Here is a 71,569-nt window from a genome sequence, read left to right on the forward strand (position 1 = left end):
TCTGAGACTTAGATAATGCCGTATATAGGCCAGTTGGAGAATTGTACATGTACTAACGTTGGTTAGGTGGTTTAGGTGGCTTGAAGGTTTTTCGACCTACCGATGAACTCGAACTGCTAGAGTTATGCAAGTAATAATCCACATTATAGAATGACGCGTCAAAGTCAAGCGTCAAAGTCAAGACGTCGTCTGACTGGGGTTGAGTCTTTTGCTTGTACCTGTGGGCCGAGTCTCTTCAACATTTGCCGTCGTTGGTCAGCACCGAGTTCCTTCAGAGGTTTTGCTGCGGCCGTGGATGGCGGACATGAAGTTAGAGCCAGGGGTGTTCTCTCTTTAGGTTCAATTCGTGTTTTATAGCGGCCACACAAAACCATTGATTCATCAGTTTCTTCGGAACTAGAACCTGACATGGGTTTAACGATGGCCAACCCTGAAGACTCCGTGGGTGGTGCATTTGAAAATAAATCAATCTTAAGTCTCGGCTGACCACCCTGCTTACGGACATGCTGTACCGGGACAAATTTGGCCTTTCCTTTTCCTTTGTTTTTAGGGAGATGAGCATCCACCATACCAATTATCGTCAAGGGGAAGGGATTAACGTTAACCGCCATCTGTTTCTTAAGGAATTTTAACTTACCCTTCTTAATCCAACTTTGAATTGCATCACGGAAGACGACGCAATTATTGGTAGCATGCTTGTTTGAATTATGGTACTTGCAATATGTTTTGCCTTTCAATTCTTCAGCCTTAGGAATGTTGTGTCCTAGCCGAAGTTTTATGATCTTTGCTACCAACAACTGGTCGAAAATTGCATCGCCCTTGGTGATATCGAAAGTGTAAACTTTTCATGTTTTAATCATCTCTTCAGAGGCCGAGCTAGTTTTCGCATCTTTGGGACTGATTTAAGCTAATGCCTTGTAAACGTATGGTTTATCTATCACTATTTCAGCTGCATCCACACTGGCGTATTGGGGATCCTCTCTTTCAGCCAATGCGTAGCTGACCGTGGGATTCTTGTATATTGTTCCCCGGGATGGGGATTTTGATATTTTTTCCTCTCGGAGCAAATAATCATACTGCTCAAAGTGCTGAGCAAGTTCGTACATATCTCGGATATTTGCCCCCAGGAATTTCTTTTTGTATTCCACGTCCAGGTCGTTTAGAGTAATTCTAACGAATTCAACTTCAAGGATAGGTACTCGACACCAATTCCTGGCCGACTTGAACCTTGTTAAGTATTCCATTGGTGATTCATCTGAAGCTTGAGCCATCCTAGCCAACGATGAAACGGACATTTCCATCCCTGGTCGATAGAATTGTTTATGGAATTTCTCGACCAATTCCTCCCAACTCTGGACGGAGTTCAGTGGGAGGTTGATGTACCAAGCAAAGGCTGAACCTGTTAGTCAAAAGTTGAATAACCGTAGTTTATGGAAGTCACTATTAACGTCTCCACATTGCGCAGTGAACCGAGCTACATGTTTCAACGAAGATAGGGACAATTCTCCGGCGAAAAGACTGAAGTCGAGGATCTTGAAGCCTTTAGAGTATTCGAACTTTTCCACATAAGCTGGGTACGGATGGATGAACTTTGGGAACTTCAGCCCTTTTTTTATGGCTGAGTCGATCATTCTTTAGACCTAGGTCATATTAACGGATGCTGCTTCTACTCCCTGGTTAGGCCCATCAGATCTACTGCTTGATCCGCCTCTTTTCTCCAAGTCAATTGGTTAGAGCCAAGCAAATCCTTTCTCGGCTTGTAATGGAATATTCTTAAAAGGAGACTGTCGAGGTTGGCCGACGTGGCCATCTTCGAAGGCTTTATTGACCAATAGTTCAAGCATCCTGGTCTGTGTATCACTATTATTTCGTATTACGTCAAGCAAATCATTCATTTTCTAGCCAATCGATTGCTCGACCTGCCGAGATTGTTCATCAAGTCGTCTTCGAAGAAACGACCTAGTTGGCGGATCAGAACCTTCCTCACCATCTTCATCACAATCTTCTATTATCCCTTCGACGAAAATGCCTGCCATTTGGTTGGGAATTTCTGGGTTGCGAGGTTGTCCGTCGAGACAAATTTCCTTCTCTCGGTGTGTCGCACTTGTAGCCTCGGGTGGCACAACAATGAGAGGATTTTGTACCTGAGACAAATCTTATCTAGGGTTTTGTACTGGTAAGTCGGTTGTTGACTTTCCCATGATTGTTTTCTTCTTTACAGACCGTGTCTCAATGGTCATGAACTCCGAATGTCTAGCACAAGGTTCCATTGGGCGTGCCAAAATGTTGACCCTAAAAATCACAAAGCCTACGTGGTGCGCAGGCTGAGTAACTAATAATCTAATTACGTCATTCGGTTGAATAAGGGGCGTGCCAACTCGTTGATCGAGCTCGACCGAGGAGTAAAATTTGTTAATGTTGCATTGAGCGTGTTGCTAACTTCTTTATCTTGCGACTACGGCCGAGGAAGGAACAAATCTCGGCCTTTGGATTCTCGAACCTAAAGACAAGGCTGCTAGTTCTATGAAGTTCACAAATCGTCGGCGCCAGATTCGGTCACAGTGACTATATTTGTGAGAGTATAAGCACGTCGAATCGACACCAGACTATATGGACACAAGTACTCGAAGGAGATGTATGTCTTGATGGTAAATGTGGTTCGACCCAGAATGCCGAACTCTGAAACTCATTTGTGAGTATCCAATCATAAAATCACTTAGCGTTCGATGTGTCGAATGTCGTAACTTATAACACCTTCCTTAGCCGAGAAGGCTAATAAGATGACCTTCGCCAATAAGGACTCGGAAACCCTTCTCGACTAAGACTTGGATAAGTAACCAGTCGGCCTCGACGTGGTGCTGTTTATCCGAACTGAAGGTGCTCCTTGGTCGGCTGATTCTACGGCAACAGTGTTGTTTATCCAAACTGAAGGTGTTCGCCAGTTACCTTCACAGTGCTGTTTATCCAAACTGAAGATGTGTTGGCAGAAAAAGAAAATAAAAAAATCTCAAGATGTTTGAGAGGTTTGCGCAGGACAATTATGTGTTGAATTGGAGCCCTTGAATTGCACACTCCGTTCTCTATTTATAGTAGCAAGAACAAATCCTAACCATACTCGAACTAAAACTCCTCACCCCAATCCATCTTATCTCGGCTAATCCTACTTAACCACTTCATTCATCCGCTTCACAATAGGGCCCACCTACTTCCTATTCATGTGGAATAGTCTTTTCCAAACAGGGCTTGGCCGACTTTAGTTAGGCGGCCCATGAACTAGCTGGTTTGTAGAAATCCTCAAGCAGAGCTTCTGGGCCGAGAACAATTCCATACTCGGCCCAACCCAATAATTTTAGGTCCAAACAAACACATACACAATATAGCATTTTATCTCTTTTGTTTTATTTTTATATTTCAGTAAATGCCTTTGTATAATGATATGTGTGGAAATGTAAGAAAAAAGTATAGAGCCTCGTATCACACCGAGTTTTTTTCGATAACTATATACACACCAAGTTAGTTGTTATCAAATATCAACAAATGTGTTTGTGCTCAATATATCTACCAAGAATGTGAATATAAAATAGGGAACTGCTATTTGCACTATAAAAAAATCACACCCCTCTCTTTCGTGTGAAAATATATAGAAATAAAAAGGTGTAGAATGACTTTTAGAGTGTTTTTACAGTATTAACTAATAACAATTCTGTAAATTTAATTAAAAATAGTAATCCGCAAATTATTATTTTAATTTACCCATAGCATTAGTATTCCTTCAATTTGCATCTTTACTTAATGTAAACTAATATCAACAATCAGAATTTGGAAAAGCAATATAAAAGAAAAAAAGAAAAAAAAAGACAAGCTAAAATTTATATTGAAATCCCTAGCCTTTAATCAGCTAGTTCCTAATTTATGTACAAATAGAAACTCATATAGATGACGATGTAGTTTCATGAAATGCGTAAGATGAAATGAGTTTCCTTTTAGGAAATAAACATATAAGAAAATGTCAGAATACATCTCTAAGTTTATATGATTATATCCTTTCACTTGATTTTGATAGTTGTGAATTGTATTAAAATCAAGTCTAATACAATGAGACAGAGGTACCGCCGGATAAAGTAAGTTTTGTACAAAATGGTTACTTAGCTTGAGCATAAACATATGCAAAAATTATGTGGCAATCTTCGGACTTTTTAACTATTAGGTCTTATTTAATGAAAAAAAAAATCATTATTCTTATTTTTTGTATTTTTGATAAAAAAAATTAAATATATTTGATAATCCGAAACACTATAAAAAAATATTTAAAATATAAAACCATTTTATTTGACCAGACTGAGTCAACAGACAAGCAAGTAGACTGCTTGCTGAAAACATTAAGGATATTCACGTCTCCTGACGTCTGTAACTCCCTCTTCAAGAAAACTGTTTTAATCAACAGCTGTTGCCATCTTCCAAGTTCCATTCCATGTGCTCAACTTCTCAATTAATTTTCCCATTTTCATTTTTAATCAATTCGTACAAAATATACATTTTATTATTTTTTACAGAACTGCATTGTAGGTGGATTTGCTTTTTTATTATTAAAAGTAATATAATATATTTTACGTATGCCAGCTTCATATCGATGGTCCACTTTGCACCATATTTGTTAATTTATACCAAGAGTCTGATCGATTGATCCAAAGAGCCATGCAATATATGCGTGATTAGTAATAAAGGGAGGTCAATAATCAGGATACTTAGAACTAATAAGAATTAAAGATAAGATGTTTAGGTAGGAAATATTTAATCCTTAGTACAAGGCAACACTGTTTAATGGTCAAACCTAAGTCAGCATACTTGTAGAACAAGCTAGACAGGGTTGCTTGAAGTTCGATGAACTCATTTTAGATCGATAAATAATTTGGGAGGTCAATAAATAATTTGGTCATGTTTTTTGGGAGACGCCGCCTTCTCTCAAGGCCAGCTGTCTTCTACTTCTAGTCACATATATGTTGGTATACATGATCCCATTTTTGTTGAGAAACACTACGAAGATTCGTCCCAAAAAGAAAGTATTCATAAATATACATGGCTAGCGGGAGTCTTCATAGCATTTCTATTTTATGTTTTTGGTTAACAAAATATGTGCACTAATCACATAAATTTGGTCGTTATCTAACTCACTCAAACCATGAAATATTATACGCTTCCTTGTCACTACTGATTAAATAAAGAGAGGCTTGTAGCTTTTGGCTTTCAGATTTCTGTTTAAAACATTAGGTGATCGAGACGTGACCTTGATATGATCAAAAAGTTTGGTATTGTTCGGAAAATTTGGAGAAAATGTATGGGAGATTTCCTCGGCAGAGGCTCAACCTTTGACTACGAAGAAGCACTTAAGAAAAAAGAAGCTACTATTTCTCTTTCTTACCTAAGGGCTAAAATCTTTGTCAACACGACTGCACGATTGATGGGCGGTGTCGGTTCTTTTTTTAACTTTTCTTTTTCGTGTGTTCTTGGTATGGACAGTGTGTGGATTTGACTTCTCCATGATAAATAGCTTTTTAATTGGGACCTACTGGATTTATCCCCGAACGTGTAGGCTACTATATTACTTTTGGTACAGAGAGCTTTTCAAATTGGTATAGCGGGTATGTGGATGCAAACTCAAACATGCATGGATTAACCAAACGGCCAAGGCCTCTCTGGTCAAGAAATTCAACGGTGGGTTGCATGTGGGCGTGAGACTTTCTTCTTTATGATTGATTATGATTATGAATGGACGGTTACGTTGAAAGTCAAGGTTTTACCCTTCTTTTTTCACTTGTTTAAAAAAATAAAAAAACCATTACTAATCCGCATGAGAAATTTTGTATCAAGAATGTTTGATTTCTTACTTGTAAAGAGTTATCCGTCTTTATTTTGCAAATTACAGTTTTTATAAAGTTTAGTTTGATATGCATGCAAAAATAACTCATGGAATAATAATAAAAAAAAATTTATGCATACAGATAGAACTGTGATTTACCTTCAATAAGAAATGAAATATAATGTATGAAACCAAGTGTTTTTAATATATGATAGTGAAATTGTGCTAGTATTATAATATGAGTGAACGATTATACATATTATATTAATATACGCATTACAAATTAAATAAATAAATAACACATATAACAGTATGACTGTTGCACTGAAAAATGTCTCACCTTCAACGTTTCAAAGCCAATTAACTATAGCTAGGAAGTGCATGATCCTCTTATTATTGACTTATTTGATACTAATGTACTTTAAGATTAATGGGTTTGTCTTAATACATTTTTGGGTTGATCCAAAACCAAGTAAATAATAATTCATGTATATATAAAAATGCAAAGCCATGATGAAGAGCTGTCCATTTCTACACAACCACAATTTAATATATAGTACTAGTATCTCCATACTACCAATCTACCATACGATTCTGTAACATCAATTTTAAAATAATAATCTACCAATATCGAGACACTTGGGCAATTATTCTACTCAAACTTCTCGTGGGAAGCCAAGAAAACTTCACCAACTACACGTAAGGTCTCCGAGACTAGTCCTCTCAACTCCAAGACCCCCTCGCCAACATTAAAAAGAAAAAAAAAATGAGCAGAGAGCACATTTTCATTGAATTTCAGGCTTCTTCCATGTTCCTCTCATCATTTATTTCCACCTGGGTCTTCCCTCGTTTTCTCTCTTCTCATTGTTTCTAGCTCATTCTTCCATTTTACTTTAAACTCACCTTTCCAAATCCATACTTCATCAACTCAAAAACTCAAATAAATCTGGGTTTTTAGATCTTTGGGAATCTCACTTCTTGTGAGTTTCATGTTTTTTTTTGTATTTTTCTTGTATTGGAGGAGAGGGGTTTTATACTCAGGACTTCAGGTGCAAGGGTGAATTTTTCGTTCGCTTATAAGTTTCAAGATCTAGGAAGAAAACCCCATTTAGTTTTATTGTTCATATCTCATTTTTTTTTTTCATGGATCTTGGAAGCAAAAGCTACTTGATCCACGTGTCACAAGCTCTTCCTCCAACAACTCCGGGAAGCTCCATTTTTGGAACTCCGATTCACCATTCCGACACAAGCTTCCCAATTATAGCGGTTGTCGTTATAGGAATTATAGCCACAGCTTTCTTGCTCGTCAGCTACTACATCTTTGTTATCAAATGCTGCCTCAACTGGCACCGAGTCGATATCCTCGGACGATTCTCATTGTCGCGTAATACGCGGGACGAAGACCAGCTAATGGTGTACTCCCCTGGGATAGAGACCCGGGGGCTTGACGAGGCGGTGATCAGATCAATCCCATTGTTGCAATTCAAGAAAGATGGAAATTACAGAGGACTTGGAGAGGGAAGCTTTTACGAATGTGCGGTTTGCTTGAATGAGTTTCATGAAGACGAGAAGCTTCGCATCATACCAAACTGCAGCCACGTTTTCCACATTGATTGCATTGATGTTTGGCTTCAAAGCAATGCCAATTGCCCACTTTGTAGAACAAGCATTTCAACTGCACCCCGATATCCTTTCGGTCCAACTGTCGCTCCAAGCTCTTCTCCCCGAGATCCAAGTCCAAACGCAGGTAGCCTCAGTGGCGGTGATGAAGACTACGTGGTGATCGAATTGAGCAACGATAACTCGATGGATCAACCAATGCTTGGAAGACAAGAAATATTGAATTCCGGGGAGTTATCACTATCACTAAGGGCTATTAGTCCTTCACCAAGGAAATTGGAACATAAAGTTTTGCCCAAGAAATTTGGAAGAAAGTTTCACAGCAAGGTTACAAGCATGGGGGATGAATGCATTGATATTAGAGGGAAGGATGAGCAGTTTTCGATCCAACCAATAAGGAGGTCTTTCTCAATGGACTCATCAGCTGATAGGCAGCTTTATTTGGCAGTTCAAGAGGCAATGCAGCAGCAAAGGCAAGTCAATGAGGTCAGTCCCATTGAAGGTTGCAGTAGCACTGGTAGTGGTAGAGTTAGAAGATCTTTCTTTTCTTTTGGCAATGGTAGGGGAACCCGAAATGCAATTCTGCCTGTTTATTTGGAGCCATAAGCCAAGTTTTTTTCTTTGTATTTTTGCAAGTTTTTAGTGTTTTTTATGAGATAGAAATTTTGGATGTAATATTGTGGAGCTTACATGATTTGTTAATGTTACATAACCATATTCAATTAAAATTTGAAAGCATTGCTTTACTTTACCTTCCATTTCCTTTATGGTTTGTCCCATTGAGGCTTGTCGAAGAGGGAGTGACTCTACTATTTTATATTGTATATGACACTACAACGAAAATTCGTATTAGTAATACTATGTTAAGTTGAAAAAATTTAGTACATATTATTATATTATTAGTTCAAGATATTATGGCAACATCTTGAAAAGTGTGTGCAAATTTTTTTCCTTGATCAAAGTGTTTCAAATGATTTGAAGACGTTATTATTAGCATCATTGCTGAATCACCACTTTGTATTTTCTAATTTTCTCAAAAGACCTTTTCCCACCTAAATTGAATTGAATAATTGGGAGGTTCATCGTTGCTTAATAGAGAAAGACATACCAACCTCAAGGATCAAATTATTTTAGTGGAAAGAAAGAGGAATTTAGGATATGCGGGAGGCCCCCCTTATGTAGACCAACTAGCAGAATCCAAAGATTACAAAGCGTGTAAATTCCTCTTTCATTTCAGCGATCAAGTTGGCAGAGATATGTGGTCCTCTTTATTTAAATTGCAAACAATCGTTTGATTAAGTGCCTTCCTGTGTGAAGTGTGATGGTCAATAATGCTATTGCTGGTATAAGGGAGGTATGCTTTGTTCTTATCTTATGTGTATGGTTGGTGTGAGGTTCTTTCCCTAATCATGTCCACAATTTTCCAGTCTGGAAGATTAACCTACTTACCTATAATGAAATGATTATATCTCAATCATGCACATATGGTTTTATTATAATTGGGTGAGAGAATTGACACTCTCTTTGCACCTCTTGCACTCTTTTCTTTCTTTTCTAGTCGTTGCATTAAATAAATGGAAGAGATGAAAATCAATGAACAACATTAGAGTGTAGAGTTCATGAGGTAAAAAAAGGAATATGAAAATCATTCGCATTCAAGTAAATTGCCTTCAAAATATTAACTAGAACTAGTCAGTAGTTCACTTTGTGACGAGAAAGCTTTCATTGGGACATGACATATGCAATCATCCATCGCATTAGTTTACATACTAGAAAGATTACGCACTTTAAAAAAGTTCTGATACCATATTAAATTATTACTCTCTCTAAAATTTAAACATTCAGGACCAATAATGTATATCACGATTATCATTACAGTGCGGATGGTGCAAGGAAAATGAAATATACAGTATATACAAATGTCCTGCGCTCAAAACACTTGTTCTTCGACACTGTTGTATCCAACATTTCATGGCAGAAGGCTCAAACTCAGGGTCCATTCAATTAAGAACTGTTGTGATTGGCCCAATTTAATTTGCAGGAACAGCTAGCAAGTTACTATTCTGACACCATCTCTTTATATTTTTTTTGGTTTTGTGTTTTCTGCCTTACAATTTGAGTCACTCACAATTATATAGATACCACTTTGTTTTTTTTAATGAAACATTATAGACATTCATATTTTTTCTTTTTACACATTCATGTTTAATAATGTCCGTTTTCATTTTCTTGTTCAATCTCATAATCAGCAATAAAAAATATGTGAGAAATTAAAAAAGATGTGTGAAAGTCAATCCATTTTTTATTTGTAAGATAATATACACAAAATTTTATTTACTTTGAAAAACAGTTCATATATCCTGAATCACTTGTTTTATTCTCCCCTCAGGTGTTGCATTTTCTTTTCTTTACATTACAATCAATAGTTGCTAGAGCAGGTAAATCTTCTGTCAAAATCTTGCATAGTTCGAAATATTGTGCGAGACTGTTGAACAGGAAGAGGTTTGTTTAGATGTCAAAACAGCTTTTATGTGTCAGTTTTCACTGGCTCCGAAATATGCTCAAAATTTCCATAAAGCGGTACTTTTGGTTCCCACTTCTGATCATATATATTCACTGTTGGCTATCATAGGAGGAGTCACGTAACATAGAAAAGTAGCTCTGTGTGATAAGATGGAAGGGGGGTAGCACTTTGATGAGAGCCATGTTCTCTGTGTCTGGTGGTTTGAGCGTGAGATTGCTCTTGAAATCCTTGATAAATGCATGTGGCATGAGGCATGTTTGCTGGTCTTTGTCCGAGATGAGAAAGTACATGTATCAGCTCTTGGGGTAATTAAGTCAACTACTGAGGTAATAGGATAGTGTGGTAATGAGTTAGAATCAGGACAAGTCTTGGGCGCTAATGGTATACGGTTTGGTTTAATGCATTGTGACGTAAGTGTGCAAAGGGATTGTAGCATGAAATACACTTATAATGGTAGTTCGGTTAATGCATTAAAATCAACTCGTACATGGTCCTGTGCGTATATAAGAGACCCTAACAGGATAAGGTAATGTTTTAAAATTTTATTCACAAAATCAATCTAAGGTGTGTAAGTAAACATGGATCTAGGATTCATAAAACTAGGATGACCGGAACTTTGATGTCAGATTTCTTTAGAGGAAAGATTTTCTTAAACGTTGGTAAAGTCTCATCTGTTTATATGATATTTCCCCAAATCATGCACAACTAGTCAAATAGAGGAATGCAAATCTCTAAACATAACTCGAAAATAGAGTGAATTTCATTCATAAGCAAGTAAAGATCCACTTAGTTAGACGACCTCATAAGCCTTAGCGAAGAAGAAGTCCAACTCTTGGAGGTTGGACCAGAAGAAGAAGAAAATAAGGAAGTAGGAAAGAACAACTGAAGGAGGAAGCAAAAAAAGCAGAAATAAGTTAGGATAACGAGAAGAGTAGCGATACCGGACAAGCATAAAAGCTGGGAATGAGGGATGTAAAGGGACATGAAAGAATTATGATTTCTGGGGTAAAGGATTTGAGTTAGGATAGTAGGATAATTTGGGCCGGCTTGATGGGCTATTGTAGGTAGTATTAGATGTGGGTTAAAATCTCGGATGACTTGGAGTCCACCCCACACTTGTATATGTGTAAGAAGCTTGTAATTTAATTGATTAAAATCATTTGTTTTTTTGGCTCAATGTCATGTGTTGGATTCCTCTTCCCTCAATTCCACTTGTATAACGACCGATTACTTTGTGCAGTTAGGCCGAGTACACCTTGACTTGAACTTCCCTCGTTTTGGGCCTCTCCCTGGTATACATGCATCGGAAAAATCTATAGATAAATCATATCGCCCACAATATTGATAAAGTTTGTATATTTGTTACATGCAGATGTAGGTGTAGCTATGTTAGAAAAATCTACAGATAAATCATATCGACCACAATATTAATAAAAGTTTGTACATTTGTTACATGAAGATGTAGGTGTAGCTATGTTAGAAAAATCTACAGATAAATCATATCGACCACAATATTTATAAAAGTTTGTACATTTGTTACATGCAGATGTAGGTGTAGCTAAATTGGTTAGACCTAATATGCTCCCACTTATGCACACAAGTTTAAATCTTCTCCTTATAATATAAGGGAGAACTTAGGCTCCCATCACTCTTTCTTTCATTGCATTGATTAAATTTTTTTTTATCAAGGTCCCTAGCTTTTAATGAATGTCATTATTCAATTAAAAATTATTTACATGCCAACATAATTAAATTTTGAAATAAATTATTTACATACCAACATAATTAAATTTTATTTCTAAAATGTATTCATTTAGTGTTAGAAACGTTACAGTTGATATATTTATATTTATGGTTAAACTTGTATTATATATTTCCATTTTTAGTTTGTACCATTTTTAATTTGCAACCTTTTTTTAATTTCTACCAATTTTCTTTTTAGTTTTAATTTCTACTCATATATTAATTTCATTTTGTGCCCATATTTTAAAATTTGTATTTATACTCATAATTCATTTATAATGTACCCATTTTTAATGTAAAATCTATTTTATTTTTTATTTATAATGTATACATATTTTATAATAAAATGTACCCATTTTCCAATTTTTTGAACACTATGGGTACATTCGTTTGACATTTATTTTATTTATGTTGGAGGTATTTTAACATCATCTGTAGGTGAGGCTTCAATAAAAAACAGTAAAATTTGGACCTGTGTAATTACATTATTGCCCATCATTTTTTTTGTGTGATAGAAGACTAAATTGTCTTTTCACCCTCTTTTGGTTGACAAAGAGGGTTTCATTAATTAGTAGAGATTTGAATATTAAATTATTTACAATTCATTATATGTCAATTTAAAAATGAAAAATTATTAATCATTTTCAAATATAATCTTTTTAGTATTTTTTTTCATATATTTCTACTTATAATTTGTATCTTTTTTTTTTTTAATTTATACCAATATTCTTTTTAGTTTTAATTTGTACCCATAATTTTGAATTTTAATAAGTACCCACATTTTCAATTTAATTTGTACCCATAGTTTTGAATTTTAATATGTATCTCTATTTTGAATTTAATTTGTACCAATATTTTTTTATGAACATACCCATGCTGATTATATGTGTTTATTTTATGTTTTAAAATATATCCATAGTTATTTCTTGACACACCCCAACCGAAATCAAGGCGTGCAACCATCCTGGGAAGTTCTCGTCTGAGTTCCCAGAAACAAAACCGTGAGGGCATGGTCGAGGCCCGAAGCGGACAATATCGTCCTACAGTGAAGTCGAGCCCAGGATATGGTGGAGCCTGGGTCGGGATGTGACATTTCTTGCACTGTATTGATAATTATGTGGGTACATTTTTTTTGCTAGAACTATGTGAAGAACAAATTACTCTATTATTGATTTTTGAGTAATTGTTATATTTGTAACAATATTATTTGGATTTGTTTAAATTTCATAATTTGTGGGATATTGAATGCATAAACGCGTGAGTTAAATCTCTTAAATGATGATGAAGACCTTGATCAAACTATTTAAACAAAAAGGGTTTCATTCTAATAACTATGTTGAGTAGGGATCATAACCAAAATGACCCTAATATAAATTTGTTTTATAATAAAATATCACTAATCAGACTAGCATAAGCATGACATGACTAACATAGACACAATATATGTCACATCCCGCCCTCAGGCCCCCACCATAACTCGAGCTTGACTCCACTATAGCACGATATTGTCCGCTTTGGGCCCCAACCACACCCTCACAGTTTTGTTATCCTAATATAAATCAGTTTTATAATAGAATTGAAGGAAAAATTTTGTCCTAGCTAAGAACATGCATGAACATTTGAATACATAGGCATACTAATAACAATTTAAAGTAGGCATGCATTCAAAAACAATTCATAAAACCCATGACTTTCAAAGCCTAGTATATGGTGAACCATAAGACTCTTTAACAATATTAAAGAGAATAAGAATTTAGAGATTCTTTACCCTTGAAGCTCATCCTTGATTGCACAAGGGATTCACCCAAGTGGAGGGCCTTCAAGTCACCTCCTTGCTCCTTGGATCTTCCTTGTGATTTCCTCCCTTTTAGTGCTCCTTTTTCTTCTTTGAGGATTTGAGGATTTGTTCTCCAAAACACCAAAAGTTTGGTGTCTCTAAGTCTCCACACCAAAGATGTTGTGTGAAGATGAAATGGATGACTTAGGGAAGAAAGATTGCTAGATGTTCTTCCCCTAAGGTGGCCGGCCTCTATGTAGAAAATGAGAGAATAGGTTTCACCCAAATTCAATTAGAAAAAACCCCTGGATGAAATGGTTATAAAGATGTCTTTATACCACCTCACAATGGAGTGGCAAACTTGCAATTAAGCCAAGTTCACTACCCTCCACCCTTATGGCCGGCCATATGTTGTTATTGGGCTTAATTGCCCATTTTGTTTTAGTTGTCATACAACTTAAACATAATGGGCCTTGTGGACCAAAACGTTTTTGCGCCCCGAAGCCCAAAACTAACTTAAACGCCTAATACGAACGTTTCGTATAATTAATTAACTATTTAATTAATCTTGACCATTCTTCAATTAAACCATTTAATTGCTTATCCATTTCATATAATTTCTTCACTTATATCCTTACTCGGTGTACGATCCATTAGGTTCCAATTAGCGAGGTAGTGGGCGATGTTACTCTTAACGATCGATTGTGAATTGAAACCACATTTCAATTCTCCCTTAAAATTAGTGTTTGCTAATCTTTAGGGCTTCCACAAACCATGGGTGACGCCTAGCAGCATGTCATGGTTACCCAAGCTAAGTAGAAGTGGTTGGAGAACCTATCCAGTTACAACTACAATGCAATACGGTCCTTCTCTAATACAATACTCTTAATCACATTGTTTAAGTGATAGTTTGTTTCATGTCTACTATCCAATGTGATACTTCTCTATATGATTCAATTGAATAAGATTTGGAACATCTTCCTTAGTCATATTCATATGCTTTGGCCAAAGACTCTCGAATCATATCTTAGAGTATTCTCCTTCCATCATGGAAGGTTAGAGATCCCTTGTTGTACATTCATATGCCTACATGACTAGATAGCTTGACCCCAACAATGCCGTGGACACTCCAATGGAATGCCGTTGACATAATCAAAGATCAAGGACCTAACCATTAGACATCAATGATGCCTCAGGTCAAAGGACTACTTTGCATATTGCAACTATTGAGTTCTCACATGACATGTATGTTCGAACTCTCGTTTGATCGTTGTTCAGTGTACTCGATTACTCTTTCGAGCACCTATGTGTTTGCCTTAGTGTCCAACACCAAATGACTTGAGACTAGTTCATACTCACGCTTGAGTTGACATAACACATACTAACCTTAGCGGATTGTCAATGCCCAATTGGCAATCCTATGGCTAGGAACGTTTTAGGAATGAACATAAGAGAAAGGTCTCGTTAATTTAACTAACTTAAATCACTTGTCTCTTAGATCAAATACATTCCTTGGATTCCCTTATTGCTTAAACACAAGATACTATAAATAGTGATTAACAATAAGCTTTGCCCTCTATTAAACATATAAAAGTTTAACACAATAAGTATTCCAAAAAGCTATTACATCAAATGAGTGGCTTTGTGGGCATACTTCCAACAAGAATATCATTCATCAGACTAGCATGAGAATGACATGACTAACATAGACACAATATATGTCACATTCCCGCTTGGGCCCCCACCACAACACGGGTTTGACTCTATCGTAGCACAATAATCTCCGTTTTGGGCCCCGACCACGCCCTCACGGTTTTGTTTTTGGGAACTCACACGAGAACTTCCCAATGGGTCACCCATCATGGGATTGCTCTCGCGTGCTACTCGCTTAACTTCGGAGTTTCGATGGAACCCGAAGCCAGTGAGCTCCCAAAAGGCCTCGTGCTAGGTAGAGATGAGAATATACATATGTTGACCCTAAAAATTACAAAGCCTACATGGCGCGCTGGCCAAGTAACTAATAAGCTAACTACGTCATTCGGTTGAATGCGGGGTGTGCCAACTTGTCGGTCGAGCTCGGCCGAGGAGTAAAATTTGTTGATGTTGAGTTGAGCGCGTTGCCGACTTCTTTGTCTTGCTACTGCGGCCAAGGAAGTAACAAATCTCGGCCTTTGGATTCTCGAGCCTGAAGACGAGGCTACTAGTTATGCGAAGTTCACAAATCATCGGCGCCATATTCAGTCACAGTGATTATATTTATGAGAGTATAAACACATCGAATCGACACCAGACTGTATGGACACAAGTATTCAAAGGTGATGTATGTCTTGATGGTGAATGTGGTTCGGCCGTCAAAATGCCGAACTCTGAAACTCACTTGTGAGTATCTAATCATAAAATCACTCGGTGTTTAATGCGCTGAATGTCATAACTCGTAACACCTTACTTCGCTGAGACGGCTAATAAGATGACCTCTGCCAATAAGGATTCGAGAACCCTTCTCGACCAAGACTTGGATAGGTAACCAATAGGCCTCGACGCAGTGCTATTTATCCAAACTGAAGATGCTCCTCGTTTAGCTGATTCTACGGCAACAGTGTTGTTTATCTAAACTGAAAATGTTCGCCGGTTGCCTTTACAGTGCTGTTTATCCAAACTGAAGATGTGTCGGCGGAGAAAAGAAAATAAAAATCTTGAGATGTTTAAGAGGTTTTGCACAGGGTAGTTGTGTGTTGAATTGGAGATCCCTCAATTGTTGCATGATGTCTTGTATTTATAGCATCAAATCCTCCTTGAGATCGAGTCAAAATTATATCTGGATTGAGACTTTTTGTTCTATTCCGACTCTACTTCAACCAATCCTACCCCTATTAAGACTTTGAACTCACCCCCTTTTTGAGGCTATATTCATTGTTGGTCAAGAATCCAAATTGTACTAGGACTTCTTCGACCCTTTTGCTTATCCGAACTACTCCTTCTTGCGATAGGGCTCGACCATCCTTGCTGAATAGCCCGCAATCACCAAGCAGCCCATAGTATATTTAAAACAGCTTTGAGCCGAGCATAAACCTACACTCGGCCCAACAACATTATTTTAGGCCCAAACAACATATAAGGCTTATAGAATCCACTCCCCTGGGCAATGTGGGATGTTACAATCCACCCCCCTTAGGGACCTGACGTCCTCTTCAGCACACTTTCGGCCAGGGATTGACCCTGATACCAAATTGTCACATCTCAAGCCAAGCCCCCACCACAACCTGGGCTCAACTCCACCATAGCACGATATTCTCCGCTTTGGGCCCCGACCACGCCCTCACGGTTTTGTTTTTGGGAACTCACACAAGAACTTCCCAGTGGGTCACCCATCATGGGATTGCTCTCGTGCGCTACTCGCTTAACTTCGGAGTTTCAATGGAACCCGAAGCCAGTGAGCTCTCAAAATACCTTGTGCTAGGTAGAGACGGGAATATACATATAAGGCTTACAGGATCCACTCCCTTGGGCGATGTAGGATGTTACAATCTACCCCTTTAGGGGCCAGACGTCCTCGTTGGCACATTTCCGGCGAAGGATTCGCTCTGATACCAAATTGTCATATCCCGGCCCAGGCCCCCACCACAACCCGGGCTCAACTCCACCGTAGCACGATATTCTTCGATTTAGGCCTCAACCACGCCCTCACGGTTTTGTCTTTGGGAACTCACACGAGAACTTCCCAGTGGGTCACCCATCATGGGATTGCTCTCGCGCGCTACTCGCTTAACTTAGGAGTTCCGATGGAACCCGAAGCCAGTGAACTCTCAAAAGGTCTCGTGCTAGGTAGAGATGAGAATATACATTGGGAGAATCCAAGGGGATGTCTAGGATTAGATATTGTTTCCTCTTAGGAGTATGATTATTGACGGCGCACTAGATTGTAGGAATCTCCAAGAATATAGGAAACTTGTTTTCTAATGCCGCGACCCGAAAAATTTATTTCGGAAGATAATTACTATGATAGGCCCAAATTAAACTCTTGTTTATTTTCTACCATTTATCACAATTCTTTTATTTAATTCTTAGTTACTCACAAAATCTATAACCCAAATTGTTTACCAAAAACATAAGGTTAATTTTTAAATTAATCACCCAATTCCTTTTTTCTGTACAAATTTTCAACAAAAGATTAATCTCGGTTACTATTAAGGCTGCATCTAACTCCCGTTAGACTGCCTACGTACCCTTGAACGGGATCAAACCTTTCGTAGTTCACATTCATTCTTTTATCTATTTCTGAAATATTCAAGTAATGGAAATATTCAACATTAGCTTTCATAATTGAATCACATCAAATGGGTACCAAGTACGGATTTAAAATATCAAAATTTGCATGAAAAAGCAGTGTTGGTCCATTGGCCATGTGCCGTCGTGGGTGGCGGTTTCCGACAAACAGAAACCCAGTTTTTTGACGAACTCCAAATTTTACAGGTAAGTACAGTTCAATGAAAGGAACAACTTTCATACCTGGGCCGAAGTCCAATTCAGCCGGAAAACACCTCAATTCTCCCTTGAACCGCCCTTGAATTGGGTGTTCTTGATTCAACTCCAAAACGAACTCCGACGCCTCATACAATCATTGGGCCTTGCTCCTGGGGTTGAGGGAAGTTATTGGTGCTGGGGATCGACGATAATTGTTGTCGAAATCACAGAAAAAGGAAGAAAACCGCCTGGACAACCATGGGTTTGTGGCTTCGATTTCTAAAATTGGGTAAGAAATTGAGAAATACAACACCTCATGGATGTTGGGCTCACCAAGAGCTTCCTATGGACATCGGAATCACCTTCAACGGACATCGAACGAAGGAGATATGACCGGGTCAAAGAACCAGGTTGGTCGGTTCTTTCCTTCTCCCTTCCTTCATTTGGGTTCTCCCTTCTGTCCTCCTCCCCCCCCCCCCCCCCCTTTTTCCCTTCTTTTGCCTGCATCTCTCTTTTTCCTCCTGTCTCACGCTGTCATCTGGCAACTTCCAAACTCCTCTTTTGTTTTATTTTATTTTATTTTATTATTTATTTTATATTTTTATATTTTTTTCTAAAACCTCTAATTTCTTCGTTTCAATTCTGATTCACAAATGGTTTTTGCCTATGCTTTCGTAGGATTGAAGTCTATCCAAATACGTTAAGAAATACGATAAAATACATGAGGATAAAATATGTCCTCATAAAATTACGTTTAGTCAACTAGGGCATTTTTGTCTTTTCCACTTATCAATAAATTTTTCGGCATAAATTATAATAAATTTTGGAAACAAAATTCTAAATTTTCTCTAATCAAATTTTTTATAACCATGAATCTATTTATTCTCGATTTACTCCACATAATCATATATTTTAAATTTTCAGGGTATTACACGTGTGACCACAATTGGATCAGGATTTATGTGTCTTGTAGAACAAGAATGATCGATTTCATTAAGTCCATGACCAGAGTTATTGAGTCAATGATCGAATTTATGAGGTATGCGTATTCCTATCCGCCTTACTTTGGCATTGGGAAATTCATGGTCCTACAAATGCCCCTAACTATGTATCTGAAAAGGCGTTCCGCTTGACGTGGAATAATTACCCAATGGCCATGCCTTTCAAAGTAAATTGAAATAGCCAGCGTTTGATATTTTTAACACATGATTTAGTCTCATTACCATTGCGAGGTAGTGAAGACGTTCTGAATTCTTGCGTGTGATCTCGAGAGTTGTGCCATAAAGACATCAATAATGAGAGACAATGTTTCGTGTGTGCACAAGAAACGAATAGCTACTTTTTGAGTTATCGAGTGATTCTAATCTTCGGATGCACATATATCGAGACAAAACGTTCCAGATTCATCGGTGAGACTGCATGCTAAACACAGCCTCGTGGAGTTTGCAGATACCACAGTATGCTGAGAAGGTATTTTTGAAGATGTCAGCAAGGGTTTCACAGTATTGATGAAGCAGGCTAGCAACTCCAAAGACCACCTCACGACTATTGTACATGGAAACATTTGCACATCCATGCATCATTGTTGTTATATAGCGCCATAACGTTCCTATAGTGCATGCTGTTGTTTCATCTTTCACAGTTCCTAAGTGATAAAAGAAAGAACAACTCATCTTCTTTTTTTTTATTTTATTACCTCCACATTCGAGTCTCCACAGAAGTGTTTGATGCTAGGCTGAGTAAATTTCTTCGAAGAAGGTGCAAATTTGATGGTTGAAGAAAGAGAGCTTCGACCCTTGCAACAACTTTGCTAGACAGTTGATTCCGAGCATCTTTCAGAACGTCCCTAGGGTTGTCATGTTTTGATAGCCTATGTCACTCTTAGTCTTTAGATAACTCTGGATCGTCGAAGTCAAGGTACCTAGGCTCTATGTGGGAGACCCTTGCAGTGTCCAAAGGATCGAGATTACGTTGGGATCCCACTTGTGATTGTATGATGACAATCTGGTCTTTGTGCTATTCATCGCACATGTTTGTATCAATGGTGCACTATAACGGGTGAAAGAGCTCAAGTCCACTACTTGTAAGAAAGTAAACAACCAATCAGACATTGGGTACCGATGGGGTACCAATCAAAGGCTATGTGATAGTTAAGTTAGTAAGCAGTGGGCAAGAGAATAAGCAAGGAGTATAGATTGCGTTACCAGAGTTATGCCATAGGTGAGTTATTTAACTAGTTGGAAAATCAATATTAATCCGAGAGAATCCAAGAGGATATCTAGAAGTAGATATTGTTTCCTCTTAAAAGTGTGATTACTTGGGGCGCATGCAAATCCCTAAATTGTATGAATGTCCTAGAATATAGGAAACCCGGCTGATTCCCAGTCAGATTAGGTTTCCATGTCTTATGAAACAAGAATGGTCGATCTTAGTGAAGTTGGCGGACTTCGCCTATCTTTCCAGAATATAGTAGGATGTGGTGGCATCGTTGGTATGTTTGGGCAGCCCAATTCGATTAAAGCTATTGAGCCATGACCAGACTTCTAAATTATTCATATTCTGATCTATCTTACTCCGGCCTTGGAAAATTCATCGACACAATTAATGTCCTACTAATAAGAAATTTTCCAAATGCTTGATATTCAAGCGGGTATTTCACATATCATAAAATAAGTGAAGAAACACAAAATTAAATATCATTTCCTCCACTTCTATTATGACATTTGAGTACCACTTGAATGCCTTTACTTGAAAAACGCTACTGACGAATAAAAAAAATTTGACAATCCTACAAAAGGTAATTTCCTCTTTTCTCCCTTGGTAGTGATTTTCCACATGTCGTCGAATTTAAATTGTGAAATAGAAAAGAAAAGAAATATAACATAAGAGCTCACGCTAAGAAAGTTTTGCGGCACCATTTATCTACTAGTAGCGACTGCTAGCTCAGCAATGCCGTTTCCAACTCTCTCTCCTCCTCACTCGTCTTCTCTCATCGGATTATTATCCAATCCCAATCGCCATTACCATCTCAGTCCCACTCCCACCGTAAACCATGAAGATAATGGTATCATTGAAGCGCGTCGTCGACTACGCAGTCAAAATCCGAGTCAAACCGGACAAGGCAAGCCAATCCAATCCCATCCCATTTCTTGTTTCGTTTCAAATTCATGTAATTCTAATCCAACAGTTTCAATTCTTCCGTTTCACAGAGCGGCGTGGAAACCCAGAACGTGAAGATGTCGATGAACCCCTTCTGCGAGATTGCTTTGGAAGAGGCCCTCCGGATTAAAGAGTCCGGGATGGCATCGGAGGTGGTGGCTGTCTCCATGGGACTAAAACAGTGCGTGGATACGCTCAGGACAGGGTTGGCTATGGGCGCCGATAGGGGAATCCATGTGGAGACTGATGGCCCTCTCTACCCTTTATCCGTTGCTAAGCTTCTGAGAGCTCTCGTGAAGGTTGAGAAGCCTGGACTTCTTATCCTGGGCAAACAGGTTATAAGTTAATTTCTTTTAGTTTTTATGGGGTTTTGAGGAAGACGGTCGCGCTCGTCTGCATTCAAGTTCGAATCTCTCTGTGTCGTAGATTGGATTAAATTAATTAGAATATTGCTCCAGTAATTAAAATGGATTTGAATTTTGTGGCTTTGCATGGTTGGTATTGGTTTGTGGAAGTGGAAATTTGATCTTTTGTGCGTATTTGAATGTTTGTGTAGGCTATCGACGATGATTGCAATCAAACAGGGCAAATGGTTGCAGGGCTTCTGAACTGGCCTCAAGGGACCTTTGCTTCAAAGGTCAGTTTTTCTCTCTTCATTCATTCAGCTAGAGAAGAAATACAGTTGCTTGCAATTTTTATACTTCGGTTTCACGCTTCCTTGGTTTTCTTTTGTTTGATGCGATTAAGCAATTAGGGAATATATCATCAAGCTGTTCGTGCAGTATTTTTTGAAGGTTTCAAATGTAGGTGAATATGAGACAATATTTGAACTCCATGTGTTGCTTTTGGGGATTTTAATTGGTAAATAGAAAATTCAAACTGTTTAGACACTGGAGTTAATAGATAATATAGTTTGTTGATGCTGCTGATTATCGGTTTCTAATGCGTCTTTTGTTTTTAGGGTGATCAAAGGGTTTGGTTTACTATTGTTTTAAATTGTAGTGGGATATGAGCACTACCCCATTTTCTTCAGAAATTGATATCCAGGAAGTTGAGGTTAGGGAGGTGTTCCTCTCTCTATGCTTTCCAAATACATCTGTTGATGCAGTGCATAACAATTAATATGGTCCCTATATTAAACATGTTGTTGGCGACTTTTCATCTTTCAAAGCCATGTTTTAATTAGATGCCTAGTAACTATAATCTTTAGTATTAAGTTATTTATCCTATCAATGTAAGGTAGCCTCCTATTTAAAGGGTTCCATATGTAAGATTAAAAAGTCAATTAGTGAATTATAATCAATCTAAGAAAAGAGTGAGTTTTCTCCTTCCTTAAATCAAGTGTTAGGCTTGGTCGTGTTGAGTGAATCCATAATTAGCGACGTGAGTGATTCCATTGCCCCTGGTCGAGTGATTCCCAGGTTCTATCCCCATAGCAACATCGAGCGAGTTCCGTTGCCCTGGTTGAGTGATTCCCAGGTTATATCTCCCTTTCCCTTGGTTCGTCCTGCATCAGTTCTACAGATATCCCTATCCACCTGGATTCTTTATGACTTCTGAGGTCATAGAGAATAACTAGTGGAAAATTGGACGCTGTTTTGTAAAAGTTTGTTTGCATTGGTCAAAGTATATTTTGAAACGCAGCATGCCACAAAGCCAGATAGCACGATGGAAGGTTCTAAAAGTGAACTAAGGTTGTAAAGACTACTAATTATGGTGGTGATACTATAGTTAGAGGCATACATACTGATTTTGTCACATGTTATTGATATTGCATTCTGTTCTAGCCTGATTTTCATACATTATGAATTTATTCCTATGACGAAATGTTTCCAGTAGGTTGTGCTGGATAAGGAGAAGCAGGTAGTGACAGTAGACAGAGAGGTAGATGGTGGTCTCGAGACTCTGTGTCTAGATTTGCCAGCAGTGATCACGTAAGTATCAGATCTTGTCATGTATTCCTGTGTGGACACTTTGGACTTTTAGATGCTTCTCTTTTCACTTTCAAATGCATTGTGCTATCTTTTAGAGAATTGGAAACTTTGCAAATATAAATTGTTCACTTTGATAGGATCAATTAGGAAATTGAAATAGCTTTCAAACTTCAATAGTTCAAACTTAATTACTTGATAACAAAAACTTCAAACTATTTTCTGAATTTGAGAAGTAGTTCAATTTGAAGTAAGCATTAGTTATTTCTGTTATAAATAGAAGTTATCCTAAAAAATTATAGTAATCATCCTTACCATTTATAGTCGGTGAAGCAGTTGCTTCCACGGCGCTATAAATCCCAAAAACACTAGTGGACATTCATCTCTTTCGTTATGTAATATTCTTATCTTTCTTAGTCATCCTTTAGAAGTTAACAAGCATCCTTTGCTTTGTGTGTGGTTCCTTGCAGAAATTGAAACTGGGATGTTTTCTAAGTATGAAATTCACGCATAATACAGTCCCTGTTCTTGCCCCCTCCGCTTACACAAATCATCACAATAATATTCAGACCAGTTAGTTTATGAAAAAAGTATAATCTTTAGACCATTTTGATTAAAAAGCTCTAATGGCCCATGGGTAAGATTATACATTGGATATATGGAATTTCTTTCCGTTCGCATTTTCACAAGATTTAATGTTATTAGGAAGATATATAAGACAGATTTCATAATTGTTGTACTCTCTGTCTATCCAAACCCGACAAGAAAATAAAAATTACAAAACTCTTTCTTTTGTTGCTACTGTGCCATGTCTCCCTTTCTCTTCAACCTTTCCCCAGTCCTTTCTCTTCAACCTTTCTCCAGTCTGCCCCTTTACAAGTTCATTTCTTCATCTCCCTGGTTGTAGCTTGGTGGAAGAATTATCTCCATTTCCCTTGTTTGTACACACTAGATGGATGGAGATATATTGTCAAAATGAAAAAGATGAACGGCTCAGAAGTAGATTAGCTCGCCCCATTATTTGGTTCAAAGATAACATTTCCACTCACGTAGACTTCAGTTTTTTTCCCACCTAAATCGCGGGCCTAAACCCAAAGTACTATACTACAATTAACCTCGGTCTAGTAATTGCAGCCATACCATAATATAGATTACCAACACACTTGTAAGACCCAACTAAGTTAAGAAATCTGCTGCCAAAATTTCTTTTCCAATGAACAACTTCCTTTGATCAAACATCTGTACTCAGTGCCAAGACCAATCAACCCATAATAGCTGAATCATCTCAACCAACAGATTGGAGATTCTTTGATCCCAAGCCGGCTTAAGAGCATGGTATCAAGATCAACGTCCAGCTGAATATCTCACCTGAAGCAGTGTTAGCATTAAAACCCAACAGCCAACCACCATTACAGTCCTACAACCATCAGGCCCTTGCCTAGGACCATACGCATTCAGCGTCAAGCAACCCTGAGGTAAGGGGCTTCCCAAGCCAATAAAGTTTAAGGCATACTGAGGTCTACAAATAAGGACCTGGTTAGCCTTGAATCAGTCCAAGGGTATAGTTGCCTCTTCTTTAGGAGTTCGACAACTAGAACCAAACTCATAAAAACAATTCCACCTCCGTTGGCTAGGCCATTAAAAAGAGAGAAGTGTATAAAGGAAGGCTGTGGTGATAAAGCCGAGCCTTCAATTAAGATAGCTAGGGTAATCCTAGAAGTTATGATCTTCTCTAATTATTAGTTTCAATGTGTTGTTAACTTTTTTGTCTATATATTAGTGTCAAATTAGTTTTAAAACAATTTTATTTTACTCTTAATGTAGACAGCATGCATTAATTAATAATATGATTAGAAAAGATAAATGCCACTTTATTTTATTTTGTTCACTTATTAAATGATATGGATAAATGGTCTTACCGCGTAAAATTATACTAAAAGGGCAGACAAATTCAATAGTGGTGGATCATATCTTTATATTGAGCTTGACAGATATGAAGTGTCAGGATGACAAAATATTGATGATATTTTAAGTACATTTGTTACTTTATGATGTAACTATATTATTTTGAAGGTTTCAACTATTAGAATATTTGAGATATCAATTAGAGTAATGGACTGAAATGCAGCGAAAACATCAGCACATACATCATGAATGATGGGAAGGAGTAGGGAGCTTGTCTAAACCTGATTTTCTGGTGAAAAATCGTAACTGATACCCGTTTCTGTGGCCCTCTTGCAGTACCGATCTGAGGCTAAACCAACCGAGGTATGCAACACTCCCGAACATAATGAAAGCGAAATCAAAGGTCATAAAGAAGTACACTCCACAGGATCTGAATGTGGAACTCAAATCCGATATAGAGCAGGTTCAAGTCACTGAACCTCCCAAGAGAAAAGCAGGGGTTATCGTTTCTTCCGTAGACGAGCTGATTGACAAGCTTAAGAACGAAGCCCATGTCATTTAACTTTTCTTTCAGTACTTTGCTTCAAAGCCTTGTGCTGATCAAGCCATTTCTTCTGACTAATGATAACTGCATTTTATGGAAATTTAAAGCTTAATCCAAAGCTTAATAAGTTCTTAGTCATCATACGACTACGACCTACTAAATCTTTGATATTGTATATTTTTACGTTACACTAGGTTGTTCTTGGAGATGGGGTATTCTTAATCCATTGTGACCTTTCTAGTTATGTCTTGAAAATACTTAGGCCGCACAAAAAATGAGGAGAATTCCTCCTCGAAACTCTTCTTGGTTGATTCCTAGAGTTTCATGTTGATGATTAAAACCGTTATGTTATAAATTACTTTGTAAATGTCGTATATGCAAAAAATGATTTACAATATTAACGGTTTTGATCCTAAGGACGGAATTCTACAATTCGCCATGAAGCGTTTTGAGGAGGAATTTATTCTCATTCTTGAGTAGCCAATCAGTGTTCAATGTTTGAGATAGCAGAGGTGTGAAGAGTTGTATCCTAGTCAAGTCTCGGATAGAAACGCCAATAGTAGTAATAGCTGGTCATTCGAGTCGTTGTGTAAAATAAAGTGAATAATGAGTTTGGTGTGTCCTTCAAAACAATCACGAAGAACATGACGAAAGGCGAGAGCTGCAGCCAATAAACGTAGTTGGACCAATTTTACTGTCTATAGTCAAGTTATCAACATTGAGGTTGTATTGGTTGAGAGATTTTCAACGTCCACGGAATACAAGCCGGTCCACCATGCATAATAATACAAGTGGAGTGAAACTGAAAAATATGTTTTCTATCCATTTATATTAGGAGACGCAATGTATCGACTTGTGTTCTTGGTACATTGAAAAAATTTCGGTAGATTTTGTTCCCTTTTCTTATGTGATGGTTTATTATTTTTTATCTTGGAAATTTTTTTCCTTGGTTGGTTGGTTAGCGACGGGGACAATTTTAGTTTCATACCGATATTTCTTTAGTTTCATCAAAATTGTGACGTACGCATCACATACCATAGAGAGACCATTAAACTTAATGAATACCTTATTGTTTAGATGTTTCTGATGTAACATTTCATATGTTATTTTATATTATTCTTGTGGCTAATGATCGTCTGAGACATAATTATACAAACGCAATTATCTCTTTGTAAAAAGATGTCATATCTTACGACTTCACTCGAATTATTAATACTCTTGCAATTCGTTTTTTTATTTATTTATTATTTATTTTACTAATCACTCACATTCCGCTTACGTATCTTTTTTTGTGTGAATATTTTTCTTTTGTTTTTTAAATCTCTAATGGTAGAAGGTTAAATTGGATATTATAAATTTTTTTTTCTTTGTGTTAATCTTTTTTTATAAGAGTAATGTGAGGGAGAATAAATTTTTAAATAAATTTGTAAACCAAATAATATGGTTGTTGATAATTGGATTATTAAGTGTTAATTAACACATTTACTTCTTATCAGTGAGTTAGTGACACATCATTTGGTTTGTAAATTTGATTTAAAATTTTGATCTTCCTAATATTATTCTTTTCATAATACTCTTGGAGTGAAAGTGTGAGTGATTACGTTCATTATTTTTCAAAATGCATTTCCATAAAAAAAAACAATATATCTAACATAACTAAAATTTAGAAAAAGTAAAACAATAAAAAAAAATCAACTGTCAGACGCATAATTGTATGACAAGAGGCTAATTATTCATAAAACAAAATAAACAAACTTTCTATATCATAACAAAATTTAAATTTAAATTGTTGTTGTTGATTTTTTTTTTTTTATTTCCAAAAATAACCAAATTTAAATTTACATCATGAGTCCAGAGAATCATATTAATAGCATAGTCCTCAGTCTCTCTTGTAATCTCTAATGGGGGAATGGATAGAGTTTCTTGATTACATCGACGAAACCCAACCCACCGATTTCCTTTGGCCCAATGACACTCCTTTCGGCGATTTCGAATTCTCCGCCGTCGATGTTCCGGCTGCCGCCGCTTCCTCAGCCTCACTGTCAAAGGAAAAAGAGTGCCCCCGCAAGAGGTATTTCCTCCTATTCCATTTTCGATGAAATCTGAAATCTTCAGAAATGTAATGCTTTCTGAGTCACGGAAGCCCCAAACTTTTTGTCACGAAATTGACTGTTTGATTGGTGGTGTTAAGGGGACGGACGGATTCATGCTCTGGAGGATCAGGGGCAAAAGCTTGCCGTGAGAAATTGAGGAGGGAGAAATTGAATGACAGGCATGAATCTAATCTCATTTTCTATTTTTTTTTTTTTTTTTTTTTTACAGATTTTAAGAATTGGGTTGTTTGTAATGATGAAAAGAATGGTGGGTTTTTGTTTTCTTTGTGATTAAGAAGTGTTGGTGTTTGATTATTTTGTTGCAGGTTTGTGGATTTGAGCGGTGTTTTGGAACCCGGGAGGCCGCCGAAGACGGACAAAGCTGCTATACTTGATGATGCCATAAGGGTTTTGAACCAGCTTAGAGCTGAAGCTCAGGAGCTCACAGAAACAAATCAAAAGTTACTTGAAGAAGTTAAAAGTTTAAAGGTTCGGTATACATCATTTACTTGAAGTTTGTTTTCTTAATGTTTTATGATAAAGTTTCATTAAGAGTGTTATGAGATTTGGCTTTAGCTTATCTTAAATTCAGCTGAATTGCGTGGTGGAGAAGACCAATAACTATGCTGTCGATGATCTGAAACGACCAATGACATGGCTTTAGATTATCATAAACGTCTTTAAATTCTTTTGAACCCTTTCTCTGATATAGTAAATCAAAGCTTATGTGGTTGTTGCTTTCGATGATCTGAAATGAACAGAAAACTCTTTTGGAGGATCTCCAAGCTGTGATGGTGCGTCTATGATTGATTGTGAAGTTTTATTTGTTTCCATGTGGTTTCTCGTAAACTCAAAATTTCAAGCATCCTTCTTGCTTCGTTTTCTTACAATCCATCAATTTTAAAAATGACTTGATTTATTGTAGCATCTGTAAGATGATTCATTCTACCAAAAAATAATCCATTATTATGATAATTTGCCGTTATAACTATAGGAAAATGATATTCGCACACCCTTTTTCTTGTTCTATACGCCCCTGCTTTATTTCTGCCCCATTTGTACCCTGGATATAATCTATTGTGTTACTGCTTGCTGATTTTAAATCAATTTCTTCCCACTTCGAAACATGTAAGTTTCAAGTGTGTAAAATCCCCATGTACTTAACTTGTAGCCTTCTGTCCATCCCTTACAACAATATGTCAGATTCTTTCTTTGAGTTGGAACTTCTACCGCCATTGTATTGTGACGATGAACTGGTTTTTAATCTGGTGCATTTAATCAGAGGCAAGGATTTAAGAAAATTATTTGAGATTTCACTTCTAGAAATTTTTTGAGTACGCACTTAGTTTACTGTTCTTGCATGTTACAGGCGGAGAAGAATGAACTTCGTGAAGAAAAACTTGTCCTGAAAGCAGATAAAGAACGGCTGGAACAGCAGTTGAAAGGTATGTCAATTTCACCTTCTGGGTTTGTTCCAACCCACCCAGCAGTACCAGCTGCATATCATCCTGGGGCAAACAAGATGGCTGTCTATCCTAGCTATAGTCTGGTCCCTATGTGGCACTATATACCTCCATTGGCCCGTGATACATCTCGTGATCACGAACTTAGGCCCCCTGCTGCTTAGGTTTTAAATACAGTACTCGGACAATTTAGGTGCCTTCATTTACATTTACTGACCTTTTTATCCATTGTTGACAATATGTCAGCGCTGTTTCAATTGCCTGATTTTAATTTGGCTGGTGGCACTTGTGTGGCTGAATTGTTAAATGTAGCTTGAAGGCTCTCATTTTCGGAATAAAACGACTGGTAAATGTCCAGTATTTACCATATTCTGTTCTTACGTTTTTTTACCCCAACCTTCTTCAATAGCATATCTGATAGTACTGGTGGTTCTTGGCAACGTATTATGCTGAATTTCTTTCTTTCTGTCTTGCCGTTTTTCTGTTCTGTTTGTTCTGTCACAAATTTCTTTCTATCTGCATTGTGCATATATTGAAGTTCATTGAGTTTTGAGCACTATTTTTATCAGTAAGATTCCGACAAATAAATGCATCTAGCAAAACTATTCTTGGTGGAATTTCTCTTGCTCCCGTCTGCTCAGTCGACCGTTCCTGTCACCTACATCTTCTTCTTCTAAGGTTTACCCGGTTTTGAGTTTCGATTTGTGATTCTTGTCTTGATGGATTTCAGTCTAATCTTTATGGTTCACCATGCAGCACATCCTTCTTATATGATGTGATTTTTTGAATCTCATTATCCTTACGCTCTTCCGGCTTGATGTAAACTTCATCCCCTTCTTTTCCCCACAACAGCAAGTATAGCCCGAGAATGACAATAACTGCCCCTACTATGCTGCGCAAAAAAGTGCGCTTCACTAATATGGTTCAAAAATGTGATCCCTCTAGTGATGTGCATGCATAGCCACTACATTCTTTATTTTATAAAACTGTCGTCGATCAGATGACCTCCTCCAACAAAGTGAAGACTGTATGTCACTAGAACAGATAGCCATTGACATGTAGAATGCCTTAAATGAACCCTAGATATGCGCCCGTAAATGCATTTTGTAGGGAGTAATGCAAAGTACGCTACAGTAGCAACCAGTATCGTTGAAACCGAATCAAACATGGCCACAAAAACTGACCCTTTCTTTTCAGTGCGCTATAGTTGAACGAAGATTATAAGACCAGAGCACACTGATCCCAGCCATACGTCTTCCCGCATTCTTATAATTTGCTACGTAAGACGACATCTTACATTCCCTAATTCGATATTACAAAATTCAAGATATAAATTACAAACGAAATGGTTATTAACAGGGCCGTAATTTCATGGGCGTTGTCAGAAGATCCAAGATACTTACAGAATATAAAATTGACCAGAGGTTAACGTTGAATCCGATTGTCCAAGCAGCTCGTCCATGCTCTATACATACTGCAGAGACAGCCGATTGTGCTGCCCCACTATAAGGCTCATCCATGAAGTCAGTGACAGTTCTGCGGGATATCTCTTCAATGTAATTGCCTACATTTTTCATTTTTATTTATAATTATTTGCACAAGTGAATTATTGGAAATTCTATATGTAGTCTCAAATATATGCAGGAAAACTGCAATGTGGGTAGTAAACCGTGTAATTGAAAAGTGCAGTTAACCGATGAAAGTGGTTAGACAGTTGATATACTCTCCACCACATATTCACCGGTTAACTGCACTTCCTAAATTTCAGTTAACCTCGTTGGAGAACTTCTCGACATATGCATGTTTTGTAATGGTTGTGTATGATCAAGTAGTTGCATTATAGTTTTAGTGAGGAGTGAAACCTGCATAATGTACCATATAGACCATGTTATGCAGCTTGCAACAGTTAGAATTGAACCCTTCAACCAGTTTTCATGCTTGGAGGATTTTTCATGAATATGGATTAATGGACGCCGTAAATTTTTCACAACACCAGCTAAAGAGACGACGGTGCCCAAAACTTTTGCTAACCCACTAGGACTTCAAAGATAAACAACCTCCGATCTGAATTAAGAAGTACTTTGTTAGAGAACTGCTATTAGCATTTCAAAAAGTCATTCCACGTTTATCCAAATGCAAATTGTGCCGCCTATATTTTTGTAAATGTGAATTTGTGCTTTGGATTTATGGTTTAATATGTGTACTAACCTCAGTACAACTGCAATTACAAAAGTTAGGAAAGCTATAGTGTTGATCATGGACGCAAGGAACGTCGGTGAGGTGTATCTTAAGCTCGCAAAGTACATGTTTAAAGTCAAACCTATCCTACAACAATTGAAAACAACGCATAAAATTAGCCGTTTATATATTCCTTACGATGGGAAGATATGGGTTCTAAAATCTAAAACGTCCTTGCCCAAGAAGAGACAGAACCAAAAATTCCAAGAAAAGAGCAAATTTGAGCTTTGATCTCTCTTTCCTGCAGGAGGAGAATCAAAGATTATAAGTCATACATATGACGTGACTGAAAATATGTAGAAATGTTGAAGTTGTTGTGATTGGTGTAGAAAAATGTTCTTCTATTACCAGATAGTCTTACGTTGTAAAGAAAATTTAGAAATGTTGAACTTATCGCGATGATATGAAACAAAACAAGCATATATATGGAAAAAGAAAGTTACCCTATAATTAAGTACAAATGTAGCTTTATGTATATACCTTTCAAGAACATAGGCAAAAGGGAACATCACTAGGGCTGATGCGATGTGTCGATAAGTAATGTAGACATGAGGGTTCAGCCCATGATTGAAGGAAGCTTCTGCGAGAAAATATAAAAATGTAAAGGCCACCTGAGGTAAAACCATGCATGAGGATGTGTAGCTTGAACTTGATGTAAATTTTTCCGCGGTTACGAACTTCCTCCCATGACATAACCACCTCCGGCCGGTTGTTCCCTCTTCTTCCTTCTCTTTTAGGTATTTCAATACTTGAGAAGCTGGAGGAGCACATCATGCATGTACTCATATAGTTCAGTCTTGATTCTTGTTTGTGTTGACAGTATCAGGTTCTTGATTAAGTTCTTATAATAATTTGATTTACTATCATTATCTTTTTGTATTGTTTTTTGGGAAAAGAAGCAGAATTTGTCTGATAATTGACCACCCTTTATTCTTTGATGCAAAAATCATATTCCAAAGCTCTACTTTTTGTTGTTGTATATAGAAATTCTACTTGCTTAGGCATCATGTATGCCATTACATCCTTTTGGAATATGAACTTTGCACCGTAGAATACAGAATAGCAATGAAGACTTTATTTTATTTTATTTATCTCTATATATAAAGTGAGAAGGCCAAATAGTTTTATCTCAAAACACCGTAAACAATAAAATATTAAAAAACATAAAGGCTAAAACAATCAAGAGTCAATTGTCACAAGCGTGGGTAAGATGCTAGTTTCTTATTAGAAGAAAAGTTCTGATAACATTGGGAATTACAACTGGTTATGTAATCAAATTAAAGAGTGCTTCTTCAATCCAAATTAAATCGTCAAAATTTAGATTTTAGAGCATGAAGGGCTAAAAGATGTGCAGCCTCATCCCACGGAAACAATCACGAATTTATCTCTACCTACAACCAAGGTTAAGGCAGACTTCATTCTCTTGCTCTCATGTTTAGCACTCAACTAGCTTTTCTTTGTCACCTTCATCTTCTTCTTTTAGTTTTTATTATGTTCGAATTTTGATTCGTGATTTCCATCTCGATGGATTCCAGGGAAGGATCCAATCTTATCCTTATGGTTCACCATGCTGCACATTTTTGTTAGCTGAAGTGATCTGCACGCCATTATCCTTATGCTCTTCATACTTCGTCTGATAAGATGACTCTTCCGCCTTGACATAAACTTCATCACCTTCTTTTCCCCATAACAGCAAGTATAGACCAAGGATGACAATGAATGCCCCTACTATGCTGAACAAACCACACACGAAATTTTAGATTAATCCAAGATTGGTAACACAACATGACGGTGTTACGGTCACATAATGTGGCTCAATAATGTGCATCATACAAAGTTATCAGCAAAATCATATTAGATTGGATGATGTAATACGAAAAAGAAATTACCTGCCAGCATAAAGTCTTTCACCGAGGACAAAGTAAGCTAAAACAGCCACCAAAATTGTTGAAACAGGATTAAACATGGTCACAAAAACTGGCCCTTTCTCTTCTGTGCACCATAGTTGAATGAAGATTATTAGACCTGAGCACACCACTCCCTGCGATACGCCACCACATTAGAAGAGTGCTACCAATAACTATTTAGTTTTTAAGTTTTTATTTATCATTTTATGTAGCATTTCGAGCAAATTTCTTCCACCTCCCGCCAATCTTGTATCCATCTAAAACAGTGAAAACTAAAATCCAAAATGGTTACAAAATGGGTCGTAGTTTCACTGTCATTTTCAGAAAATCCCGATACTTACAGCATATAATGTCGACCAGAGGTCAATGTTGAATCCGATTGTCCAAGCAGCTCGTCTATGTTCTATACACACGGTGAAGACAGCGGATTGTGCTGCCCCTATAAAGCTCATCCATGTAGTCAATGATAGTTGTGCAGGATATCTTCTCAATGTGATTGCCTACAATAATCTTATTCTTCTCAGAAAATTATTTGTATAAATTACATGCCAACATCACCAATGTAAATTATCAGAAATTCTATATTTAGTCTCACTTATATGCAAGAATTCTGTAATGTGGGTTAACCACAAATAAAAGTTGCAGTTAACCAGTGAATGTTGTGTCGAGGTGGTTGAGAGGGTTGAGATAGCGATCAATATGTGCACCCGGTTACATATTCATCAGTTAACTACATTTTTTTTGGAGTGACAATAACATCTCACTTTCAGTTAACTTCATTACTTCGTTAGACAATAATTCAACATATATACATTTGTAAGTGTACTTTTGAGTAAGGGGTGAAACCTGCATGATGTACCATGCCGACCATGTTATGCAACTTGCAACGGTTAGAATTGAACCCTTTAGCCAGTTCTCATGGATGGAGGATTTTCCTTCAACATGGATTAGTGCAGGCCATAAATTTTTGATAATAGGCCCCTTGTACAATGTCATGGTCATCACACCCGCTAAGGACATTAGGGTGCCCAAAACTTTTGCTAACCCTCGAGGATTTCGAAGGTCAAGAGCCTCCAACCTGAATAAAAACGTAATTTATTAAGGATAAAATGTGAATTAATGTCTGGATTTACGGATAAGTAGGTGTACTAACCTCAGTACAATTGCAATTACAAAGGTTAGGGACGCTATGGTGTTGATTATTGATGCAAGGAAGGTCGGAGAGGTGTATCTTAAGCTTGCAAAGTACATGTTTAATGTCAAGCCCACACTGCAAACATTGGAAAGAAAGAATAATAAAAAAAAGAAAGAGAGCTTAGTTGGCGCTTTGATTTGTCCCTTCATCAGAAGCATGTATGGGTTCTAATTCTACATGTCCTTACCCCAATAGAGAGAGTAAAAAAAGTTCCAAGAAAAGTGCAAAAGTGAGCCTTGGTCTCTCTGTTCTGCAGGTGAGGAATCAAAGATCAATAGTTAACCGCAGGACATGATTGACAATATGTAGAAATATTTGAGTCACACATGAACATGTTTCAAGAATCAGGAAGTGTCTCTTACTAGACCGTCTGACATATTATGTTGTTAGGCTATTAGACTAAACAAATGCAGCTTTATACACAATATTGATACCTTTCAAGAAAATAAGCAAAAGGGAGCATCACTACGCCGGACACAATATTTCGATAAGTTATGTAGACGTGAGGGTTCATCCCATGATTGAAGGACGCTTCTGTGATAAAATACAGAAATGTATACCCCATCTGGGCTAAAATCATGAGGAGGTGTGGCTTGAACTTCCTGTAAAGTCCCTTAAGGTTACTAGTACGTAACTTGTGTGCCATAACCTAATCCGGTTGTCCGGCCGCCTTTCTTCCTTCTTTTGTTTCAGTTCTAGACAAGCTGGAGGAGCACATCATGCATGTATACGTTCATATAGGGCATGATGGAATAGTTAAGTTCTTGATTCTTATTTCATGTTGACAGTATTAGGTTCTTCATTAATCTTCTGTCTTAATTCATAGAATAAATAAGTGGAATAGCAGAAGATATTCGATCCCAATAAGTATATCCAATATTCTTTGATGATTATAATGTAACTTTCAATTCGAGAAGATTTTTATTTATAGAATTTATCATCAATCTGTGTGTAGTCTGTTCTGCCAAATTAGCAATTTGTCTGCCGATTGATTTCATGGCATCCCCTTTGAAAATGACTCTTGCATCATTCATCTTAGCGAACCATTAGAGAACTGCATTAGCAATGAAGATTTTATCATGGATGTGATTGCAAATGATCATCATGTATTTCTTTATCAGTTAAATTGGTTACCTATCCTATATATTATACATATTTTCTAGGGATGCTGCCGACCTTCTTAGCTGGACCATTTCGGCTCTCATTTTTGTTCTAACATGTTGCATGACGATCCAATTCGCCTAATTTCTAATCCACCCCTTTAATATCAACTTTACAAAAAATCAACAAAATCATTAGTCGTTCAACCTTCGATTAATCTTGTCAGATATTTGTATAATAACACAATGACATGGTTTGTTTTGGATATATGACTAAACGATTTTGGGTTTCGTTGGTATCAGGCAAAATTAATCTTAAAAAGGGTCACCTAGCTATAAGATAGATGGTTTGGATTATTACGCAATAGTCTTCATTATGAGAAACGAGAAGAGTCCTAAAGATAGAACGAGAATGTTAAACTAAGAAGTTGCTAGTCTATATATTCCCAATGTCACTTGTCAAGGAAATAGGTGACTTCACAATTATTTGATCTTCTATTTTCAATCGTAACCATTAATCTTCCGTACCACTGCTACTTCCACGAGCCCTAATTCAACTATTGCGACTGGGCAAGACTCTTGTACACGAGTATAAAGATACATCCTGCTTAAATTCATTTGATATCTATGACTTCATATGACCAGGTTGGTAGGGTATTGGTAGGGTATAACATGAGAGGTGAGTTTTTCTTGTTCTTGGTTCGAGAAAGCTTAGAAGATGGGCACATGGAACGGGTAATTGATTTAGTAGAAATGGATGCATGTCATTGTTTTATTAGATCAAACGCTACAATGACTGTAAACTCATTTCATATAAGTCATTTAAACAAACTATTCGTAAAGTAAACCCCACCAGTCCACCACCACCTCATCTTGAAAGAATAGTTTTCTCTTCCGCTGAGCTCAGGTGCTCAACCCAAGCCCCACCAGGTCACCACCACATCTGGATCTGGTATCAAACACAACTTCACTTTCACTATTCCACAGGACAGGACCACACAATGAAAGAGGCGACATTTCCTACATTCATCTTTCAGATTTACATACATAATACTTCTTCCAATGTGGGAATCATTTTGTTGAGTAGCTTCTGCCGGCCATGATTAATTATAGCCTCTGAATCTAATTTTGGAAAGACAAAAGGGTTGAAGTAGTGGCTGATAGCACACTTTCACCTGCCACTGCCAGTGGACCCTATCCAACAACTAACCCAACAATCTCTGCTTCCACTTACTTTTTTTTGTAATAATTTTGCTTCTTGATGCAATGTCAAATGATACTTCTCTTGCTGCCACTTATCCCACAACATCTGTCAAAACTTCATTATGCTCCGATATATAATATACAAAAACCGAATGCTCTGCCAAAAATCTAACAATCAAGTAGTGAAAAGTCACACCATATGGCATATGCTCCAGTACCAGAGAACACGAAGGATTTTGCCAAAACCACCAAATACACCTACAAAAGACATAGAAGAGGAATGCTTGGCGAGTCGTCCATGCATGTATATGACTCCTAGGTTCCTAGCCATTGATTCAGTTGGATCTACACTTGTATCAATGGTTGAGAGTCATTCGCACCAAGGACGACTATCCCTAGCATAATTCATGTTACCACTATCGATGACACAAATGAAGTGTTTCTTTGCTCAAACACAAGCAAAATTAAAGCAGGCTTCTCTAAAAAATATAATACCATAAATGGACATAATTTCCAGTGAGCTAAGAGTTCATGTGGATTTTGTTTTGGCATAAAATAATTAGCATACATCCAGTGGGATTCGGACAGAGGAGGAGCATCAAGTAGACACATGAGCATGAGGAGTGAGGCGAGGACCACTCAAAGTAGAATAGTAGATGGCATTGCGTTATGCTTACTATGCAACTTGCTGTTTTGAAAGAAAAGAAAAGAACCCATCCAATAATGTTCCCTGAAGCATGTACAAAAGCTGCACCAGACTAGCATCTGCTTTTTTTTTTCTTGTATTAAAAGCAAATCAATATGTACCAGCAAGATGCCTCACCAATAATACAGAAAAAGTTAAATTTTTTTGTATATAATTTATGAATGCAAAATGAATCCTAGCCTCTCTCTCTTTCTCTCTCTCTCTCTCTCCTTACTGATAAATGTGACACATGTGCATAAACCTTTTTTGTGATTTTTACATGTTAAATCAATATGTGTCAGTTTGTAATTGCAGTTAAATATAAGGAGCGAAGCGATATTCACCATCCAATTCGGATCATCAACAATTTTTACAACTTCAATAGAAAAAGTAGTAATTCCCTTTGCTTATAATTCAACTCTATACAAGTACATGTAACAATTCTACAGTTCCAGTTGTTACAACTCATTTCCAACTGATCTATCTCCACAGAATAAAAGTAATTTTCGAGTATTCTACCGCAATGCGCTATCAAGTTTGTTTCCTTTTCTATCGACACTGAAATTTCTTGTTTTGGTTGCAAAGGAAAAATGAAATATGTATGACAAAGAAGGACTACTATGAGATCAAACAAGTCCTATGGCCTATACAAACACAAGAGATCTAACATGCTGCCAATAGCCAGAGCATAATCAGAGAAGAAATTGCAACTGTTACCCAGCTCAGGTATGCCAAACCAACTGCCATTTGGTATTTGTGGCATTCCCTTCCGTAATTGCAGTCATTCAGATCACTAAAGTACAACACGGTTACGCCCGCTGAGGCCGAAGCTGCTGCAAGAGACAATGTTGCTGTAACCTATAGAAACATTAAATGAGTAAGCCGTTAAATGGCAAGCGCTATAAAGTACGAACACAGATTTCATGTAAGAGTAAAACGAAGTCAGAGATTTATAGAGACTGACCCAGTCTCCAACAACAAAGAGGCTAACCAATACAGGGTTGTGGAGGACCTTCTTTTTCACCAAGGAATATGCATCAAGCAATGCAAGTACCAAACTCCAGATCAGTTGCAGACCCATTGAAGCAATCAGGTAGCTGCAAAATCAGCATTCTCTTAAACCAATATCCGACATCTTTCGGTACAAGAAATGGCTTGTGATGCGTCATAAGTGGATGAAATTGGCATTGCAGTAAAGTAGTAGTGAATCAATTATATGGCATAGAAACTCAACAGTGCTTAAATCTATCAACCAAAAGAAGCTGAAATCTGAAACCTATATAGTTGAGTTATGCAAAATCGAGGTGATAGCAACCAATTCAACAAGGCCAATGAAGATCACTGCCCATCACATTTGCTAGTTCCAAATTCTAATATTGCTAATTGAATTATCAAGTCATATTTTACCAAATCTAGTCAAAATTTCAGCAGAGTTTCAACTTCCTGCAGAGGAACTTCCCAATTCCTTCTGCTTACATTTAAATGTTTACGTATCCCGAAAGTGTGTCAATCCTGTTCAGTTAAACACTACAGTATAGCCAGAAATCTGTTCTTCTGCAATCAAATCTAATAAGAAATCAGTGAGTCAGGAAAGCAAAATACCAGAAAGCAGTGAAATTGAAGAAGCTGGCAGTCGTGGCCATGGAAGCAATGGACCCGGCAGCAAAGACGCATTGGGAAATCCTGAGAAGAAGGCCAGTCAAAGTCCCAGGAGTCCCAGGAAAATCCCTCATTTGATTATTCCTCTCAAAACCCAGAAAAAGTATCAGATTCTTACTGGGTCAGAGAAAAAACTCCATCTTACCTTTACATAAAAAACTCATCACCCAAAAAACAATAAGAAGAAAGCTCACCGACCCACTATTCCTTTCCTTTCAGGATGCCAAATCTCTGCTACCCAGAAAATAATTGGAGGTAAATTCCAACTGGGTACGTTTGATTGTTGTGGAAACTGAAGAACTTGGACTGCAATTTACAACAGAGAAAAGGGAAAGAGAGAGATGAAGTGAATGAATCAAGAAGACGAGCTGAACAAAAATGCGATTCCCAACTTCTACCCCAACCAACATGCTTACGGTCAAATAGCGTGGGCAAATCTGGCCTGCTCAACATGAAAATTGATTGTTTCCCCCGGACGCGCCAAGTGGCGCGTAAATTCAATCACGTATGATGTCACCAGACCATGCCACCTGGCCTACTAAATCTAAATTTAAATTCATTTAATAATAAACAGTGCATTAGTGACGCTCATCAAGTGAGAAAATGTATTTTTCAAATCTAGAGAGACTTACATTACACATACACTCAAGGTTCCAAAACACGTTAGGTACTAATCGGGCGGCAGGCTGGGGCTTAGTGCCTAGACGGTTAGGCGGGGTCTAGACGGGTGCTTAGGCGGACTAAGCAGATTTAAGTAAATCCATTATAATTTGTGTAAATAAGTGTCTGTTTATATTTAAAATATATATAATTTCATCATAAACTAAAAAATAGATTGACATATGTATTATGTAGTATTGGAAGATAATAAAAACATGGGGAACAAGCATATAGTGTGTGCTTATTTAAGTATTCAACAAGTCTCTTACAATTTATTGAAAAAATTAAATGCAAATTGAAAGTTATCTATTTTCTGTCTAAATGAGTCGCAACCTAGGCGGTCTAGGTGGGCGACTCAGCTAGTTTGGATGCCCTTTCTTAATTTTCAAATGCCTAAGTATTAATCGAAACGGTGATTAACAGCCTAGAGCCTAGATGGAGATTTTTAGATTACTAATGGTACGTACCAAGAAAGAAAAATTGTATGTCGTCATATGTTTAGCTTTGCCAAAAACTATGAGTTTTACTTCCATTAGTGATGGTCTATAAAACCGAAATAACACTGAAAATTAAATGATAATACTTTAATATGATGTAAATTGTTCTCAAAACTATGAGAATTCAGTAAGGGTGAGCATCAATTCCCTTGAACCAGACCAAGAAAAAAGTCAAACGGTCCAAAATCCAACTGGATGATCATTGTTTGGTACCTAATAGCTAAATAAGAATGTTCTTCTTTTTTTTTATTTTTATTTTTTTTTAAATTTTAAATTAAATTAAATTAAATGAAATTTTTATTTTTATTAATACAACGTGCTAGATGAAGATGTTGAAGTCGAGGTTTGATGGAGTTTTGTAGTTATTAATCTTTGGATGGTAGCTAGATTAGTTATTCAACTTTAGATTTTGATGACATTTCAAACTTTAAATTTCTCCACAATTGGTTACCAAAGCTGAAAAATTGCACACGAAAAAGATTGAGCTAACAAAGTTAAGAAATTATATAGATTGTTACGCTATTGGTGTCATTCCTAACTCGTAATACAGTTTCAATTCAAAGATCAATAACTACAAAAGCTCCATCAAACTTCAAGTTCAAAAGTTCAGCATTCTAAACCCTATTTATTTCAATTTTAGTTTTTATTTTTTCTAGCTTTGAGTTATAGATAAAGAAGCACTAAGGAAAAACTAAAAACCTTTTAAATTTTTTTTACCTGAGATTTTATTTATTTTTTTTTCCTTTTTATTTATTTCCCAATTCCCCACTATTCTTCATCTCTACTTTCTTTATAATAAAAATAAAAAATAAAAACAAAATAGTTATCAAATTTTCTCTAACCTTGATGATTATTATGACTAGTCAGTTAACAGCTGACCACTCTACCACTGAGCTACTGAGGAACAACAGGAGATTAGATCTCATAGAGTTCAATTCCCATTCTCAACCCATGACCAATATGAGCTCGAAGTTTCCTTTGTAACTCCCGGAACTTCTTCGTAGTGACTCCGCTCCATGCCTCATTTCATAGGGAACCTCAAAACGGCTCTATTTCATTATATTCCATCCATATCTCAATTCCATTCATTTAATATCCCTTTGGTGTCATTGAGATAAGAGATGTCGTTTCTAGTCTATTTCTATATATGTATGGAAAGTTAAAAAATCATCATATAATAATCCAGAAATTGTAATAGAAAAGAAAAAAAATGGAGGTTTGTGATGATTTTAAAATATTTTATGCTCGGTAATCTAGTATCCTTCGGCCGTTGTGGTCGGACTCTTTTATGGATTTCTGACCACATTCTCCACATGGCCCTCTTATCTCTTCCTTCTTTGAGCTCGGGTTATGGAAGAAGGACAAGAAGGAACCGAGAAGAAAGTATCAGCAACAACCGGTTTTATTACGGGACAGCTCATGATGTTCATATCCATCTATTATGTGCCTCTGCATCTAGCATTGGGTAGACCTCATACAATAACTGTCCTAGCTTTACCGTATCTTTTGTTTCATTTCTTCTGGAACAATCACAAACACTTTTTTGATTATGGATCTACTACCAGAAATTCAATGTGTAATCTTAGCATTCAAAGGTTATTCCCAAATAATCTCATTTTTCAATTATTCAACCATTTCATTTTACCAAGTTTAATGTTAGTCAGATTAGTCAACATTTATATATTTCGATGCAACAACAAGATGTTATTTGTAACAAGTAGTTTTGGTGGTTGGTTAATTGGTTACATTTTATTCATGAAATGGGTTGGGTTGGTATTAGGCTGGATATAGCAAAATATTTCTATTAGATCTAATAAGTACCTTGTGTCAAAATTGAGAAATTATAATATACATAAATAACAAGGAATCGCTGTGTTTTTACGTGGAAATCCACAATGTTGTGATCGTTACCTTTATTCAGCTATAACAATACAATATCCGAAGTTTCACCCTTCGGATATTGTAATCAAGTCTCTAGAGTAGGCTTCTCATCGTCGTGGCATTGAGAAAAGAAGTTGCCATAGTATTCACTGAATTTCACTCATCAAGAAATCTCTATACAGGGGAGGGTTTTCTTTTGAGATAAGCTCTTTGATCGGACCGTTGGACTTGTCCGGTGCAGCAGAACTAATCTGTCCTTTGTAGAAGCATCCTATAGAAATTCTCGTACCAATGCAGTTCGCAAGCACTCTATGTTGAACACTCTGAAAGTTGCCATTTGATATAGCCTGGAATAATTTTGAGGAAGTTTTAGAAAAGTTGGTGACTACATACAACATAACAAAATTAAAAAATAAAAAATATGATTCTTGTAGTGTTTCACTGACATTAACAGTTATCGGAGACTACAGTAGTTAAGTATATAGCTTTGTTAAAAATGGTTATCGGATTACCTATGTTCAATGATGATGACATATCGTTTGGTCAAAATGGTTTTCCTCAGATTTGATGAAAGAATAACAAAAAATGGCGAAGCAAATATGTAGGCAGCTTATAGGTGGTCAATGGAAAGCTTGGTTTGATTAGATCTTTAAAACTCGGTAGTTATTCAGATCTCATATGCTCTCACAATTCTAGCTCAATGGAGACAAAGCTTCAACTATTCCAAGGGTAATTAACGAGTAGGATAAATCAGTTTCGGAAAATTTGTAGGATAAAAGATGGAATGTATTCCACTATAATTGGATGAAATTTGGCATTGCAGTTGAATTTCTTTGAATCAATTTTATAAAATAACAAAAATCAATAGTGCTTCAATGCATCCACCGACAGATGCTGAAATTTGAAGCCTACATAATCATTAATCAGGTTACTCAAAATCGAGCTGATAAAAGAGCAACGATTATCTAACCGTCGAATATAATTCATGTGAATAAAATAGAAGACCAATATCGAACCATTGAGATGATAATTATATTAAATACATGTATGTATCGTCTAGTCATATTTAAGGAAATCTAGTCAAAAGTCCAGCGGAGTTTGAACAATTGATACTCCTAATGCTAATGAAAACTAAACGGTTATCCAACACACTTTTAATGATAAAGTTTAGTTTTTAGTTTTTCATTTTTGAGTTCCAGATAGAGGATACATATATGGGAAAAATATGATGGGAATATAAGGGAGAGGGAAGGATGATGAGAGAGGTGTTAAAGAAATGTGAAAAGACTAAAACCTACTGCTTTTAGGGAGATAGAGGACAACCAATTTTAAGTTGTCATTTTAACTATTTTATTTTCTTTCTTGTTTTCTCTTCACCTCCCTCACTAAAACCTACTGTTTTTATCTCTGATTTCTGCCATATGATTTTTCTATATCTCAAGCTAAAAACTAAAAATAAAATGATTATCAAATAGATGTATAAGTATTATAACTCTTATAAATCTTGCTAATATATAACAAGGAAAGCCGGTGATTGTACGTGGAACTCCACGATGTGTGATTAAACAACTTTATTACGCAAGCTGTTATGTAAATATTCAAAGTTTCACCTTGTGAAAGTTGTTGGCTTCAAAGCCTGAAATGGTCAAGACCAGACTTCTCATCAAGCCCTTGAGAATAGAACTTTGCATAGTATTCACTTATCGAGAAATCTCTATAAACGGGAGGGTTTTCTTCTGATATAAGCTCTTTGATCGGACCGTAGTACTTGGCCGGTGCATCAGTATTACTCTGTCCTTTGAAGAAGCATGCTATGGAAACTCTTGGAACAATGCGGTTCGCAAGCACTCTATGTTGAGCACTCTGAAACTTGTTATTTGATATAGCCTGGAAAATTTTTCAGGAAGCCATAGAAAAGTTGGTGACTACACACACACACACACACGCAACATTATGATAACAGAAAAAAATAATGTGTTTGGTTACATACCTGGAGAAAATCCCCTATATTTACTACTATGCCACCTGAAATTGGGTTTACATTTACCCATTGATTGTCATGAAGGACTTGAAGGCCACCAATTTGGTCTTGAAGAAGAATAGTGAGGAAAGAAGGATCAGAGTGCTTGCTGGCTCCCAAAGTTAGTTCTGGTTTTGGGCATGGTGGATAGTAGTGGCACACAAACTTGTAATCTTTAGCGCATTCTAATTCCCTTAGGTGGTCAGGTTCGAGTCCAAGAGCCTCGGATAATATTCCAAAAAGTTGGTCTCCCAAATTTATGACATGCTTTGTGTACTCAATTGTTGCATCTCTGCATATAGGAGTGAACAAATATTTAAAAAGATATCTGAACTGAAAAAAGTATTTTTCCAAAACCATCTAAAGTTGAATTGGTAGATGAGTACGTCTTGGATTGGACGCCTGAAGATTTTCCCAGTAATAAATTTTGACTCATAATTTACCATGTGGAAATATTTTTCCAAAACCATCTAAAGTTGATCCCGCTATACATTTTTATTGGTCTATTTATTTGCATTTTTTTTTTTGTGATGTTTTAGTATGTAATGAGTAAGTGAAAATTGATTTGAGAATTGAATCCGCGTTGAGTTTTCTAAGGAACCTATTCAACCCACTTCTAGGTTAAACCAATATCATTCTAAAACTTCCAGAGTATGTTTTGGGAACATATTATACAGAGCTATATTCTTCATTTATTGAAGCCAATTTTTTATGATTAGAATGTAACCCTGCTACAATTCTTGTGGGTTAGCAGACTGTGTTAGAATTTGACGAAATTAATTAATATTTCATAATACCAAACAGTCTGAGAAAACAATATTACAGCATGTTGAGTCTGACAAAATAATATCACCGTATGTGAACTAATTCAAAATGAAGTCTTACAAGTGCATATATAACTCAAAATTTAAGCAAAAACCAGCAGTAAAAATGGCCATGTAATCAATTAACCAGTTACATTAGACAACCAATAACTAAAAGTAGATACAACCAAATCAACCACACAAACAATAGCATCACAAATGAAGGGGAAATAATAATACTTATTTTTTCTTCTGTTATACGTCCATGTATATCATGTGTGACGTTTTATTTATGGAAACTTTAACGAAAAACTCTTGGTACTGTTCACTTTAACGAAAAACCATATTTTTACACTAAAAAGTCAATTCCGGTACTATTCACTTTACCCTTTATTTTATTGTTAAGACTCAAAGTTTTCAAGCATTTTTCATTAGTTTTTCTTTTATTGGGTTTTAAATAATTCGGCGACTAAAATGGGTTGTGTGTATTTACACCGGAATTTTTTGGTCCTTAGGTCTTGATGATTGAATCTTTAACCAAGGCAACAAATCTCGGTGTCCATATCTGTACATATATAGTAGAAGTAGAAAATCCCTTTGACAAGTGATGAATACGTACCTACAGACTGAAGGAAGCTGTTTGGGATTATGATCAACAGCAGACCTGGTAAAAGACAAAGTATCCCTCCAATTAGCTGCTTTTGATTGGTACAGATCATAGTTGCTAATGAATTGGACGGTTCTCCCTAGATCACGGGAATAGAACTCTTTCTTCGCATCAAGATCCTGCTCATGAAACTCAACTATTCCTTGGATCATATTTTCCAGCACAATCAGTGGGACTCCATGATTGACCACTTGGAAGAATCCCCATGTTTCGGACGCAGTCCTAACATCATCTACAATCTGCTTGTGGATCTCATCACTACCATTGATGCCACTGAGATCAATGACAGGAATTAGCAGGTTGGGTTGGTGACACGTGGTAAAATGGGTGAGATCGTTGGGTGGCTCTATGAATATCTTGGGTACATGAACTGTGCCAGCATCTACTAGGCCTTTGACACCAGCCATCGTATCATCGAAAGCTTTTAGCTCTTTGGCTCGGTCGTATTTGTTAGATTCATGCGAGTCTGCATGCCCAACAAGTTTGAGATCCATGAACTTTTCCATATCAAAACTTGATCAAGTGTCTGTGACTGAATATTGTCCTACTTTGGCTCATGCTTTGTAATGTGGGAAAAAACTTCATTTATTCAGAAAGTAATTCTAATGTGTGGACTCTGGTGGAGGTAGCTTGACTTTATAAATGTGGTTTTCAACTGACCACACAACCCACCGACATCCGCTCTCTCTTTATGACCGGGCCAAGAGTAACACTTTTTTAGATATAGGTTAAATTATTAGTTATTAGATGCGAGGGACATCGATAAGAATCAAACTTTCACTAGAATGATGGTGACATCTTTGCTTCATGTGTGCAGCTCCGTTGGAATGCTGCTGAGTTTATGACTAGATTTCTGAGATATTTGTATTTCAATTTGCTTTATTTTTCCCTTGGAAAATCATGGTTCGACACTAACTATGTCTGTATCTTTATTTTTTGAGATTGTTATGTCGCCGTGTCTCGTGTCACTGCATCCGCCACCACATCCGTGCAAGTGCAACATAGGTTCCTAGCTAGGATGCATGGATACGAACACGGATACAGAGATACGATACGATACGACACAGAGACACGTCAAATTTCTAAAAACGAAGGCATGATACATCAAGGATACGTCAATTAAAAATATATATAAATAAATAAATATATCTAAAATATTATAAAATAAGCATTCAAATTTATTACCCAAACTTAAATTTATTTCAATAAACGCTAAATGGAAAGATAAGCGAAAATAAGCATACAAAATATAATAATAATAATATATACAAAAAGCAAAAGGGGCTTTAAGTTTTTCCAATTTACATAACACAACAGATGAGCTATAAGTCATTGAATCAGTCAAAGCAAAAGAATCTTTTAGCTTCGAAGTTCAAAACCGAAAAGCAAGCTTCCTTTCAGTTTCAGAGATGGGTTCTGTGAATCAGATTGAGCTTCAAAATTAACAAAGTGAAAACGAGTCCAAAGCTCTCGCCAGCAGTTGCAGATGGAGACGATGGAGATGACGGAGCAGTTGCAGACGGAGACGATAGAGACAACGGACAAACGGAGCTGTTGCAGACGACAAGTTTGATTTTTGAGGTTCGAAATCGTTTTGGTTTTTAGTCAAACAATGGTTTCAGTTTAGCTAATTTGAATCAATCATGATTCTGTGCGGATTTATTGGATTTTTTTTCTCTAATTATCCTCTGATTTAGTTTGAAACGTATACAAAAAGTATGATACGCGTATCTCGATAGTATGATACATGTATCTCATCAATAAACAACGTATCCATTTGTTCGGATACGTATCAGGCCCGTATCCATTTGTTCGGATACGTATCGCCACCGTATCCATTTGTTCGGATACGTATCGCCACCGTATCCGCGCAAGTGCAACATAGGTTCCCACTTCTCAGAGATCACAATTCAGACTCCACGTGTTTTCGTTGCTGCCACATGTGGAACTTTGCAAGTTACGTGTAGTTATGGTACTTGAACTTTATTTTGCTTTCCTACCCAAAGAGACTCATTGATTGGTTTCAGTTCTGATTACCTGGAACTCTTTTGTAATAAGCGCATACTTGGTGTGGTTCTTAAAATGTAAGTTGGTGAGATAATATCAGTACGTTCATGCTTAGCCAATACTCTGTGGTTGACGCTTATGAACTTGTCATTTGGAATTAGCTGCATCAAAACACAGATTAGAAACTAAAGCTATTTGCTGAATTTATTTTTCTTGGGAAAATAGTATTTCATGTAGAAATTATAGAGTTCTTGCCAGCAAGAGATCTCCAATGTTCACTACAAGAGCTTCCGGCACAGAAGGAACATCAATCCACTGGTTGTGACACAGAGCCTGGAGTCCACCGATGCGGTCTTGAAGTAGGATGGTGAGAAAAGAAGGATTGGAGTGTTTGCTAGTGCTCATATAGTCAGCTCAGGTTCAGGGCATGGGGGATAGTAGTGACGAACAATAAGAGGCCCCTCCGCACAATCCAGGCCTGTAAGGTGGTCAGTTTCAGCCCTAGTGCTTCGGATAGAAATTCAAACAAAGTGACACCTAATTTGTGGACATGGTCTGCATACTCCATAGTTATGTCCCTGTAATTTGAACCAAGAAATAAAAAGATAACATCAAATGGGATGAGAATAATTTGTCTTCCATTTCATAAATCAATGCTATGCTTACAACTAGATTTTTTTTTTATCGAAATGTTTATAACTAAATATGTTGTCAAACTGTAAACCTACAAAAAAAAATATTTGGTATCTTATGTCATAAAACTACAAGTCTATCACTTACTCAAACAAAAATAGATCATGTTCGTTTATATCAGTTAATTCACCTTTCTTTATTCAATCTAAAATTTAGGAATAATAAGTGTACTGGGAGAAGGAAAATATATGCGCAAAAATCACTTCCTAACCAAAAAAAAAAAAAAAAAAAAAAAAAAAGATAATAAAAAAAATTGAACAATGTGATCAATTATTTAGCAATAAAGCAGTCAACAAAGTTCGTCGCCAAGTTCTATCTATTCAAATCACATGCCAACCCGGCTTGTGGCTGGGAATGAACATGATTGAAATTGAGTTCAAGATAGTTCTATAACACTTTTTTTTTTTGTAAGAAACACTATGTTCAATTGCTGTCCAACTCAATTATACTCTGCCAAACTCTCTTTACCATAGTAGTAGAAAGATGGTGAGCATTGCAAGACGGTGTGAGCGGAGTAGGTTCAAACTTCGTCGGTAGCTAATCTGACAAAATCTATTGTTTGACAAGAAAAAAACAAAAAATAGTCTTTGCCAAACCGAGCTACCAAGCAGCATGGGGGGGGGGGGGGGAGAAGAACATCTAATTAAAGATGCTAAGATCATATGCAAGTGGTCTCTTACCACAGTAGTGGAAAAGTGTTGAGCCCTTGCATGACTGCGTGAGTTCAATCTCTGTCAGTAGCTAATCTAACAAAATTTATCGTTTGACCAAAAAAAATATGCTAAGACCATATATACCTGCAAACATCCTGCAATTCTTGAGGATCAAAAGGTGTAGAATTTTTCAGGTCGACGGGTCGAGGGCCCACTCCAAACTCCAACAACACCAATATTGTCCCCACTTTACCACCTGCTCAATCCTTATGTGTGAGATTTTATCACAAAAAGTCTCGATGTTAGTTAGAGAGGGGTATTTCTATTTAAACTGTTTTCTCTTTGGCCCTCTGTCTGATGTGGGACAAATTGTGTTTCAACACTCCCCCGCACGTGAGACCCCATTTTTATGGATCACACGTGGAGATCCACACATCGGTAACCACGTGGAACCATGTCAAGACTCACCCATCATGCGGGGCCAATGAGGACCCACCCAATCACGTGACATCTTTGGCCTACATGGAGCCATGTCGGGGCTCACCCATCGTGCGGGGCTAAATGGGGACCCACCTAATCACATGGCAGTATTGGCCCCGTCCCCTGGCTCTGATACCATGTAGAATTTTTCAGGTCGACAGGTCGAGGGCCCACTCCAACAACATTGATACTGTCCTCACTTTACCACTTGTTCAATCTTCAGGTGTGGGGTTTTATCACAAGAAGCCTCGGTGTTAGTTAGAGAGAGGTATTTCTATTTAAATTGCTTTCTCATTGGCCCTCTGTCCGATGTCGGGCAAACTGTGTTTCAACAAAAGGCTGATCAGGATCCATAACACAAAACAAAATGTCTTTCCAACTAGCAAACCTTGACTTATACAAATCAAAGTTACTTCCGAATTTGACTTTCCTCGCCCTTTCTCTACTATAGTACACAACCTTCACCTCCTTAGGCAGCTCGTAGAACCCACGCTTAACTTCCAACATCTTCTCCAACACTCTATTAGGCATACCATGGTTCACCACCTGGAAGAACCCAACTGTCTCCGCAGCAAATTGAACTCCAGCAACCACGTCATGACGTTGCGCGGCTGTGTCAGCAAGGTCCACTATGGGGATGCTGAATTGGGTTTAGATTGGTTGGCCGGAACTTTGGTTTGTCTCCGGTGAGATCTTCCGGAGGGCAGACAAAAAAGCGAGCGATTTTGGTGATGTTACCATCAACGATCCTTTTGACACCAGCTTTAGAGTCATCAAAGGTCTTTAGCTGTTGGAGATGGTCTTGGTTTCTTGAGTTCCCAGATAGCATTTTCTCTTGTGCTTTGTAGTTTGGTTAATTTTTGTAGTTGGTTTCTTGACTTCAAAATGCATTTAAGAATAATTGCGAGAATGGGTTCGCTGCTAATTGCCTGGATGATGGTTGGAGCCTTCGTTCTATTAATGCTACGAATATTATGCTGATCTCAAAAACCCTAAACCCTGAATCGGTTAATCGGTTTACGACAATAAGCCTTTACAACTACTCATACAAGGCCCTCTAAAAAATTCTTGCCAACCAGTTAAAGTCCCTCATTCCCACGATCATCTTGCCAAGCCAAATTGCGTTTGTGGGAGGCCGCCAAATCTAGGACAACATCGTCATCGCCCATAAGGTATTCCATTTCCTTAAGCTCTAGAAGACTAAGAGGAAGTTTGAGCTTGGCATCAAACTGGACATGAACAAGGACGATAAGGTTCAATGGGACTTTTCAGAAGCCACTATGCTGAAAATGGCGTTTAACCGCTTACGGGTAGGGCTTGTTATGAGGTGTGTGACGACTGTGGAGTTTTCGGTGCTACTCAATGGATGTCCGGGAGAATGTTTTAGGCCGACTCGTGGCCTTCAGCAGGAGGATCCACTCTCCCCATATCTATTCCTTATCATCAGCGAAGTCTTGTCCCGGTTATTCAAGCATGCCTCTGAGATGGGATTTCTTGAAGGAATCAGGATTAACACCCATGACCCTAGATTATCTCATTTATTATTTGCGGATGATACCTTGATTTTCTTGTCGGTTTCAAGGAGTAATTGCGAAAATGTTGACAGGCTCTTGAAGGCATATTGTCATGCCTTAGGGCGGGAGGTTAACACTCAAAAATCGATGGTGTACTTCAGTGCTAATACTCCCCCGTCTGTTCAGTACGAACTATGTACAATTTTGAACATGTCAAGGGTGGAGGATCCTGGGACCTGATAACAGTGTTCAACAAGAACCCAGAAAATACAATAGAGAAGAAGAAAGAGAAAGAAAGATAGAGACGAGAGATAGAAAGAGAGATATGATATTTCTGTGTATTACAATCTGATTTCTGCTTACAAGATATTTCACACTTATATATCCAAGTGTTATCTTATCTCCTAAGCTATATAACCTCCCATCTCTAACTAACTAACTGTCTTTTATATTCCTTTTTACACATTTGTGTCTTTGACCATACTACCCTTCAATATCCCCTCGCAATCTGAACTTGGGGATCCAAGTTTAAGATTGGAACAATGTTTGACAAATAATGGTCCGTGCAACCCCTTGGTAAGAATATCAGCAGATTGATCTTCAGTGGGAATGTAGGATACAGCCAAATCACCTTGTTGCACTTTCTTGCGAACAAAATGATAATCCGTATCCAAGTGCTTGATTCGAGAATGAAAAACCGGATTGGCACTTAATGCAATCGCAGACAAACTATCACAGTGAATAACAGGTGATGTGGGCAGAAACACATCCAAATCCTTCAATACTGCCCTTATCCACGCTAGATCAGCTGCAGTGTGAGCCAAGGCTTTGTACTCTGCTTCAGTAGAACTGCGAGAAACAGACCCTTGTTTCTTTGACTGCCATGAAATAGGACTGTTGCCAAGAAAAACAACATAGCCAGTCACAGACCTCCGAGTGTTCAAATCTGCTGCCCAATCAGAGTCTGAAAAGGCCTCGAGACTCGGTGTTGTAGCTGCTGAAAATACCAGACCATATTGACTGGTACCCTTAAGATACCTTAAGATTCTCTTCACTGCGCCAAAATGAACCTCAGTTGGGGCTTTCATAAATTGACAAACTGAATTAACCGCAAAAGCAATGTCTGGCCTAGTAAAAGTCAGGTATTGCAGAGAACCAACAATGCTTCTGTAAAATGTAGGATCAGACAATGGCATTCCTTCAGTGAGAAGCAACGAGTCGTGTGGCTTACATGGTGTAGGGGATGACTTACAAGAATCCATACCAGCCTTATGAAGCAAATATGTGATATATTTCGATTGAGTGACACATATATCCCCATTTGAAGGATATGAAATCTGGAGGCCTAAGAAATAGCTAAGTCTGCCCAAATCTTTCAGTTCAAACACTTCCGAGAGTTCGTGAATGACCTGTTGAATCTGTACAGAATCCGAGCCTGTCAAAATTATATCATCCACATACAACAAGAGAATAGTGATATCACCACCAGTGTGCTTAACAAACAAACTTGTGTCAGACAAGGAAGCACGAAATCCCATAGCACACAGATAGGTGGTAAACTTAGAATTCCAAGCCCTTGGTGCCTGTTTAAGGCCATACAGAGATTTAATAAGTTTACAGACATAAGTAGGACAGGTTGGATCCACAAAACCTTGAGGTTGGTGCATATAAACCTCTTCTTGTAAATCCCCATGCAAGAAGGCATTTTTAATATCCAATTGTTTCAATTCCCAGTGATTCATCGCAGCTATAGCAAGAATGATTCTTACTGTTGTATGGCGAACAACAGGACTAAAAGTCTCGGAATAATCAAGACCATGCTCCTGTGAAAACCCTTGAGCCACCAATCGAGCTTTGTATCTCGATACACTACCATCAGACTTCCTTTTGACCTTGTAGACCCATTTACTACCAACCACAGATCGATTACTAGGATATGGAACTAGCTGCCAAGTCCCCTGAGCCCTGAGAGAGTCATATTCTTCCTGCATAGCTTGCTGCCAATGGGGAAGACTTGCAGCTCTGCGAAAATTAGAAGGCTCTTTAGTATCAGTAATAGCTGTTACATAGGAATAGCCACCAGAGAACACTTCATCTGCTGTAACATATAAAGATTGTAGTTCTGGAAAAGATGTCAAATAAGCAGCATAATCTTGCCGTTGTATAGTCCCACTTTTCAATCGTGTAACCATGGGATGACTAACCACTGCATCTGGGGACATGGAATGATTGTCAGAATGTTCACTGAGTTGAGAAGAGACAGGAATTGACACCTCCAATGGAGAACTCTGATGAACAGACAACAAGGGTGATGCATTGACTTCTGGAGGAAATTCATGAGAAGCTACCATGTCAGAACTAGAATGCACATTGGACACTTGCTGCGAAGAAACTGGATCTAATGTGGAATCTGCACTGGATAGAGATGTTGTACTGTGAACTGCAGGAATAGGCATTTGAACCACAACCACATCACTTGATATGTTCTTAGACTTGCCAGGACTAAGACATCCGCGAGATAAATCTGTTTTATAGGGAAACACTTCCTCATTGTATATCACATGCCTAGACAATAACAATTTACCACTGTTGATATCAAAGCAAATAGCTCCTTTGTATCCCAAGGCATAACCAAGAAAAACACATAGGGAAGATCTAGGTTGAAACTTATTACTGGTATATGGACGCAGGAAAGGATAAATGGCAGTACCAAAGATCCTAAAATTATGAATATCAGGTGTATGTCCAAACAATATTTGATAAGGAGACTTAAACTCTAAGACGTGAGATGGCATTCTGTTAATCAAGAGTGGAAGAACAAATTTCTATCACAGGCTGGTCGTGAAGTGTTGATTAAGGTAGTGGTACAGGCGGTGCCAACTTATCTAATGAACGTCTTCTGGCTCCCGAATAGGCTATGCAGAGACATTAATGGGGCAATCATGAGATTTTGGTGGGCGAATTCGAACAAGGCCCGGGGTATTCACTGGTTAATTGGCAAGACATGGGGCTGCCTAAGTGTGATGGTGGCATGGGGTTTAGGAACTTTAGGGATTTCAACCTTGCCCTTCCTGCTAAACAGAGTTGGCGTCTTATTCAGGATCCCAATTCATTATGGGCTCGGGTCTTTAAAGCTCCATATTTCCCTAACTCTTCGTTCTTGGAGGTAAAAAGGGGAGGCCGAGCTTCATGGATATGGTCTAGTCTTTTGGAGGGGCGGGATGTAATTATGAAGGGTGCTAATTGGCAGGTTCTCAAAGGCAGGCGGGTTCGCCTCTGGAAAGATATTTGGGTCTCGAGTATCACAAGTGGTCACCCTATTCCCATTACCAATGGCGCGGTGAACTTGGAGCAGATTGTTGAGTCAATCATTAATCACGAGGCTGGAGCATGGGATTTTGACCCTATTTCTAATGTGATCTCGGCGATTGATAAAATGGTAATTGAGGGAAACCAATTTAGTGATCCCGGGAGGCCTGACTATTTAGTTTGGCGTGCTTACAAAAAAGGGAGCTACATGGTCAAATCGGGCTATCAATGGATCCTTGGGCAAAGACCATCTCGTGCAGGCCCTGTTGGATCGATTAACTCGAATACTTAGAAAATGATTTGGGGTATACAGGCGCCTCCCAAGGTGTGGAACTTCATGTGACGTGGGGTTCAAGGAGCTATTGCCACCATGTGGAGACGGTCGATTTTCGGTGGGGGCATCCCACCTCATACTTTCAGATGTTCCACTTACCCCTGGGTGAGCAGGCCAGCAATTGGCTGTGCGTTCTAACTTCTAAGCAGGCGAAAAGAAGATGGTCCATGTGCATATTGGCAGCAACCAATTCACCTGAAGAGAGAGGTAATAACAGTTGCTTCGAGAAAAAACAAATTGTAAAACCGCGGTTTAAATCGAACAAATACCGTGGTTACCGAGATTTTTAAGTGGAGACCCTAGAGGCAGAACATAAATATGAAATCCGAAAAGGTGGTGTCATCTGGAAAGAACACATGAAGACGTCAACAACAAAGAGGTGCATTTATGTTTTTTTTGAGGCAAACAAAATAATATTACAACATGATACTTGATTAACACTTCTCTCAAAACTGACTCTGCAGACCCCAACTTTTATCTGGAAACATATAAAAACTACAAAATCACAACTTGCTTATACTGGATTAATGTTTCGCTCTGAAATCTCTATTTTAGACTTAGCATCGAGAAACAAAAAGTCTTATATTCAAAAGATAACTCATTCATCACAAAGCAACAATACATTTACAATAATTGTTTAATTCAGAACATATGATTATCATGAATTGCAGCATTAGCATTCTAATTAGAAACTTGTGGCCACAAAATTGAACATTTCACGACCGTGTTTGATCACATTAAACAATCTGATTATCCATAATTACCTTAGCAGAAGCTTGAATTTCTCTGGCATTCATATCCAAAGCAAGTGCGTAACCTTACACCATCCGATTTTTGCTAATCAGATTTAAACTTAACCAAATCATTAACAGCATCATTATATTAAAACTAAATCATTAGCAGCGGCATTATTAACTGATTAATTAAACTAAATCATTAACAGCAACACTATTAACTGATTAATTAACTAACCTTTAAAAAAATGGTTAATTAACAAACAACAGTAACAAAAATTACAAATTTACCGGCGACGTAATCCACGGCGGTGGACTGCGGAACATTGTGAGGTTTCTAAGAGATAATCACCGCCAGCTCCACCTCATGGTCCAACGACAACAGAAGGTGAGGGACAATCAGCATAATCTAAAATTATTTAAACAATTAATCCAGATTGAAAAGGTCCAGTATTTTAGTTCAACAACTCACTTGTAAACTGAAAATAGAGAAATGAAGAAAGAAAACCATAAATGGAACCCCAAATGCAAAGAGAGTGGGAGAGTTAAACCCAAAAGCTTAACCCAATCTCATTTGCATACCATTTGACCATATTAAGAAAAATATGTAATTTGCACCCCCATTTGACCATATTAAGGATAGAGGGCACTCACATTGTTGTAGTAGTACTCTTCTTTGTTATGCTTTTCCTCAAAACTGCAATAAAAAAAAACCAAAAAGCATAAAAATTTAGAACACAGAAAAGAAAAGGTTCGAAATTGCCATTGGAAACGCAGAATGTACAAATGGAAACCAAATTGAATTATTTGGCCCTCTCTCCTCCTCTCTCCTCCTTCCTCCATATATTGGTAGTTACAGTCAATCTGTTTAACTTATTCCCAACTTCATCAAAACAACCAAGAAGTATAAAACAACAAGGTTAATTCTCACTTTCTTTCATCAAAATGAATTCTACTTCTTCCTATCTATTTGCGCATCCCTTCAACACACTCTCTCTCCAATCTGTCAGTCCCTCTGTCCCCTTCCTCTCCTCCCCCAACAACCTTCTGACCGATACATCACCTACAGCCACACCCACCCACCCCCGAGCTGAAAATCCCGACGATCCTCTCCCTTCAACACGTCAACCCTTCTGTCCCCCTTCCATCTCTCTCCCCAAGCGAAAGGCCACATCCAGCCCAAAGACCCAAAACCCTTTCTGAAGCCTAGTGGCAATTTTGTAAATAAAGTTAAATTCAACAAAAGCAAGGGGCAGAGAGAGTCAGTGGCACTTTCGTAAATAAAGTGAAATGTACTCCAAAATTGCACAGTGCCACCTCCCCCTACTTTAGACTAAAGTAACGTTGGAGTTAATGTAGGAGTTAAAAACAACTTAAGCAGCATGATTTAGAATTATTGTTGCTGATAAGCTTGCTGCAACTGCCTTTAACATGGAGGGTTTGTAGGTTTGATTTAGGTACATGTTTGTAGGGTTCTCCTGCAAGGATGCGAAGAGAGGTCCCACATCAAAAGTTTATAGAACTTTTACATGTATTTATAAGGAGTTCAGCCATTTCTCATTTTATTTATGGTAAAACCTCAACTTCTTTCATCGCAGATCTCGCACAATATAGCTATTGTTGAACTTCGACCTATATATGTACCCAAAAAAGTATGAGAAAGAATATTCCAAAAGAAAAATCTGGATTTCCAGAGGAGTGCCAGATCCTATGTTGGGGGTTCGTCGGTTCCAAATCAAGTGCTTGGTGGCACCTGTGATTGTCAAGGAAAATAGATGTTCTTCCCAAAAAAGAAGAAAACAAATTACATGAGGTAGAGAATGGAGACACTGAAAATATATAATGTAGGTAGATTCAGAATAAATTTCGGTCTCGTATACCTTTTTTTCTCCATATTAGAGAAAGATATACAATAACAAAAGAGTAGAACAAGGATCTAAATCTAAATAATAATCTAAAATATAAGTAAGGCCATTGCTGGAAAGAAACCGAAATCCACAAAACCTAGACCATACATGTTTTCATCTCAAGCACATATACACACGCTACATAAACACAAGATATCTCAAGCACATATACACGCGCTACATAAACACAAGATATCGTTTCATTGGTAAATAAACTAGACCATGTATGTACTCATAGCCAAACTTCATATCTTAAGATATTCCAATGAAGGGATCTGGTTGAGCCCTTTCCTGTAGTAGTGTGCAACAAAATCTTTCACTGTGGTTTCCCGGTAAAGTGGGGGATTTTCTTCCGATAACAACTCCTTGATTGGCGCATATAGTCTTGAGGAATTTTCCGGCGGAAGATGTTGTCTGAAAAAACATGCCACCGAAATTCTCGGGCCTACTTTTTTTGGCCAACACCCTATGGTTGGTACTCATAAACCTGTCATTTGAGATTAGCTGCACCAATTAAAGCACATAAGTATTGATTATAAAGTTAAACACTACATAACAATACCCTGCAATCCATTTAGTTAACTTGCCTGTAACATGTCTCCGAGATTTATAACTAGAGCTCCATGAATTGGGGTAACATCAACCCACTGGTTTTCATGAATGACTTGGAGGCCGCCGATTTGGTCTTGTAGGAGCACAGTGAGGAAGCTACTATCAGTATGTTGACTTGTCCCCATTGTCAACTCTGGTTCTGGGCATGTTGGGTAGTAATGGCCAAATAAAACTAGTCCCTCTGCGCAGCCTAATTCCTTCAAGTGGTTGGGGTTGAGGCCAAGGGCTTGAGACAGCAATTCAAATAAAGCGACTCCTAAAGCCTTTACTTTCTCAGAATAATCAATCACTACATCCCTGCAATTTGGTCATTTGATAATCATTATAAAAAATTTATATTTCTTTCCCATAAATTGTTAATGGCAATTCTACGCAATTTTTTCTCCCAAGTGTGAGTGGAGGAAAGTTGATTATCATTCGACAATGGGCGTGACACAATGAGACCCACGCCCATCGACCGCACACCATAGCTTTCATGGGCGAAGACTTCAATCAACTGCAAAATTATCAAAATCAAATGTTTCTTGAAGTACCACCAAAGTATGACTTTATGTTTTTGCAATGGTTATCATTTTTTCCCTCAAACTTTCATTATGCATATCTGTTTGGGTTTGAAATACAGCTTGGGTTGAGAATGAGTAATCTGACTTAAAAAGGGAATGCTAACGGGCTAGTGGGCTTTCAGCCTAAGAGAGTCCTAATTCAACCGAGCCCCCATAGGAGTAAGACTGTTAAAGGATCAAGCCCAAGCGAGACTCGGTCGAATCCTATGTGAATTAAAATTGTGAAGGATCAGGATCAGTTCTAATAAGTTGCGAATTATTCTAATAGGTCAGAACTTCGTTGTGATTTAGGCAACCTTGTCTTCACGTTCTAGAATCTAAGGCCGAGACGTACTCCTTTCTCGACCATAATCGTCGCTCAAGTGCAGAAGTTAGCAAGGCATTTGACATCATCACCACTTCTATTCTACTTGTTTGACTGAGCTCTTTCACTAGTTGGCACACCCACATGCACTAGCAAGACATAATTAGCTCAACAGTTACTTGGTCTGCACTCCACGTAAGCTTTATAATTTTTGGAGTCAACAATTTCACATTACCTCGTTTTGACAACTATGTCCATGAATTGTTAGTTGTTGCTCTACCATATAGGTCAACGTGATATAAATGACATACCAACAACAGATCAAGCATCCATGGACAAATATTAACGATTGGCAGAACAAATTGTCAGACGAACCGAGGTAATGTGAGAAACAGTAAATCTAAAAAGAAAGTAATACAGTAGCAAAAGCAGAAATTAAAATGGTAACTAAAATTTTTTTCAGGGTTTGATAAGGGTTAATTTTTAATTAATATTAGCATGTTTTGTCCTATAGCGTAAATTTGGATCTCAGATTAATAACACAGGAATTTATCACCGTCGAATAATTTTCACAGATACATACCTGCAAACTGAAGGCAACTCACCAAGATCGGGAGCTCGAGGAGCCATAACACAAGACAAAGTATCCCTCCAATTCGCAGCTGGAGCTTGGTAAAGATCAAAGTTTGTATTATAATAAACCTTCTTTGCATAATCGCGTGAGTAAATTTCCTCCTTCACTACTTGATCTTGCTCATGAAATCTTCTTATCCCATCAATCATCTCCCCCAGAACATGGACTGGAACTCCATGGTCAACCACCTGGAAAAACCCCCACTTTTCGCAAGCATGCCGAACTTGATCAATCACCTGCCTGCGTTGAGTTGCATCTTCTTCTCCGCTGACGATGCCTTTTAAGCTTATGACTGGGGTGCTGAAACTGGAGCCATCACAGCTGGGACTATTGCCAATGGGGTGGTGGTTGTTGATGATCTTGTTCTGCTCATGAATGAAAATTCTTGGGATCTTAGCCAAACCAGCATCTACAAGTCCCTTGACACCAGCTTTTGAATCATCGAAAGCCTTTAATTCAGTTTTCCGGTCATACTTGGAGCTCGTGACCTCCATTGTTTGATTTGTTTTGTTTTGTTTCCAGGAGTATATCCTTTGTAGACGGAATGGCTTTCAGAATTTGTAAGGGCGATATCTGAGGTTTTCCACCTACCCCTTAACTTAATTTGCCTGGGCCGATCACATCATATGATGGCTGTGTTGGAAAGTTGAATTTAGCGAGCCGGAACTCGTATCACAAGGCTTAGCTCATCATGGCCCAGTTTTGCAAGGCGGGCTCCTTCAACTCATCCCCGCCTTCAGACGAAACTATAAAAAATAAAGGAAAACTAAAAATCAACCCAATAGCTTAATACCACTGTATATCCTAAAAATCAGCTGCATTATTGTTTGAAAATTTTACATATGTTTTTCTTTTTTCTTCTTTAGCAAGGGTTTATTTTTTTTTCCTGACTAGTTGTAACCTTCTTTTTTCAATAAAATTGAAATTTCCCAAGAAAATAAAGCAGTAAAGAAGATAAAAATAAATATTTTTCTCGCCTCTAGAAGATCACCAATGTCGATCACTAGAGCCCCAGGGACAGGCCGGGGAACATCAATACACTTGTTGCGATGAAGAACTTGGAGACCACCAACCAATATGATCTCGAGTTAACCATTCAGAGTTCAGACAAATAATATTAGATACGGCCATGTGATGGTTGATTATAATATTTTAGTAATAGATTTTAGTTTGATCCTAATACCTTGATCAAGACTTCGACCTGGTCCGTAGTAGAAAATCAGTCTTATTATAATTAGGTAAGCAACAATATCATACTTGGACGGCAAAACTGCTCACAATCAGATGATTATATTATGGTTAAAGAAAATAAATATGCTGTTGCTAACGTGTGCTTTTCAAATTGGCATGAGATATTATATATAAAGATTTGAAGATCTATGCTCCTATTACTTTATAGATAGGAGCAAGAAATACTTTATAGATTGATAGGAACATGGATTACTCAGTAAATTAGACACGGAACACCAAATGGTGACTGCAAGTTTAGGTTGAAACAATATCTTTTTCAAACATCATGGATAGTTCCATTGTAACCCTCAAGGTTTTAAAAGATACTAAACACTAGTCTGATGGCGGGCAGAGGCCTCACGCCCAGGTGGTTAGGCAGAGCCTAGACAGAATTTATATAAATTTATTGTATATTTTGTAAATAAGTGCCTATTTACACTTCAAAAAAAAAAAAAAAAAAAAAAAACTATACTTGTATGGATTAAAAGAATGATAAAATGCAAAAATAGAAGTAAAAGAATACATAAAGTACATATATATGCATTTCAAGGATTCAATTCAATGGTGGTTGGCGTAAGAGTGGCCGGTGTATATGCATTCATGTAGCTATTAAACGTGTAGTCGCTTAAATGTGAGAGCACCTTAAGGTATCTTTGGGGGTTTTGCCTAAATAGCTGAAGATGTCTTTTCCGTTAAACACTCAAGGCGAAGCGGCTGACAATCTCAATATTCACCTGGAGGACAACTCCGATGTTCGACAGGGTATAAGTATGGCTGGTTTCTTAATAGTCGAAAAAGAACCACTCGCTGGTAGTGTCAAGAAAGCCCTTCGAAGGGAGTGGAGAAACGTCGTTCATTGTGACGATGTGAAAATAACTTGGGCAAACCCCAATGTCTACAGGATTACGGTTGAGTCGAAGGAGGCGGCACATCGATTAGTCAATAAGGGCCTGTGGTATGTGAACGATGTAGAAAAATAATGTGTGGCTGAAAGTATATTATTGATACGTGAAGAAAAGGAAATATATACAATTACATGCCTTGCACCACAAGGTACAGTCCCTACAAGATAGGAATACACTTATAATTAGGATTACAATCATATCTAGACTCCAACTAGGAAGCTATTTCTAACACTCCCCCTCAAGTTGGAGAGTGGATGTCAAGAACTCCCAACTTGCGTAACATAGTCGAAAGCTTATCCTTCCCGAGAGGCTTGGTGAATAAATCTGCCAACTGGTGTGCCGTACCAACATACTTGGTTGTGACTGTGCCATCCGCAATCTTATCTCGTATAAAGTGACAATCCATCTCAATGTGACGAGTCCGCTCATGAAAAACAGGATTAGCAGCTATATGTAACGCTGCTTGATTATCACAAAATAATGCAGAAGGACCATCCAAAGGAATGTTCAAGTCCTTTAATAAATACCGAAGCCAAACTAACTCACAACAAGCACCGGCCATAGCCCTATATTCAGCCTCAGCTGAAGAAAGTGAAACAGTTTTCTGTCGCTTCGTCCGCCACGAAATCAAAGAATTGCCTAAGAAAACACAATACCCAGAAGTTGAACGACGAGTGATAGGACAACCTGCCCAGTCAGAGTCGCAAAATGCAACCAACTTGGTGTGGTTGTCTGAACGGAATAACAAACCTTGTCCTGGAGTAGACTTTAAATAACGAACAACACGAAGGGCAGCATCCATATGAGGTACACGTGGCTCATGCATAAAACGACTCAAAACATGCACTGAATATGTGATATCCGGCCGAGTGATGGTGAGGTAGATTAACCGGCCTATTAACTGCCGATACTTTTCAGGATCCTTGAGAAGTTCTCCTTGATCAGATAATTTTGTATCATCCATAGGGAAAGCAATCGGCCGTGCTCCCAGAAAACCATAATCCTTGAGGATCTCTAGTGCATACTTCCGTTGTGAAATATAAATCCCACGTTGAGATCGAGAAACCTCAATACCCAAAAAATATTTTAAATCACCAAGATCTTTTATTCGAAAGTGATCTCGAAGAAAAGGCTTCAGAGAATCGATGGCACTAACATCATTGCCTGTAATTACAATATCATCTACATAAATGAGCAAGGCTGTGAAAAAAGTACCGGATTTTCTGGTGAACAGTGAGTAGTCAGCTTTGGATTGTTGAAAGCCGGCAGAAAGAATGGCACTAGTGAACTTGGAAAACCATTGACGAGAAGCCTGCTTGAGACCATAAAGAGACTTGTGAAGGCGACACACAAGATTCTCCCCCTGTCGCCGAAGACCAGGAGGAGGAGACATGTAAATTTCCTCATCCAAATCACCATGCAAGAAAGCATTATTAACATCAAGCTGATGGAGAGACCAAGACTGGCTAGCAGCAAGGGCAAGAAGGCAACGCACGGTAATCATCTTGGCAGTAGGAGAAAAAGTGTCATGATAATCAATACCTGCGGCTTGAGTGAAGCCTTTAGCCACCAAGCGAGCTTTGTAACGCTCAATAGAACCATCAGACTTGTGCTTTAGTTTGTACACCCACTTACAATCAATAGGAACTTTGCCAGGAGGTAAGGGAGTCAATGTCCAAGTACCGTTGGCATGTAAAGCCTCAAGCTCCTCATTCATGGCACGATGCCAATTAGGATCACGAGCAGCCTCTGCAAAAGAAGAGGGCTCCAAACTCCGACTGACAGCATAAATATATGAAAGATGATTGGGAGAGAACCGGTGGTAAGAAATAAAATTACAAAGTGGATATCGCGTACCTTTAACAGAACTGGGCTGCGAAGACGATGGGTGTGGAGGCAAAATCACTTGCGAGCAAACATAGTCTTTTAAATAGGACGGGGGATGGTGAGTGCGAGATGAGGTGCGAGTGGCTAGTAAAGGAGGTGGAGGTGCCGAGGGTGATGAGGGAGTAAGAGGGGCCGTGGGGAGGATAGGAGGAGAGGTGGAAATGTCGGTGGAGGGTGGGACAGGTGGGGCCGGTGGTGGGGCCGGGACTAAAGTGGGAGAAGCGGGTGGCATAGAATTGGAGGGAGGAAGAGGTGATGAGGTGTCGGTGACAGGAAGCAGGGGAATGGGTAGGGTCGGAGGAGGGGAAGGGGACGTGGGGCCAGGAGAAGGGGAATAGGTAAAGTCCGGGAAAGAGGGAATGGGAAGAGAAGGTGTGGGGGGTTGGGAAGGTGGAGACGAGGCAGCAAAAGGGAAGGAATCTTCATGGAAAATAACATCTCGACTGGTGAAGGTGCGATGAGTGTCTAAGTCATATAATTTGTATGCTTTTTGGCCATGAGGGTAACCAATGAAAGCGCATCGTTGGGCCCGAGGGGAAAATTTTGTGGTAGGATGGATAGAGGTGGCATAAGCAAGGCAACCGAAGGCGCGAAAATGGTGATAGGATGGGGTTGTAGTATGGAGGACCTCAAAAGGAGATTTATTATGTAAAAGTCGAGTAGGGAAACGATTTATGGTATAAGCAGCGGTAAGAACACATTCACCCCAAAATTTGAGGGGAAGGTGTGATTGAAAGCGAAGGGCGCGAGCAGTTTCAAGAAGATGTCTATATTTGTGTTCAACAACGCCATTTTGTTGCGGAGTGTAGACACAAGAAGTTTGAAAAAGAACTCCATGATCAGAAAAAAAAATTGCGAAGAGAAACAAATTCGCCCCCATTATCGGTACGAATGCTTCGAACTTGAGTGTGAAATTGGGTATTAACATAGGCAAAAAATGATTTGATTAGTTGTTGAGTATCAGATTTGTGCGTCATGAGAAAGACCCACGTAAAGCGGGAAAAATCATCCACAATAGTCAAAAAATAATGAGCACTAGTAAGGGAAGATTGACGATTCGGACCCCAAATATCACAATGAATTAAATCAAAAGGAAAAGTTGTAGAAATTGAACTTAAACCAAAAGGTTGACGAGTTTGTTTGGCCAAAGGACAAACAGTACAAACATGACTAGAATCAAATGAACAATTAAGGAAATTAGAGGCTAAAATTTGCAAACGGCTAGGAGAAAGGTGACCAAGACGTCGATGCCATAATGAGGATGGGATGGTGATGAGATGGCACAGAGGTTGACGGGTGGGAAGGGAGGAGGTAAGGGCCACGAGGTAATAAAGGTCACCACGTCGCTTACCCACACCAATCATCGCCTTCGAAACCAAGTTCTGCAAAACACACCAAGAAGGAAAAAATGTTACGGAACACGATAATCCATCTGTAAGCTTACCAACCAATAAAAGGTCCACTTTAAAAGTAGGGACACATAAAACATCTTCCAAGTCAATCAAAGAATTTAAACGAAGAGTGCCAGTTAAAGTAATTGGAGCAGTGTCACCGCTAGGCAAAGAAACAGGTGGCAGGTGCGAAGCAGAAGTATTAACCAAACATGAAGCGGAGGAAGTGATATGATTCGTGGCGCCACTGTCAAGGATCCATGGACCATGACGAGAAGACACGGGTAACAAACCTGTAAAGTGATCACGGGAAACGACATGAGCCTGAGGAGTAGTTGTCGTGGATGTCGTGGGTGCTGGGTTGTCATTGAGGGCACAAGGAGACGATGATGCTGTTCGGCAGAAAGATGTGGCATGGCAATCTACAGGTCATGTAAAGTAGGCTGCGGCGTGTGGGGGGCTGGTGGGCCAGGGTGTGGAAGGAGATCATCCAAAGCGGGCTGGTGTGCATGATTAGCAGATGGGCGTGAGAGGCTTGCGAAGCTGCAGATGGGCCGAGACGCAGCAGTATGGCTGCGAGCAGATGGGGCAGCAGCGCTGCGGGCAGAACCTGCGGACGTGGAGGAGCGGCGGGGAGGTCTCCACGGCTGACCATGGAGAGGATGTCCAACCGGATACCCATGAAGCTTGTGGCAAGTATCACGGGTGTGGAAATCATAACTGCAATAGGTGCAATGTAGAGGAGGCTGATCGGACGAAGACCGAAAAGAGCTGCGCACCACCATGGCAGCAGGAGGCTCGACAGTGCGTGAAAAACCAAGGGCACGTTCTTTTTCGGCTTGAGAAACAGAGGAACAAGCTTGGCAGACTGTGGGTAAAGGATTCATTAGAAGAATTTGGTCCCGAACGGCAGCAAACGATTCATTGAGACCCATAAGAAACTGCATAAGTTGTTGGCGATCATGTTTGGTGCTACAAGAACAAGAACATGCATCACTATTGGAGGCGAGCTCGTCCCAAAGATCTTTGAGGCGAGTGAAGTATGTGGAGACCGAGGAGGACCCTTGGGAGATGGTGGCAATTTCACGATTCAGGTGGAAGATACGGGGAGCATTAGACTGTGAAAAACGTTCATGAAGATCGTCCCAAACAGCCTTAGCGGTGGTGGAAAAAAGAACGGATTCGGCAAGGTCGGGCTCTAGAGAATGAAGGATCCATGAAAGGATCATATCATTGCAGCGCCTCCAAGAGGCGTGAGCATCAGGGTCTTCGGCAAGGTCGGGTTCTGCAATGTCACCGGTGATAAAACCAAGTTTATTCTTGGCGCTTAAGGAGATGTGCATCCCGCGTGCCCAGGTCGTGTAGTTATCTCCGTTTAATTTCTTGGAGACAAGAACAAGATTGGGATGGTCGGAATGGTGAAGATAAAAGGGGTTGGGATCATCGGAAGAAGAGTCTCCCATGATAAAAGGAGAAACGGCAGGGATGACTGCCGAAAAAAAATTGTGGTTAAAAAAAAAGCTAGGGTTTGTAACCTGCTCTGATACCATGTAGAAAAAGAATGTGTGGCTGAAAGTATATTATTGATACGTGAAGAAAAGGAAATATATACAATTACATGCCTTGCACCACAAGGTACAGTCCCTACAAGATAGGAATACACTTATAATTAGGATTACAATCATATCTAGACTCAAACTAGGAAGCTATTTCTAACAAACGACGATGTCTTTTCCGTTCAACACTGGCCACTGAATCACTCACTAGATGATATTGTACCGTGTAAGGCGATTTTTTGGATACAAGCTCATGGCGTTCCCCATGGTCTAATGACAAGTGCAAATGCTGCAACTATTGCCCATCGAATTGGGCGAAAGATTTCTATGGAGGTTGATACAGCGAGACCTCTTCCGATAGGTTGCATGTTGCTTAGAGAATCTGGAGGCAAGACGATGATCCGCCTATGATACGAAGGTCTGAGAAAATTCTGTTATCGCTGCGGAAGACTAGGCCATACCGACCGGAAAAAGCACCCATGTGAATATCCACTATGTCCATTGGTAACAAAGGAAGGCTTGGCATATAGCAGAGACATTTGTGTTGAGGCGGTGAAGGGCCCGACACCATTATTTCCTACCAAAATAGGCAAAAGGTCAGGTGATCAACATGATGGTTTAAACTTTAATCATTGAAGGTATCGAGCAGAACGAGAAAACGATGGTCTCCACCTCAAAAGAGGAAGAACCAGTCATTAACCCCGAATGTCTTCACAAATCATGTTCCCACTCAAGTTACCCCTGGTTCTTCGACATACACGTTGCCAAGGACCGAGTATATCAACATCTTTATCTCAAATTTTCAGTCAATTAGTTACCCCAACCATGCATCTCTTCTCACATCCATCTCCAGTCACCCTTCCTCGAGCCCAACAATGACATTTTCAGATGATACCCGTGAACCCCACTTTCTCACTAGGGCTTTACACAATTCTGTAAGCATCTCCCCCATGTGTCTATTACTCATACCACTTAACACCCATACCCAAACAGAGCCACCCCCAAACCAAAACACTAGGGCATTAGTAGTCATTTTGTTAAAAAAAAAATTGGATTGAAACTTTGAGAGAAAGATAGGAATTTGATTCAAAGTAGTTGAGAAAATATGAAATTGTGGTGTAAGGTAGATGATAATGAGTAGGTATTTATAGAAAAGTTAAAACAATTTTTTTTATTAAATTTCAGATTTTTTTTTCGGATTTTTTTACAATTTTTTTAAAATTTTTATTGAACTAATTAATCTCTGCCGTTGGATTTTAAAAAAAAAATTGAATTACAACACTCCAGATTGTGCCACGTGTGACAACGGTAACTTTTCTTAATTTTAAAACTATTTTTTCTTTTTTATTTATTTATTTATAAAGCAGAATAACATCAACCGTTGATCTCAGATCCAACGGTTGATATTAAATAAGATTTTTTATTTATTACCGTTGCAAATCGGACGGTCCACATTATATAGCCGTTGAGATCCAACGGACCATGGGAAGCCACGTGGCTTCCCAACGGTAACTTTTTAAAACTACACCATGGGCCCCAGGCGCTGAAACCATGTCAGGCGACGCGTCCCCACGCGTGGGTGAGGTGCACGCGCCTGACAGAAAAAAATAAAAATTTGGGTTGACGCCAGGATGACATCAGCCCTTGCATCACATCCACTCGAGCTCTCGTGCTGGCAATTCCTCACGGGACCGGAGCTCGGGCCTGTCCTGTCCATCGGGCTCCCCACGCTGGAGCATTGAAGCCGGCCTCTTGGGCCCTTTCCTGGCCTGTCCCCCGAGCAAACTCCAACAGTGGAGTTGCTCTAACTATAAGAGCACCAGGCACAAGGGGAACATCAACCCACTTGCTCCGGTGAAGAATTTGAAAACCTCCAATATGATCGTGCAGAAGCACTGTGAGGAAGTCATTGTCAGCATGCTTGCTTGTGCCCAGTGTGGCAGTGTCAACTTTGGTTGTGGACAAGAAGGATAGTAATGGCTTAGAATCAGAAGTCCATGTCATTCAAGTGACTTGGCTTTGGCTTTAGGCCAAGAGCCTCCGATAACAACTCGAACAACAACTTCCTCAACTTCATTTCTTGCTTTGAATATTCAACTAGTATGTCTCTGCGAGTTGAAACTAACATAGAAATTAAACCAATATGGTGAGTTGAGCGGCTTATATATGTATCTTTTTACTTTTCAAATTTCAAACTGTATTGTATCCAATAAGACGAACTCCAACCCCGCCTTGGGCTGTCTCCAACTGGGAATGGGAATGAAAGCTCAGATTTTGGGTCCAAAACATATCCAACGGATGTATTTTAGTGTGGGAAAAGTGAGAATTTGGGTGTGGGGATGGTATTTGGGTCTCTATGGCCCCCGGATGGATAAGGTTGTCAAGTGAAACGAGAGCCCCAAGCAAGCTGTAACACGTGAAAGGCAATGAAAAGGTGGGCCTGCGCGTCAGATGCAAGTGGACTGGGGGATTCCCCGTTGTTATGATCCAGTGAGGCGCCCTTAGCTATATGTCTTTCCAACGGTAACTGTGTTGGGCGGCCCAAATTTTGTGACCTTTCTAAGCCGATGGTCAGTTTCGAAAAAAAAAAAAAAAAAAAAAAAAAAAATCAACGGTAACCTTTTTAAACCTAATGACTCAAATTCAATTTAATAAATTTTAATGATAATAAAAAAACCATGAAAAAAATTTAAATTCAACACGCAAGATAATATTATCAATTAATTCAAATCAGATCCAACATTAAAACTCCTCCACAAGTCTAAATACCCTTTCCATTTGTTCCTAATCCATAAAAAAACAATAATAATAATTTTGTCATATTTCACAACGAAAATTTCTTCAATCATTTCATTATACTTTCAAATTTAGCTCATATATGTGGCAGACAAAGATAACGCTAGAAATGGCAATTGGCCTCCTAGTGGAGATGTCATCTTATGCTTAGCTTGTCTAGAACTCCTTTGCTTACTGAGAAGGAGTTTGAAGATGAAAAATATTTAGGAAATCCTACAAGATAAAATAGAATAAAATAGAAAATCAGAAAAGTAAGAGAAAAAAAATCATAAAAGATTAGATTTTACGTACCTAGGATACCAAGAGAGAGAGTTTCAAGTATGCCAGAAATAATTATGATATCGAATCCAATGATGTCCAACTCAAAAAAAATATCCCAATAATTTTTTTTTTTTTTTTTTCAGAATTTAAATTTTTTTTCACATCAAAATGAACAGAAAATGAATAAACAGCAATCCATTCCATATAACAAACAGCAAATGAATTCTATATGCAATTGTTATCTATGTTATACTAGTCAAAGTATGTAACTCCATAACCACCAAAAGTGATGATAAAGATACATACAAAACTTACCACTGATTGCAGAGAAATATAAATTCCCCTGTCACAGACCTGCATACTTGTGGAAAGTCTTCTGGCTTGGTAGGATTAGGAGCCATATAACACAAAAAAGTATCCCTCCAATTAGTCGCCGGTGAACGGTAAGGATCAAAGTTGCTATTGTAGACTATAGGTCTGGAGTGATCACGAGAATAAAGCTCCTTCTTCACTTGAGTGTCTAGCTCAAAAAACCCACGTACCCCATCCTTAATCTCCTCCTGAACATCAACAGGTATTCCATGATTGGCAATTTGAAAAAAGCCCCACGTCTCTGACGCCTCTCATACTTTCGCAACCTTCTCGTTGCGTTTAGTTGGACTATCAAGTTCAAGGCCTTAAAGGTCTATGACTGGAATGCTAAACTGGCTGGCTTCTGAATCAGAGCTGGAATTGTTGATGGAGTAATGATCATCCGACTCTGGCGGTTGATGAAATATTCTAGGAACCTCGTTATGCCCGCATCAACGAGGCCTTTAACTCCTTTGCTGTCATCAAAGGCTTTTACTTCACTTTTCCGGTCGTAATTTGTATTGGTAGCTACCATCTTGTTTTGTGACCAGATCTGATTCAGAGTTCTCTATTGATGTATGTAAGTGGTTGGAGAAGATCATTTTTAAAATGGTTGAAGTTGAAAGAATGGAAATAACTTTTAATGAGGCAAAAAGATAATGCCAATTGGCAATAAACATCAACAATTTTTCCTAGACTAAATAGTAGTTTAGAATAATGTCATCAGTAATTATCATCTTGACACATCACATCAATAATTCAATAACTAATACGTTTGATCCATTGTAAACAATTTTTCTTTGATACTGAAGAGATTTCATAGCGTATTTTACGAATTCATAAATCTCACATTTTCTGTTGAGAATTTAAGAGTATTCACTCAAAAAAATTCATGAAGTCTCTAGAAGTCAATTACCTTCCATCAAAATTCAAAAAATGTATAAATCCATTAAAACTCAATCCAATACACCCCTTAGTTTTTATTGAATCTATTAATTTTGGGTTAACTGTTTATAGCTCAAGCAAAAAATAATTGATTTTATTTCATGATAGGTATTTACAACTAAGTAGTCTAATAAATTAACGGTTAGAACATGCATATAAAGATGTAATGATTCTTTATAATGATTAAATCTTCCACAAAAAAATGTACCACACTACGTGATACGCAACATTGCAGCTAAACTCAAAAATAATATTACAAAGTGCAACTTGATTACACCGCCGGCAGACGTTTCAAAATTTTCAATCACTGGAAACATCTAGATCCTTATAAGTTCAATATGTTAGGATTTATTTGCAGATGAAACAAACAAAAATGTTAGCCGAGTTTTCACAGAAACAAATTTACAGTCAAAAGGGAAGTCGAGGTACGTGGGATTTTTGGGTTCATTCGTTGGCGGCAGATTATTATTTATGACTGGAAACCTCTTAATTGGACTAGCAAAGCCTAGTTAATTGAGCTGAGAAACTTGGACGTAAGCCGAACGCTAACAGGATTCGAGCCCTACCGCGTTAATATTGTAGGATCATCTCTAATTATGATCTCTATTTCGTTAAATTTTGTTAAAGGGGCTTTGAAATAACTGCCTAATAAATTTTACTTTATACTCAAATTTAAAAGAAGGATTTATATAGCACAGTTACACTATTATAGTGGCGTTTAGTGCTAATAAAATAAAAACATGAGTAAGCTTTTGTTCGCACATCCATATTTTATTGACATGGAACACTATGTAGACATATATGGGTATCGTGTAAGTTACTCTCCTAATTTAAGGAATCGTAAAAAATTAAAAAAAAAAAAAGTAATAAGCATTCACTCCTTTTTCACTCTCTAGATTTAGGAGCTTCTA

The 71,569-nt window shown here is 38.2% G+C and overlaps 5 protein-coding genes and 5 pseudogenes across 7 annotated transcripts; 3 read left to right on the top strand and 7 right to left on the bottom strand.

Annotated features, from left to right (window-relative positions):
• The first annotated feature begins 6,653 nt into the window (after positions 1-6,653).
• Positions 6,654-8,184, top strand: LOC137738425 (RING-H2 finger protein ATL16-like). The gene has a single exon (XM_068478060.1). It carries the CDS (start codon positions 7,001-7,003, stop codon positions 8,081-8,083), a length of 1,083 nt encoding a protein of 360 aa, XP_068334161.1. The 5' UTR covers positions 6,654-7,000; the 3' UTR covers positions 8,084-8,184.
• A 12,719-nt stretch (positions 8,185-20,903) lies between these two features.
• LOC137738134 (electron transfer flavoprotein subunit beta, mitochondrial) lies at positions 20,904-25,762 on the top strand. Its single transcript, XM_068477761.1, has 5 exons — positions 20,904-21,103; positions 21,192-21,476; positions 21,698-21,778; positions 22,981-23,075; positions 25,314-25,762. Exons 1-5 carry the CDS (start codon positions 21,035-21,037, stop codon positions 25,537-25,539), a joined length of 756 nt encoding a protein of 251 aa, XP_068333862.1. The 5' UTR covers positions 20,904-21,034; the 3' UTR covers positions 25,540-25,762.
• A 1,620-nt stretch (positions 25,763-27,382) lies between these two features.
• Positions 27,383-29,441, top strand: LOC137737604 (transcription factor bHLH104-like). Its single transcript, XM_068477140.1, has 4 exons — positions 27,383-27,592; positions 27,713-27,793; positions 27,941-28,103; positions 28,984-29,441. Exons 1-4 carry the CDS (start codon positions 27,423-27,425, stop codon positions 29,239-29,241), a joined length of 672 nt encoding a protein of 223 aa, XP_068333241.1. The 5' UTR covers positions 27,383-27,422; the 3' UTR covers positions 29,242-29,441.
• Positions 29,442-29,815: 374 nt separating this feature from the next.
• LOC137736597 (WAT1-related protein At1g43650-like) lies at positions 29,816-32,089 on the bottom strand (annotated as a pseudogene).
• Positions 32,090-32,870: 781 nt separating this feature from the next.
• LOC137736596 (WAT1-related protein At4g08300-like) lies at positions 32,871-35,138 on the bottom strand (annotated as a pseudogene).
• Positions 35,139-37,787: 2,649 nt separating this feature from the next.
• On the bottom strand, positions 37,788-39,463 carry LOC137738122 (CASP-like protein 5B3). Of its 2 annotated transcripts, XM_068477749.1 has the most exons (4): positions 39,210-39,463; positions 39,008-39,088; positions 38,370-38,502; positions 37,788-38,263 (listed from the first exon to the last, which is right to left on the bottom strand). In XM_068477749.1, exons 2-4 carry the CDS (start codon positions 39,046-39,048, stop codon positions 38,069-38,071), a joined length of 369 nt encoding a protein of 122 aa, XP_068333850.1. In that variant the 5' UTR covers positions 39,049-39,088; positions 39,210-39,463; the 3' UTR covers positions 37,788-38,068. The 2 variants fall into 2 exon arrangements, with proteins under 2 accessions (XP_068333850.1, XP_068333849.1); XM_068477748.1 differs by having other exon boundaries at positions 39,008-39,463.
• Positions 39,464-42,171: 2,708 nt separating this feature from the next.
• On the bottom strand, positions 42,172-46,247 carry LOC137736925 (1-aminocyclopropane-1-carboxylate oxidase homolog 1-like). 2 transcript variants are annotated; one of them, XM_068476246.1, is made up of 4 exons: positions 45,545-46,247; positions 44,093-44,414; positions 43,713-43,989; positions 42,172-42,449 (listed from the first exon to the last, which is right to left on the bottom strand). In XM_068476246.1, the coding sequence occupies exons 1-3, from the start codon at positions 46,096-46,098 to the stop codon at positions 43,732-43,734; spliced, it is 1,134 nt and encodes a 377-aa protein (XP_068332347.1). In that variant the 5' UTR covers positions 46,099-46,247; the 3' UTR covers positions 42,172-42,449; positions 43,713-43,731. The 2 variants fall into 2 exon arrangements, with proteins under 2 accessions (XP_068332347.1, XP_068332346.1); XM_068476245.1 differs by lacking the exon at positions 42,172-42,449 and having other exon boundaries at positions 43,637-43,989; positions 45,545-46,246.
• Positions 46,248-47,171: 924 nt separating this feature from the next.
• On the bottom strand, positions 47,172-50,254 carry LOC137738398 (1-aminocyclopropane-1-carboxylate oxidase homolog 1-like; annotated as a pseudogene).
• Positions 50,255-57,130: 6,876 nt separating this feature from the next.
• Positions 57,131-59,939, bottom strand: LOC137738396 (1-aminocyclopropane-1-carboxylate oxidase homolog 1-like; annotated as a pseudogene).
• Positions 59,940-67,988: 8,049 nt separating this feature from the next.
• Positions 67,989-70,248, bottom strand: LOC137736119 (1-aminocyclopropane-1-carboxylate oxidase homolog 1-like; annotated as a pseudogene).
• Positions 70,249-71,569: the final 1,321 nt, after the last annotated feature.

Source organism: Pyrus communis, chromosome 6, assembly GCF_963583255.1.
Source record: "Pyrus communis chromosome 6, drPyrComm1.1, whole genome shotgun sequence".
In the NCBI taxonomy this organism is placed as follows: domain Eukaryota; kingdom Viridiplantae; phylum Streptophyta; class Magnoliopsida; order Rosales; family Rosaceae; genus Pyrus; species Pyrus communis.

Coding starts and splice junctions, on each gene's coding strand:
- LOC137738425 (XM_068478060.1), top strand. CDS start 7,001: ATGGATCTTGGAAGCAAAAGCTACTTGATCCACGTGTCACAAGCTCTT.
- LOC137736925 (XM_068476246.1), bottom strand. CDS start 46,098: ATGGAAAAGTTCATGGATCTCAAACTTGTTGGGCATGCAGACTCGCAT. Junction 44,415..45,544: donor CAGCTTCCTTCAGTCTGTAG/GTACGTATTCAT, acceptor TCCTATATGCAG/AGATGCAACAATTGAGTACA. Junction 43,990..44,092: donor ATATAGGGGATTTTCTCCAG/GTATGTAACCAA, acceptor AAAATTTTCCAG/GCTATATCAAATAACAAGTT.
- LOC137737604 (XM_068477140.1), top strand. CDS start 27,423: ATGGGGGAATGGATAGAGTTTCTTGATTACATCGACGAAACCCAACCC. Junction 27,794..27,940: donor AGGGAGAAATTGAATGACAG/GCATGAATCTAA, acceptor ATTTTGTTGCAG/GTTTGTGGATTTGAGCGGTG. Junction 28,104..28,983: donor AAGAAGTTAAAAGTTTAAAG/GTTCGGTATACA, acceptor TGCATGTTACAG/GCGGAGAAGAATGAACTTCG.
- LOC137738122 (XM_068477748.1), bottom strand. CDS start 39,138: ATGAGGGATTTTCCTGGGACTCCTGGGACTTTGACTGGCCTTCTTCTC. Junction 38,503..39,007: donor TTCAATTTCACTGCTTTCTG/GTATTTTGCTTT, acceptor CTGATTTTGCAG/CTACCTGATTGCTTCAATGG. Junction 38,264..38,369: donor TCTTTGTTGTTGGAGACTGG/GTCAGTCTCTAT, acceptor ATGTTTCTATAG/GTTACAGCAACATTGTCTCT.
- LOC137738134 (XM_068477761.1), top strand. CDS start 21,035: ATGAAGATAATGGTATCATTGAAGCGCGTCGTCGACTACGCAGTCAAA. Junction 21,104..21,191: donor TCCGAGTCAAACCGGACAAG/GCAAGCCAATCC, acceptor TCCGTTTCACAG/AGCGGCGTGGAAACCCAGAA. Junction 23,076..25,313: donor GATTTGCCAGCAGTGATCAC/GTAAGTATCAGA, acceptor GCCCTCTTGCAG/TACCGATCTGAGGCTAAACC.